We start from the raw sequence: 72,089 nt of genomic DNA on the forward strand, positions 1-72,089 counted from the left end.
TCTCAAAACTTGTCCAATTCATATTTATGGGGGTCCCTGGCAGCATCTTGTGCAAGGCAGGAACCAACCCTTTTAAATGGAGCCAGTACATCAATATATCCACTCATGCACTCACCCACATGGTGCAAATTTAGAATTTTCAATTGACCTAACAGTCATGTCTTTGGGATGTAGGAGGACAAACCCTAGCAGGCACATTCAGAAAAAGAAGTAAAAAGCCCTGAACAATGGCTCTCTGAGGCTACAGAACTAACGAGGGTGATGTCCATGAACTTTGGGGGCAGGACTACTTCTTCAATCCGAGAAGAAGCGTCACTTCTTAGAAGTTTAAAGAAAATGCTTACATTATCTGTAAATTATGACACATTCAAAGTGGCAGTTTATCACAAAAAGAAATGTGGAAGTTAAATATCTACAGCAAACAAGAAACCTGCAGTTGAAACAAGTGTGTTATTTATCTTGGTGTTTTTATTTTATTTTTTTGTGCTGGTTTTCAGTTTGTTTTTCAAAAAATAAAAGGATGCTTATGAGCGACCTTCACTGGATTGTTTGTAAGTACAATCATTTGTTTTATACATTTAAAAAAAATTAAGATCATTTGTAAAGATATACAGATAAAAATAAGAAATCATAGTCAGAGAAAAAAGGAAGTATTTGTATGTGAGATGCAATGCAGTTGAATAAACTGTTAGAAGGAAAATGACATCAGTACAGTAAAACAAGAAATAAGTGCAGGAGAAAAACGTTCAAGGCTGGTGTTGCTGCTCCATGACATTAGAACTGTGAGTTCAGCTTGACACTATGCTGACATTCTTAATAATGAAAAAATATAATTACAAGATGCTATTATTATTATGCTGACAACATTTGAGATTCATTGGTAGCGTGTCTTTAATATTTCCAGTTGGAGCACAGGCAGGTGGTGTGACTTTCTTATTGTCGCATGGTGTCAGCAGTGGGATCTGGACCCACAACCTCAAGAACTGAAGTCCAATATGGATATGTATAGAGTAAACTTCTACCTACAGAATATAAAGTCAAATCTATAATGCAAAGGCTGGTTTGAATATATAAAATCCAATATGGTGTATGAAATCAATTCTGCCTAAGTGAAATCAAACATACTAAGTAAATTCTACATACTGTACATAAAGTCAAATTTGAAATAAATGGTTTTAATCTTGAATTGATATAGCCAAATCCATTATATCTGAATATAAAGTTAATTTAAAATATGTAAGTCAAGCTTTAAATAAATGGAATTGAATATTGGATATCATATTTCTCTGAGTATATAATGTCATACTTGAAATATATGGAGACAGTTATTAGATTAGATGTTAGATCAGATTAGTGTGGCATACGGCTGGGGCTTTTGCCCAGCCGGGGCTTCCCTAGACTGGAAGGACCAAGGGAGGGAGCATATCCAGAGCATCACCTACCCTGGAGCACTAGGTGGCAGCCCCCCTGGGTTGCAGCTGTACCTCAGACTCCCACAGGGCTCCATGGGAGCCAGAGTTGGTTGGCAGAAGACGAAGCTTGCCAGAAGGAGTGGAGGCAAAGAGAGTGAAAAAAAGAGAGAAGGAGTGTTTGGTGCTGGACTGGACTTGTGCTGTGACTGTGCTGTATATAAAAACAATAAAAGCGAAGTGTGTGTTTGTACTTGTGTCCTACATCTGTCTGTTTCAAGGTTAGGGCGGCTAGTGCGCCCCCTGGTGATCCACGTTAGATAAATTTTATCAATCCCAAGGGGGAAATCCAAATGCATACAGCTGCAGAAACATAAAAAGCAAGAATACAGATTAACAGGACAGATAGTACAGCCAATCAATCAATCAATTAATCTATTAATCAATCCATCAATCAATACAAATAAACTTAACAAATACTTTGGAGGAAGCATTGAATTGCCTGATCGCAGTGGACAGAAAAGACCCTCTGAGGCTCTTCTTAGCACACTGTGGTGGAGTGAGTCTGTGGCTAAAGTTGCTCTAAGAGAGTGTGTCCTGAAGGGGATGCATGGGATTTTTCATGATGGCAACCCATTTTGCCACCATCCTCTTTTCCACAACAGCTTCCAGCGTGTCCAGGGCTCGCACTGTGATGGAGCAGGCGCACCTGAGAAGTTTGTACAGGCAATGTGCTTCCTTTGTGCTCAGATTGCTTCCCCAGGAGACTGCAGCATTGAACACCATGCTATCTACTATGGACTGGTAGAACATTTCCAGCAGCTTACTGCAAAAATCAAAAGACCTGAAAGTCTCCTTAGGAAGTCCAATCTGCTCTGGCCCTTCTTGTACAGCGGTATTGTGTTGTCAGACCAGTCCAGTTTGTTGTTTCTGTTAACTCCCAGGTACTTGTAACTCTGCACCACTTCAACGTTCACCCCACTGAATGGTGACTGGTCTCAGAGGCTCCTTGGCATGCCTGAAGTCCCCCATCAGTTCTTTTCTCTTGCTGTTGTTGAGTTTGTGGCAGGTTGTTGTCCCTGCACCACATGATGAAGTCCTCTGCAACTCTCCTCTATTCTGAGTCACCTCCATTATTAAAGCAGCCTATGATGGGTGGGTCATCTGAACATTTCTGTAGATGGCAATCACTGGTATTGTGCTGGAAGCCTGTTGTGTAGAGGTAGAACAAGAAGGGGGACAGGACAGGACAGTTCCCTGAGGTGCTCCAATATTGCACACCACCATTTCTGACACAACAGTCCCTCAGTCTCAGTCACCTATTGACTGTATAAAGTTAAAAAGATTCTACCACCTTTCTAGCAAGCACAATAGGGCCCTTTAACATAGTAATGAATGCATTTACCACACTGATTTTATTTGTTGGAGCCTCACCAAATGACTGATAATGTTATGGCGATAAAGTCAATTAAAATACACATTTCTGAAGATTTATTTAAGCAGCAGCTCAGGGATATAATCCATCCAACATCATACTACATCTCCAACAAAGGATTTCATTCATTCATCCATTTGTTTATTTTCTGAACGGGCTTAATTCAGTTTTACGGTGATGCCATGTACAGTAGCAAGAACAACAGGAAAAGCAGATTTTCATACAAGGTAGGCCACTCAAAGTGCTTTACAAGATGTCACAGAAAAAGAAATAGAAGCAACAACGTAAGAATAAAGAAGTATATGAACGAATAAATGAAATATCAAAACAGTAAAAAAGAATAAATGAATATGGAAGTTGCAACGGAGGGCCGGCAGCCCCACCTGGCCAGGACGCCCAAGAAATCAAAGGATGGGCAGCCACTTTAGGGTACTGCTGTCCCCCTAGAACACTAGATGGCAGTCTCCCCTGGATTGTAGCGGTGGCCCGAATTCCCACAGGGTACCATGGGACTTGGAGTTCTTTATCTCAGTTCTGGTGGGTACTGCCAGGGGGTACTGTAAAAATGGAGGAGCCATATGGCATGGGCTGATACTTTCGGGTTGGCCCATATAAAAGGACTTGCCAGCTTCACAGGGACAAGCCTGAGTTGGGAGCTGGAGGACAAAGCTTGTTAGAGGAGAAGTGGCGACAGAGAAAGAGAGAGGAACAGACAAAGAAGAAAGAAATGACTGTGTATATTTGGTACATTTGGTGTTTGTACTATGCTGTGTTGGGAGTGGGGGGCAACTGAAAAATAAACGGTGTGCTGTGTTGAACTTGGGCTCTATCTGTGTCTGGGGTTTGGGGAGCTGTACGCCCCTGGTGGTCCACAAAGTAAATAATACAGATATACAAGTAATCGATAAAGCAGAGTCATTATTCCAGCAGCATAGCACATCTACAGAAATGAGTAGTGAATTATAAAAAAAAACAAAACTATTTTTATCAGAGGCGCTGAGACTTCTGCTGAAGTTATTTTGTAGCTTTCTCTTCCTCTTCACACCCTCATCTTTTTTAGTATTTTCATTTCTGTGTGGCTATCAGTAGTACTTATGAAGGAACTGAAACTGTTCCACAAACTTTAAAGATGAAGCCCGTCCAAGGTTCTGTTCTGTCTTTCAGGGCTGGTGGCAGTGGCTTCCTGTGAATACGGAGGTAAGAAACTTTCCACATTCTTGTGATGCTAACACCACTAATCTGCATCTAAAGCTTGTTTCTCCATTAGTACTCACATTATATTGCCTGTGTTAACCATTCAATTAAATCACTCAATTTAAACCTTTCTACATCACTTGCCCCAGCTCTTCCGCTTGGCTTTTTCCTGACCAGTGGCATAGCATTCGCATGGAGCAAACGGAAAATCCCAGTGGCTCTGAAACCTGGTGGAGGGGGCCCCTTAAGACCCTTCCTTTTTTTCCAAAAAATCCTTCCGTTTCATGTTCAGAATTGCCACATGTACGATTTCAAATCATTAGATCTATGACAGCTCCTGTTACAAGTTCTAACAGTTGTCTATGGTCATACAGTTTCAAACCATACGGTATGCTTTAAAACCACCAGTTGCAATCCTGTCCTTGAAACCATGAAGAGTTGCTGGGTAGTAATGGAAGCGACTGGGCAGTGAGGCGAGCAGCACGTTCATGGTTATACATTGCATTTTGCAATTGAAACTGTACGTATGTGCAAAGTATGATAAATTGAGCCAGCCATTTCTGTGTTAAGCAAGCATTATTTTTTGTTTTAATTAAAGTGCGTTATTCACATATCATATATACTCACATATAGATAGGGTCTTGAAACCTGAAAAATCAATCATAAAATCAGACCCCAATTTAGATAGATAGATAGATAGATAGATAGATAGATAGATAGATAGATAGATAGATAGATAGATAGATAGATAGATAGATAGATAGATAGATAGATAGATACTTTATTAATCCCAAGGGGAAATTCACATACTCCAGCAGCACCTTACTGATACAAAAAACAATATTAAATTAAAGATTGATAATAATGCAGATAAAAACAGACAATAACTTTATATAATGTTAACGTTTACCCCCCCGGGTAGAATTGAAGAGTCGTATAGTGTGGGGGAGGAACGATCTCCTCAGTCTGTCAGTGGAGCAGGACGGTGACAGAAGTCTGTCGCTGAAGCTGCTCCTCTGTCTGGAGATGATCCTGTTCAGTGGATGCAGTGGATTCTCCATGATTGACAAGAGCCTGCTCAGCTCCCGTCGCTCTGCCACAGATGTCAAACTGTCCAGCTCCATGTCTACAATAGAGCCTGCCTTCTTCACCAGTTTGTCCAGGCGTGAGGCGTCTTTCTTCTTTATGCTGCCTCCCCAGCACACCACCGCGTAGAAGAGGGTGCTCGCCACAACCGTCTGATGGAACATCTGCAGCATCTTATTGCAGATGTTGAAGGACGCCAGCCTTCTAAGGAAGTATAACCGGCTCTGTCCTTTCTTACACAGAGCATCAGTATTGGCAGTCCAGTCTAATTTATCATCCAGCTGCACTCCCAGGTATTTATAGGTCTGCACCCTCTGCACACAGTCACCTCTGATGATCATGGGGTCCAGGAGGGGTCTGGGCCTCCTAAAATCCACCACCAGCTCCTTGGTTTTGCTGGTGTTCAGGTGTAGGTGGTTTGAGTCGCACCATTTATATTATACGCCTGTTCAAAAATGCGATACTTACATTTTTTTTTTTTACATTTTCCTGCCTCCTCCAATCTCGCACCAGTTTTGCAGACACATTGAATTTTGTTGCAGTAGCGCAGTTAGCAATTTCTTTCGCCACTTCAACAACTTTTAATTTAAAACCAGCTTGATATTTTCTTCTGATTGAATGCTCCATCGTTGATAAGGGATACTCTTACGATAAAGGAGTATGAGGGTGTCAGATACAAAAAAACACAAATCAGTGCAAACATTGCTTCGGAATAGTTTGGGTATCACCATGTGGTCATGTAGGCACAATACACGGTGTGCTCCGTGGTTACTCTCTCAGGTGGGCGTTAGCATATCATAATCTCTTGGACCAATAGCATGAGTTTTCCACATTCGACTAATACAACAGACATTATAAAATACCGGAAATTATACGTTAAAATCAAGCCCCAACTTATCCGTGGGAGAACTTAAATGCGAGTATATACAGTAATTTGTAATTACATTGGGTTATCAGCAGTGCAGTAGACATAATATGTACAATGCATGCAGCACATAATTCAAATGTCCACTCAGTCATGTTCATAGTTGAGCAGTCGCTGCTTGACATGAGAATGTGATTAACAAGGATTTTCTAATTTATCTCTCTGATATTACAGCAACATTTTTACAAATTGTAACTTATATCATGTGAAATATAGAAAATACATTTTGCTATAATACAACTCTTTATATGCTTTCTGTCATTAATATTACCATACACATTAATGAAAATAGCTTATACAACAATAAAGAGTCCACTTCTTTTGAGAAGCCCACCCAATAAAAGAATCCATGCAGAAGTACTTTTAAATTACTTCATATTAAATGTCCATTGAAATAAATAAATAAATAGCTTACAAATATTTTACTCAGTATTTTGATTTTAAGTGGCCTTGTACTTCAGAACAGGTCATCCACCTGAAGTTAAACATATTTGGGCCCAGTCAGTACCTAAATGGGAGACCATCTAGAAAAACCTTGGGTTGCTGCTGGATGAGGTGTTGGAGAGTCCAGCAGGGGACCAAAGTCCCAGAGCAATGACAGTGACATTGTGATGTAAAAATGGTGCCATCCCTCAGGTGAGACATAAACCCGACGTCCTGACTCACTGTGGTCATAAAAGATCCCTGGGCATCCTTTAAAAAAAGCATGGCATATCTCGATGTCCAGGCTAAATTGTCCGCTATGGCCTAGTCATTCTAACTCGCTAATCATCCCCTGTCTTGAGAAAGAATATTTAGAATTAAGGTGCGTCAGTCTTTCCAAATAATAAAAGTATGATGCTAATAGAATTATAAGAAGCGTGACACTTATGTATTAAATAAGAATGTGCTAAAGCTAACTGAACAAATGTAATCTAATGCAGATACTAAAGCTATAAGAATATAATTTCTTTATAACTAATGTACTGAACTAACCTTTATGTAACCCTTGATATTTTATGAGCAATGTGCGTGAAAAAAAAGTATAAGGAAGTGAGCATTGTCTAAAACCACTGCGTTGCATACACCCTATAACCGTTAGGACAAAACTTGCTGTAGCTGCCGAAATATATAAGATGTTGTCAGGCACGGGTAAAACGCATGTTGAAAGAATTCTCACAGTCCAAAGTTCGTTTTAAAATATTTAGTGAAAGTTAAAAGAAAATAATCCACACAAGAATAAAAGGAAAAATACTTACACACATAGAATAAAAGGCAAAAAAATGGAAAAATGTATCTTGCATGAACTTAGGTTTTATTGAAAACCTTTAGTTATTTCTGTACTTAAAAGTTCTTAATTTCTTCTTCTATACACCTTAAGCGTACAGTACTTCACTTAAATAAACAAGTTTTCTTTACGTGTTACTTCACACATTCAAATAGCCCGTAGGCTATCAAGCACGATCACATGCTGTCACGGTTAAAAACCGTATGCCTCTACACCTTATACAAGGCAAGGCTGTCGCTAACTAACTGAAGAATATTTACACTAAGCTGTTAGAAATGGCAAGAATATACAAATTCAATTGTACTTATGGGTGCTTATAGGAACCTCCCATAGATTATGCATTGTCATCTAATAAAATATTCATGAATCTTATAGAACTAGGAAAATGGCTCTTACACTTGCTATAACTGGTCTTATGTACGTGTAAGTTAGTAGAAGTGTATTTCTTAAAATTGTGAAAATACTAACCACTTTTTATCTGTAAAAAACAGTGTTTTCTCTGCATGTACAAACTCAGGATGTGGACAGGGGCTACAGCAATCCATGTAATAACCTCAAGATGAACTGCTATTTTTTTTTTTATTCTTGTCAACAAACTTGAGTATAAAAAGGAAGTCTCTCTTTCCTGCTGGCAGGCTGACGGTCTGTAGCACACTAGAACGTGACAGGGTCTGCAGCCTCCTCTCACCAAGAATAAAAGAAATTGCTTTTTACTTGTTATTGGTGTCCGCCTTCTGTTGTTCTCGACTTCAGTGACCACAGTCTCTAATTGTCTGTCTCCCTCTCACCACTTTACCACCTAAGAGCTCATGTGTGGTGAGTGTACTGACGCAAAAATGGCTGCCGTTGCATCATCCAGGTGGAAGCTGCACATTAGTAGTGGTTGAAGTGCCTCTTCGCTCATTATGTAAATGTGTTTTGAGTAGTGAGAAAAGCACTACATAAATATAAAGAATTATTATTATTTGGTATGTCTCTGGAATAATATATTTATACTGTCATCCTATTACACAAAAATTAAATATTTTACATACGAAAACTTATTTAAAAGAAAATGTATACTGTATTCAATTAAATATACCTACATTTTACAAAACTTTTTTTTCTCTTGAAATCTTCATTTTTCTCTTCCTTAATATTATTTGTAATATTTTTTCCAAGAGCCCTCGATATACCAGCTATACCATTGTTCCTGATGTCTTCCAGGTGCATCATGGCTTTTCTAGGATGCAGTCATCCAATTTCCCTCATATTTTTTTTTACTTTTCTGTTTCCTAATCAGCATTACATTGTCAAACTCACAGCACAAGATGGTGCTTATGCTGTTGGCTACTTGGAATTTACATGCTTTTATATAGTGACCTTGGAGCTGCTATCTATTTTTTTACACCAGAGTTTAATTGGGTAGTTAAGTAACTTCTTCTTCTTGTTTTTCTTCAGCTTTTGGCTGTTCCCATTAGGGGTTGCCACAGCAGATCATCTTTTTTCATCGCTTCCTGTCCTCATCATCTTGCTCTGTCACACCCATCACCTGCATGTCTTCTCTCGTCACATCCTTAAACATTCTCTTAGGTCTTCCTCTTTTCCTCTTTCCTGGCAGCTCTATCGTTAACATCCTTCTCCCAATGTACCCAGCATCTCTCCTCTGTACATGCCCAAACCAACGCAATCTCGCCTCTCTGACTTTGTCACCAAACCTTCCAACCTGAGCTGATCCTCTAATGCCCTCATTTTTAATTCTGTCCATCCTCTGCCCACTCAATCCAAATATTAGCATCTTTAACTCTGCCACCTCCAGCTCTGTCTTCAGTGCCACCGTCTCCCACCCATATAACATTGCTGGTCTCACTAATGTCTTGTAGACCTTCCCTTTCACTCTTGCTGATACCCGTCTGTCACAAATCACTCCTGACACTCTTCTCCACCCATTCCACCCCCCCCTGCACTCTCTTTTTCACTTCTCTTCCACAATCCCCATTACTCTGTACTGTTGATCGCAAGTATTTAAACTCATCCACCTTCGCCAACTCTACTCCCTGCATCCTCACCATTCCACTGACCTCCCTCTCATTCACACACATGTATTCTGTCTTGTTCCTTCATTCCTCTCCTCTCTAAAGCATATCTCCACCTCTCCAGGGACTCCTCAACCTGCACCCTGCTCTCGCTACAGATCACAATGTCATCAGCAAACATCATAGTGCATGGTTAACCATAAATAATGAAAGACATTTCATTTTGAATGATTGATTAATCCTTTGGAATCCATTTCATTTTCCACTTTTATGTATTTAATATGACGCATATAGTATAGTGCATTCAGTTATTTGTTTTGTATACCCATCAATTTTTCAAGTAGTATGTAGCGCAATTCTGTAGTGCAAAACTCTGAAAAAGTTTTTACTCAGAAAGTAGTTTATCAGGAAATATTTTATTCATTCCAACAGTGCCTTAGATGAGTGTACCACCAGTATCTTCAAAATAGGTCACCTATGGGATAGCACACCAAGGGAGATCCACATCTCCTGCCCTGGATCATTCTTTGGAAATAGCTGTAATATATACCCTAGAATCAGCACATATTATATGTGGTGTGGGCTTAACAAGTTATGTGTTAGTTTTTAGGTGATTCATTGAGATCTGAGGAATGGTTTCTGTTGATGGAATAAATACCACAAAATGTACATAACATAATGAATACTGTTAAGAGGAGACTTTTTAGAATCAAAAGGTGAGGTAACTGGATATAAAACCACATTTCTATATTTGCAGGGCAAGGAAAGGATATGAGAATTCACAAACAAAAGAATTGTGTATATAGATTTCAAATGATTTTAAAATCCTTTAATAATAGAGTTAACTGAGAAATCAACATTTATTTATTTTAAAAATTGCAGCTGTTGTCATTACTTCAGTGTTTATTTTTCAGTTTCTTCTGATTAATAAGGTTCATATTATCATATCCTTCTAACCGTCATACATACATACATACATCAGATGATAAATACTATATAAAACATTTATTCATTTAGCAGATGGTTTTACCTGAAAAGGTCAACATGATAGATAGATAGATAGATATGAAAGGCACTATATAATAGATAGATAGATAGATAGATAGATAGATAGATAGATAGATAGATAGATAGATAGATAGATAGATAGATAGATAGAAACTTTATTAATACTGAAGGAAATTGCAGGGTTGTTGCAGCAGACAAAAGCACAAATATACACATGTCACGAACTACAATTATCTTAATTTAATGTTAACAAGATTCAATTACAGGTATGCCTTCCTGGGATTAATAAAGTATCTATCTATCTATCTATCTATCTATCTATCTATGTATCTATCTATCTATCTATCTATCTATCTATCTATCTATCTATCTATAACAGCCTTATGCCCGATGCCTTATGGGAATCTCCTATAATAACTTTCTTTTTAATAATTTAAAACCACAAAATGAATCTTTTCAGAGCAGCGAATACATTGAAGATGTAAATATTATGTGTCACTTTGTTATTCTGACCATTTTTCTGTAGACAAGAAGTTACAAATTGTCCCTGCCAGGTCACAAATGATCCCTAGCCCAAGTTACAAAAAGTCCATAAGTTACAAAAGATCCCTACCTGGTTACAAATGATCCCTATGAGTAACAAATGATCCCTATTCAGGTTACAAAAAGTCCCTAACATCTATCTATCTATCTATCTATCTATCTATCTATCTATGTATCTATCTATCTGTCTGTCTGTCTGTCTGTCTGTCTGTCTCTCTATCTATCTTAATGTCCATGATACATTCTTTGAAATAGGAGGTTATATGATTTGGATGTTGTGCAAGCACATATTTGTACTTAGTAAACCTACTTAACATACTGTAGTGTACCTGTATTGACTAAATAGCCAAGAGAGTGTTCATATACAGTATGATATTTCAGCCATGGGAGCCATGATGTACTTCACTACAATATTTGCACAAGAAAGCTAAATAAGATTAAGATTTGCTGCCTATGAATCGAAGCACACACTGTTGAATTAATGAAACGTAATGTAAGAAAATGTAAAGTATCACATGTAGAAAACGGAAATGCTATGGCTTAGAAACACAGTGGGATGTCTAAAAATGAAATGTAATTCTTCTGAGAAGGAGTCGTAATGGATTCTACACTGTCAACTTTCAGACAGTGTTCAGAAGCTATTAAGAAGGCTAACAGAATGTCAGATTTTATAGTGCCCTGATGTGTGGAGTACGTCCAAGGAAGTTAGGCTGAAGCTTTATAACACACTTGTGAGGCCTTATCTGGAGTACTATGTGCAGTATGTGTTTCCAGGCTATAAAAGGGACAGTACTGGAAAAAGTCCTGAGAAGAGCGACGAGACTGATTCCAGGGCAACAGGGGTTGAGTTATGAGGAAAGATTAAAAGAGCTGAGCCTTTACAGTTTAAGAAAAAGAGGAGCAAGAGAAGGCATGATTAAAGTGGTCAAAATTATGAAGAGAATTAGTCCAGTGGATTGGGACTGTGACTTTAAAATAAGCCTAACAAGAACAAGGGGACAGAGGTGAAAACTTGATAAGGGTAAATTTCACACAAACATTAAGAAGTTTTTCTTGATACAGATAACTACAGACACGTAGAATGAGTGACCAAGTAATGTGGTAGACGGTAGAACTTTAGGAACCTTCAAAACTCAACTTGATGCTATTTTGAAGAAATTAAGTGGATAGGATTGGAGTGCTTTTTTGGGCTGAATGGCCTGTTCTTGTCCCTATTTTTCTAATGTTCTAATGTATTGTAACAGTACTCTGTTTTCTTTGACAAGATCAGTACATTAAATGGACTGCACTAGGAATGTGTTACTGCCTTGGATACAACAAAACACACACTAATGCACACAGCGACACTAGGACAATTGGAAGTCTCAAATAAAATTAACTGGCACAATATTAGGACATGAGAGGAACTCTGGAGTAGTAAGGCAGCAGAGTTAATCATTTCAACATCTGTATCCAGTCACAAGGCCAAAAGAATGAACCAAAGGAAAAAAAACAAACAAGCAAATATTTGGTTACTATTGGCAAGTGGATGCGGAATCATCCGGCCTACAGAATGAGAAGTTCCATCTCATTTTTCACTATTGGAAGTGTTAGAGATAAGAGTTTTGCTTAGCTCAGTAATTTTTCAGTCTCCATGTTATCTGACAGACACCAAATTTTTCAAATTATCTCTTTGGTAAAATATTGAAGGTGTGTTGTTATTTGCATATCACATAAAACTATGAAAGAAACTACCAGAATCTGAGATGATTTGAATATGAATAGTCTCTTTAATACTATGTTTACCCTTTGAAAAACAAGCCAAAAGCATTGAATTTTGGTCAGCAAGAAGCAAAATGCACATGACAGAAACATATAAATACCAAAACATCACCATAAATAGGAAAGGAATGTCTTTGTGTCTGTGGTGGGCTGGCGCCCTGCCCGGAGTTTGTTTCCTGCCTTGTGCCCAGTGTTGGCTGGGATTGGCTCCAGCAGACCCCCGTGACCCTGTAGTTAGCATATAGCGGGTTGGATAATGGATGGATGGATGGATGTCTTTGTGTGACATTCTTTGAAATAGTCACTAAAGCACAACCCAACTTCATAATCAGGACAGCAGAAGCTTCTTTGTTTGCATATTTTTCCTATAGGATTTTTTTTATTGCTTGCTTGAGTGGTTAGAATATCTGTGCTTGATCCACACGATCGCTGCACGCCTTCCGTTACTGTGGGCTACCACAGCACAAGGCTTAATGACTTCCATATTTCCCCTTACATGAACACTGACAGTTTCCTTGTCCTTCTACTTGATCTCAATTATTTTGCCTTTGTGTCGTGCACCTACCATCACACCATGGTGAAGCTTCACATGGCAAAATTCACCAGGTATATCATGATGATTCGTTCATACTGTGCCATATGCATCAGTTTCACTATTTGTTTCCACATCTCATTACCAATTCACATTGTATTGCTCATATTGAGCAATGGTCCAGTTTCATGTTTGTTCTAACACTGGCTTTATGGCTTTTCATTGGCCATTGTGTTTTTGGTTGAAGGCTCCGCCCCAATCCTGAATAACATAAGGTGGCAGAATGCATAGAAATATTCAGGATATTTTGAGGTATGATGATATTTCATCCACTAGATGGCAGCAAAATACTGTCCAAAGAGTTATTTGGGCTTAACACTGTAACGGCAGATCATTACACATCATCCCAAGTCTGACTCGCGTTTAACACTAGAATCGTTGAAGCCGACGAAAAAAGTCGTAATCCAGGGCCACCTTAAATTCCTTCGGACTACTCCTCATCAGCGTTTTTGTCTTCAGATGTGTCGATCGGCACTGGAAGCAGGCAGCCTGCTCATTCATCCACCCATGGAAGCAGCTGAAGTCAACTCAAACACTGAAGGTTATCTGGAAGTGAGGTGTTTAGAAATGTATATGGTATAGATCCATCCATCCATCCTCCTTTAACCGCCACCTTATCGTGGTGGAGGGGTTTGCGTGTCCCAATGATCCTAGGAGCTCTGTTGTCCGGGGCTTTATGCCCCTGGTAGGGCCACCCAAGGCAAACTGGTCCTAGGTGAGGGATGAGACAAAGAGCGGTTAAATAAACCTCCTATATGGTATAGAATATATTATTATTTGGGATACATACAGTACATTTCATGTGTGTTCCGTGTCTACAACTAACTGGGTAAATGTAGGATGACAGGAAATGCGAGGCAAGAAATGTTGAAAACATAACTAGAACAGAAACCACATGATCAGATGTGTTAAGAATGAAAATATAAATGCTGGGACTGCTACTTTAACAAAAAAACTCACTTTATTGAACTAGTTTACAGCTGCAGGTTTGTTGGCTCAGCAGCTCCATGACAACGTGGAAATCTGTTCTTTCTCTTATAGAAAAACTGAAGGTGATACTAAAGATCAGAAATCAGAAGGGAGCAATTGACGTTGGTAACCCAGTGACTCTGGATTGCAGCATTAGCAGTGACTTACCTGGTTGGAGATATCGCTGGTACCAATGGAGACAGATAGAAGGGTGGAATGTTATTAATGACATCTCTGGAGACACTTACACAGTCCAGTCTATGTCTCAGTCCGACAGTGGAGAGTACTGGTGTTGTGCTGTCAGAGATGATCATCCTCATTATGCAGAGTTCAGCAATGCTGTGACGCTGACTGTTCAAGGTGAGTTTGTCCAGCCCGTACTGAAAGAAATAGAGGCTCTGCGTTCATGTGAGAGTTTCTAAGATTTATGGTAGAGAAACGTTACTTGATTTAAGAAGATTAACTATTTGAAATAAGAGTTCCTTGTATGGAAAATCAACTGAAACTGAGAAAATGTCATGGAGAAATCTTCAGAAAAAACAAGCAGAGTCTTCAGATAGACAATCAGAATTAGACTTTATTGCACAGCATAGGAAGCCATTGCAGAGCACTTAAAGCCTGTTTAATGAAGTGAGCTCCTTGTTTTGGGTGAGCCTCAAATTTATATACAATTCTTATCTCAAAATATCTCCATCTTCACACCATTTCCCATCATCTGCTTTTCAGGGTTTCTCATGATAATGACCTCACTCAGTACCTTTTCTCATAACAATCACGTGGTTTTGCAGACTTTCTCATAGCAATACCTTTGCCCTGTAGACTTTCCCATAACAATCTTCTTTCCAGTAGACCTTCTCAAAAACAATTTTCCTTCCAAGTCCAACTTCTCATAACAACCACTTTGGCATGAAGGGCTACCAATGTTACCTCACATGTCTTTTGCTATTCTGAAAATTAGAGAACAGTTCCATGTAGAAACTAAATTTTAAAAATCTTTAATAGTAAAATGGTGACACAAAGAACAGCCCAATGATAAGGAAAGCAGATTCTTACGTGCTGGCCTGCCGATTTTCCTCTAAGAGGTTCCTCCGGACAAACTGACCCTACCTTTACACTCTTTAAGAATAAAACTTAAAAGTAAGGAATTGAACTTTAAATAGAAGCTTACCCAAATTCACACAAATTAGAGCTGTGGCTGTGGTTGTCTATTTTCTTTATCTTTTTACAACTAGAGAAACCAAAGGCAACACTGAAAATGAAGAATCAGAGGATACCTGTGTCTGCAGGAGACACGGTGACCCTGGACTGCAGCATTGAGGGCGGCTTTACTGGCTGGAGGTACATCTGGTACAAACTGAACTGGACAGAAGGGAGTGATTTACTTAATGACACCACTGGAGAGACTTACACAGTCCAGTCTGTGACTCAGTCTGATATTGGAGTGTACTGGTGTTGTGGGTACAGAGATGAACTTCCTCAATCATCAGAGGACAGCAATGTTGTTATACTGCGTGTTCAAGGTGAGTGTGAGACCACAGGAGGGTCAGCAGTGAGCAGTGGTCCTTCACAGGCAGACGTCAGATTTTACCTGAGCTCAGCTGTTAGGTGATTCACATTCTACTCTTCTTTTTAATGTTCTTTAATACTATTTGACTCACCATGAAGAAATGTGCAATAAATAGAGCTGATGAAACCAGTAGTTCACTCAGCCTGAAAATATCAGTTGGAATTCGATCTGTAAATTATCTATGACGTTCTTGGTTCTCTGGATGCCAAACAGCATAAAATGTGTATTTATTTGGTCAGCAAGACTACTCTGATTGTGATGCGAGGAGCCACAGGTCTTTATTGAAACACAGTTGCTTAGTTACAAGGAAATATTTGCAAATAACAGCATTCATTTAATTGTATTTCCTTTCAGGTCATGTCAGATAGCTCTTATATTAGAGATTTTTCTTTTCCCAGAATATCATTAAAATTATTTATAGCTGGGAGCAGACTTTCCAGATTTGACAGTTACTTTAAATCCCAATCACAGTCAAAATCCCACCCAATCCTATAAAATCTAGCCCAATATGGATTAGTCCATTTCAAGCAAGCATACTTCCACCTAAATATACTTTCCTAACCCCAAGCTAAAAGCATCTCTGATTGGCCAATTTGTATTAGTGGGTGGGACCAGACAGTTATATTTTGAGAGTATTTTTCAAAGGTCCAAGGGTACTACTCACAGAGCGAAGCCTTTTAATGAATTTGTTTGAATACATATGATGAACGGTAGAAAAAAAACATGATGAGAGCTCATTTGGCTATGAGCAAAGGTTTATAAATGAGACCTCAGGAGATCAAATCTAATCAGTAAACATGCCAGGATCAGAACCAGAAAACCAAACCAATCTTTTGTCAAACCAAGCCTTAATCCTAACACAGTCAAAGAAATATAGGCTGATGTTTTAATACTGGAAAAAACAGTAATTAAAGCAACCACAAATTGTTCCTGGGACTCTATACATGAGTCCCGGTGATGTCATACATAGTAAATTACAGGTTGTTTGCAAGGAATGCACAAGTAACACTGCCACAAAATGGTGGTGATCAAAATATAAAAATTGCATCAGGGAAGGATGATAAATATCACCAAAAGGGAAATGAACCAAAAAATGAATCTCAAGAATGAACCTGGTATCCCAAAACACCCTTATCTTTATATATAATACACTACTGTGGCTGTTCATTTGTCTGTCCAGGATTTTAAATCACCCGTAGCTCATAAACCATTTCACCTATTGACTTGAAATTTGCTACACATATACTATGTGACGTCTACTATCTGCTTTCGGGGTGATGATTGACCTCCAAGTTTATTCTTCTTTTTATTTTATGTAGAATCAACTCTCGGCAGCAGCCAGCAGGGCAGCCGTGCGGCACATGCGTATAGGCGCCGTTCTCATCCCTACCACTTTTGCCGTCACTTCCCCTACCTCTTCATAATTTAAATCATTCTTGAGGCAGATTGAAGACTTAAGTGCCAGCTTAAGTGGAAAATTAAGGAAAACGTACTAAGTAATTGCAACACAAACACTGACTTCATCAGTTTTAACACAAAAAGATGCTAACGAAAGAAGAGAAGAAACGGGCCGCTAGGGCAGAGAGAAAAAGAGCTGCTCATGAAGCAGCAAGCGCATCAACCTCTGAGCAAACGAACGATAAACGTACAGAGAAAGAGTCTGAAAACTATAAATGCTCAAGTCAAGTATGTTCACTGTACGTTATCGTGCAGTGCGCCGTTACTGTTCACAAAATAATCACCTCAAAAAACGTTTCCAAATAACAGTGAAAAATTATAAACAAAGAAAGTTCACAACACACAGTTGTCAACAGTCCAGGTTAGATGGAGAACTGCTGGCTCTCTTGTCATTTACACCTCATAATTAACTCTTTCAGGGCGGATGTCGACTTTTGTTGAAATTCAGGGATTGAGGACGGTAATCAGCTCTAAACGGTGACAAAATTCGCCACTACATTTTAGCCCGACTCTCTTTGCTAGAAGAAAAATTAACTTCAATGATATGACCTCAATTCCCTGCGTGTGCATGAGTAGTGAAGAGCAAACAACCTTTAAAATGGCATCGACATCTGGAGAGAGACCAAAGCGAATGCGCAAAGCAAAATCCTTCGTGGATGACATATTATCGCTGAATTTTGATGCAAGTGATCTGGACATGGAGATTGGAAAAGAAAGTGAGGTACCAGCATCAGCTGATTGGTCCGCAGCTGAACGTGCTGCTGAACACGTTCATGTAGCTGATGCACCAACTGCAACATTTGCTTAGTAGGACCATGACTTACGATGACGTGAGGTACAAAGCACATTGCATCGCACTGTAACTGTCACTACAACCCACCTGCCACACGAAGATAGCCAGGTAGCCGGCCTGCTGTGCATTCCTGTTGGCCATCAAGCTGCCCCATGTAGCCGCTGCTGCCAGAGACATCCAACAGGTGTTAAGGTTTAGTGTCTCTGTCCAATTATGATGTTCCTCCAGCTAAGAAGACACATCTTTCATATCCTAAAAAGTTGAAAAACAATTGCAAATGTGAAAATAGTAGAGGAGGCAGAATGCTAATATAGTGATTTACCTTTTTTATTTTTATTATCCAGTTATTATTGCTGTGTGCAAACTTTAGAAACCTCATGTGAATGTGGAGCAAAGCAAATTCTTATATACTGACTTGCTGCTGACGTTCTACTGAATACTGTTGAAAAAGATGTATCAACGAATGTGTTAAGAATGACAAATGTGGGCATTTAAACTACAAAATTTAAAAGCTTTAGAGCAGCAAATTTGTTTGATCTGGTCAGCTCCATGTTGGTGTGTGTACATCTGATCTTTATTTCTATACAGAGAAGCTAAATGTGACTCTAAAGATGAGGCATCCGAAAAAATCATTTCACATCGGTGATAAAGTGACTCTGGAGTGCAGCATTGAGGGTAACGTAACTGGTGTGAGATATCGCTGGTACAGATGGAGCTGGTCAAGCTGGTGGAATGAGATCAATGATAACACTGGGGACACTTTCACGATCAAATTTGTCACATCATCTGACAACGGAGAGTACTGGTGTTATGCAATCAGAGCTGATCATCCTAACTTCGCAGATTTCAGCAATGCCATGACACTGACTCTTCAAGGTAAGTGAATGACTACCGGAGGTTCAGCAGTGAGCGGAGGTCACTAACTGTCTAGCAGTGACTGGAAGGAACAGGGGATCTTGTCTCCATGTGACTGCTCGGTAGTTTTAGTAGAGGGAACTTTAAAATGATGATGTTTTTAACTGTTTGAAATTCTGTACGAAAATAAATCGAAACTGAGAAAACTCGTCTCATCAGGGCCAAACTGTTAGAAACAAAAGCCGTGCACATCCTCATTGGTCAGTCTGTCTCTCAACATCAACAATCAAAAGAATCTCGTCCCTTACTAATGTTTTTTGATTTCTTTAACTCTATTTTTTTTTAACATTTCCCTTAAAGGCATCTTTTTTGATTTGTGTGTCAGTCACACATAACATTTTGGTTTTTGTTCTCACTATTGTGATGTGTCTCATTGTGCCTTTGTAGTGTCTCTGTCCACTTGTGCTCTTCCTCCACCTAAGGATAAAGGTGTTGGTCAAATCAAAAATATGAAAATTACTGAGGAGGCACAGTGCAATTACACTGATTTTTGTTTGAATTCCTATTACCCAATGTGTGTGGTGTCATTGTGTGTAAAGTTCTGAACATTAGAAAACTGCTGTGTGAAACATAAATTAACAAGTATGAAAATGTATACAGTATATGGCGTAACATTCAGGTGCGTTTGTAGACTTGATTAGTTGGTTTGAATATTGGTGCATTTCTAAAAATTCTATTCGCTTCATCAAAGAGTTTCTTATGACAATTTTGTTTATTACATATGTTTTCTTTCTCTCCCCATATAAATCTGATTTATTTTTACAATTAGAGAAACCAAAGGTAACACTGAAACTGAGGAATCAGAAAAAATCTGTGTCCATCGGAGACAACGTGACCCTGGACTGCAGTATTGAGGGCGGCTTTACTGGCTGGAGATACACCTGGTACAAAGTGAACTGGGCAGGAAGGAGGAATTTAGTTAAAGGCATCACTGGAGACACTTACATGGTTCAGTCTGTGACTCAGTCTGATACTGGAGTGTACTGGTGTAATGGCCGCAGAAATGATCCTCCTCGATACTCGGACAATAGTAATATCGTTCCAGTGATTGTTCGAGGTGAGTGTGTGTCTACCGAGGGGTCTGTAGTGTGGAATGGTCACTCATTGTTGTTTCATCATTTCCGTTTGGGTTCTCAGTAGCTTTAGGAGTACAAAGTTAAGCTCAGTGAAGCTTAAATGACTTTGTTTAACTAATCAATTTACATTTTGTCATTGGATTCCAGCTGATGTCAACTGTTAGGTTACTCACATGCTGCTCTTCTCATTATCATCTTTTGAGCTCATTGAAAGATCATGCAGCAACACACAACAAGGAGTACTAATAAACCCAATACTTCCACCAAATTAGTTATAAACATCTTGGAAATGAGAAGCTCAGTTTTTTTTTCTAAATTGTCTATAAAGCTCTTGTTCTGTGGTGGCCATTTGTGTTGGTAGCTTGAACCTGGAACCATTAATAGTCATAGACAGACAATGAGCTGGGCAAATGAGGACACACACACAGTCAAGGGGTGGTGCAAAGTGCTTCAGGTGTTTTAATAAAAAATTTAAAAACAAAAACAAAACAAAGTGTTCATAAAGTGCTGTGCAATCTTCACAGTGTTGGTGGAAGTTAAAAGGTCAATAAATAAACAATACGTGATCCATTAAAAACATGGTAGAAAACTGTCCTATAAAAACTCACAAGCCCTGATGCTTTCTTCTAAAAACCGATGGGATCCTGCAGCCAGAGGAGACGTCCTCCTGGCAGGCACAGACAACCTTAAAAATCCCAGTTCGGGCCCCTGCTGCCATTAGAGCAGTGTGCCAGGCCAAATCTCGTTCCTCTGACTGCCGCTGCCACTCCTCAGCCTTATGCAGTAGCCCTCATGATCAACGGGTCACTGAAGCTATATGAAGACATTCAGATGGGGTGACCCTCTTCAGCCTCCTTTGAGCGTCATCCATATGCTCCTCCTTGGGGCTCTCTACCCGGCTATCATCTTTCCTTTCACTTTAACCTCCATCTCTCTTTCTGTCTTGATCTCCTTTCTTTTACTTGCACACGCTCCCCTTTTTAACTTGCTTTGGCGTGCAGGTGCTGCAATTGCCGACTCCAAGCTGTGAAGGAAACTTCTGACTGACCCGCTTATTTTTTGCACATAAATGCACGATCAGCCAAGCACCCCAATCAACCTCAGAACGGTGCATGCACATTCCCACTTACACCTGCGTCCACCTGCAGCCTGCACGCTCCAGGTCATTCATTTTTTTACAGTAATCCCTCGCTATATCGCGCTTCGCTTTTCGCGGCTTCACTCTATCGCGGATTTTATATGTAAGCGTATTTAAATATATATCGCGGATTTTTTGCTGGTTCGCGGATTTCTGCGGACAATGGGTCTTTTAATTTCTGGTACATGCTTCCTCAGTTGGTTTGCCCAGTTGATTTCATACAAGGGACGCTATTGGCAGATGGCTGAGAAGCTACCCAACTTACTTTTCTCTCTCTCTTGCGCTGACATTCTCTGATCCTGACGTAGGGGGATTGAGCAGGGGGGCTGTTCGCACCCCTAGACGATACGGATGCTCGTCTAAAAATGCTGAAAGATTATCTTCACGTTGCTCCCTTCTATGCAGCTGCTTCGTGAAGCGACATGCTGCACGGTGCTTCGCATACTTAAAAGCTCGAAGGGCACGTATTGATTTTTGATTGTTTGTTTTTCTCTCTCTCTCTCTCTCTCTGCTCCTGACAGAGGGGGTTTGAGCTGCCGCCTTCAACAGCTTTGTGCCGCGGTGCTTCGCATACTTAAAAGCCAAACAGCCCTATTGATTTGTTTGCTTTTCTCGCTCTCTGTCTGACATTATCTGCTCCTGACGCGCACTCCTTTGAAGAGGAAGATATGTTTGCATTCTTTTAATTGTGAGACGTAACTGTCATCTCTGTCTTGTCATGGACCACAGTTTAAACTTTTGAAAAAGAGACAAATGTTTGTTTGCAGTGTTTGAATAACGTTCCTGTCTCTCTACAACCTCCTGTGTTTCTGTGCAAATCTGTGACCCAAGCATGACAATATAAAAATAACCATATAAACATATGGTTTCTACTTCGCGGATTTTCACCTTTCGCAGGGGGTTCTGGAGCGCAACCCCTGCGATGGAGGAGGGATTACTGTATTTAAAAACAGACCTCACTTATCACACCATTCCATCTTTAAATTAAAATTTTGCTTGGTTATCAGGGCTTCATGAATATTGGCAGAGTTTCTTTGCAGCCTTTGTCGATTTTCGTAAAGCATTCGACTCAGTTGGACAAGCTGCCCTGTGGAACATCCTGAGACTTTGTGGGATCCCCTCAAAGCTGCAGGATATCATGGTGGCTGGCCTATACACTGGTACAACGAGTGGCGTGCAGAGTGGAGGGAGAACCTTTGTGGTTTTCCCAGTTGATTCTGGGGTTCATCAGGGGTGTGTTCTGCTCTTGCTGATGGTGCTGTGATCTTTGCAGAGCCAATGGAGGCTCTGATCGGGGCGCTGAGCGAGGAGTCTGAGTGTCAGGGCTTGCGAGTGTCCTGGATAACAACTAAGATCCAAGCCTTTAATGACCTCTTAGGCACAGCCATGAGCGTCTGCACAGAGAGTGTCGAGTTTGTCGAGAGGTTTACTTACCTCGGCAGTGACATTCATGTCTCTGGTGACTCTTCCTATGAAGTCAGTAGATGGATTGGGAGAGCATAGAGTAGGCATGTCAAACACGTGGCCCCCAGGCCGCATGTGGCCCGCAAGAGAAATCTGTGCGGCCCGCATGACAGATCCTAGTTAGCACTAAACTTGTACAAAATGATTACTATCGTTTGTGATTGAATCATTCTGCATCTTCGGCATTACTTATTGACTTTTCTTACTTCTGCCTTCAGACAAAAGCACGTTTTCACATTGGCATTACGGTACCGGAAACGTCATCTGCTAGTATAGCCACGAACCTTGACCAAAGTTAATGAGCTGCGACGTCGCAACTGAAGTGCTAGACTGCAGCAGCCTGGCGCAGGGGTGGCCTTAGGCATGTGCAAACTGTGCACTTGCACAGGGCCGCCAAATCCCAGGGGCCGCCACCCCAATATATATTGAATATAAAACAGAAAGAGAAAATAACGACACAGCTGACGGCAATGTGGCCGAAAAACATTGTGTTTCTTGTTAATTAATATGCTGTATTTATTAATGTCGCTCGAGTCGGAGCAGTAAGCTATATGTAGTATTATAATGTGGTCCATCCATCCATCTTCTTAACCCACTTATCCAGGACATGGTCATGGGGCAGCTGGACCCTGTTCCAGAAATCAATGGGCGCAAGGCTAGAATAACATTTGCTGAGGGTGTCAGCCCATCACAGGGTGAAAACACACATACACACACACACATATCAGGGGCTTGTCTTTAGACCGTGGGAGGAACACCCAGAGGAAACCCACATGGATGCAGGGAGAACATGAAAACTCCAAGCAGGGACCACCCTGACAGCAGCACCTTGCCAACCTTTATTGTGGTCCACTGTCATAAATATGAGTTATTTGCGTACAATTCCTGCACAGTGCATTACAGCTAGAATAGCTAACTAACCATCCATCTTGCTGTCAGTTTCCAATGATGTTCACTGTGATTCATTATGGTCATCTTTCTTACATGTTATCTTTTTCCTTTCCCTGATAGACACGGCTTCTTATCAGGAGGCAATAATGCAGATATCCACAGCAGATATGACCTCTATATTTTTCCTTCTGGATCCCTGTATTTTGTATATAAAAAACACATTAAAGGTGCCTGAGATAATAGAACAATTACACAAAACATGGCCGAGTCAGCAAAAGCGTAATGATGAGGCAGGAAAATTCTTATAAGTTGGATTGATGCTTTCATTTTACTGAGAGAGTTTGAAAAATCATCATCAGATGACTTAAGAATGACAATGTCAATGCAGGAATTTAGAACAGCGGCTTTAGTCTTCCATCTCGAAATCCTAATGCAAATCTGATCTGTCTTCCACATAGGGAAACAAAATGTGATGCTGAAGATGAAAAATCAGAAGGAAACAGTTTACGCTGGTGACAACTTGACTTTGGAGTGCAGCACTGAGGGCGACTTACCTGACTGGCGATATCGCTGGTACCGGTGGAACCAAGCAGGCTTGTGGAATGAGCTCAAGAACATCAGTGGAGACGTCTACACAGTCCAGTCTGTGACTGTGTCTGACAGTGGAAAGTACTGGTGTTATGCTTTCCGAGATGATCCTCCTGAGTACTCAGAGTTCAGCAATGCTGTGACACTGACCGTAAAAGGTGGGCATGTGACAATAGGAAGGTCAGCAGTGAACAGCAGTCTGTGTATTAAGCAGACTAACAGCTTTTTAAATGGTAACTTTTGAGTATCAATATGTGTTTGTGTAAGGTGCATGAAAACAGTACCAACAAGTTTTACAGATTATAACTTGTACTATCTATCTATCTATCTATCTATCTATCTATCTATCTATCTATCTATCTATCTATCATATACACCTGTTGATATTAATATTGTTCATATCTTCTCTAAATTATGACTTTGTTATAATTAAATTTAAATTGAATTAGGACATTAGAACAAATTTGGATGATGACAGGCCATTCAGCCCAACAAAGCCAGTCCTATCAACTTAATTCTTCCAAAATAACATCAAGGACCCTAAATTCCTACTGTCTACCACACTACTTGGAAACTTATTCCATGTGTCAGTGGTTCTCTGTGTGAATGAAAAAAAATCCTTATGTTTGTGTGAAATGTACACAAGTTCCCAACTGTGTCCCTGTGTTCTTGATGAACTCATTTTAAAGTCACATTTTCAATCCACTGGTTCACTTCAAACTGAAAAGGCTCAGCTGTTTTAATATTTCTTCATAATTCATCCCCTGTAGTCCTGGAATGAGCCTAGTTGCTCTTCTATGTACTTTTAGGTTAGGTTAGGTTTCTTTATTTAGTCATGTTTACACAGGAAAACATGAAATTTGCCTTCTCAGTTGCATCTAATAACAGGTAACAGACAGAATGAAATAAAACAGACAAATAGAAATAAGAAAGGTTAAGGTAAGGCAGTTAGATAAAACATATTTATACCAAAAAAAAAAGGTAACAGGATATATATCAAAACCTTAAACATTATCTCTGATATTTCTTATTGAAAAGTCGTATGGCACTAGGAAGAAAGGAGTTTCTGGAGCGATTTGTGTGGGTTTTCAAAGCAACTATCCTTCCTGATTTACTGAAATTTAGTTCTACATGTACTTTTACCGCTGCTTCAAAGTGTTTTTTGTAGCCTGGAGGTCAAAACTGCACACAGTACTCCAGATGAGGCCTCACCAGTGAGTTATAAAGGTTCAGTATGACCTCCTTGGACTTGTGCTCCACACATTACGGCGCTATATAACCTGACATTCTGTTGGCCTTCTTAATGGCTTCTGAACACTGTCTAGCAGTTGGTATTGTCAAGTCCACTTTGACCTCTAAGTCCTTCTCATGAGATGCACTTTCAATTTTCAACCCTCCAATTGTGTTTTCAAACCTAACATTTTTAATTCGTACGTGTAATACTTTACATTTATGAACATTAAATTTTGTCTGCCACAAATCTGCCCAAGCCTGTATGCTGTCCTGGTCCCTCTGTATTGAATAAATGGATTTGTGATTACCTGCAAATCGACCTGTCTTGGTATCATCTGCAAACTTAACCATATTGTTACTTATATTTCTATCAGTATCATTTCTACATTTTAAAAATAGCAGCGGCCCTAGCACTGACCCCAGCACCACTCTTAACATCAGCCAATACTGATAAGGTTCTTCACACCATCACTCTCTGTTTCCTGTGTCTGAGTCAATTTTGCACCCATCTACAAACACCACAACACCCTAAACTCCTACTTCTTTTAGTTAAATGCCCAACCACACATCAAATGCTTTCTGAAAGTCAAGCTAAATAACATCATATGTTCCACTTTGATTGTACCCCTTTGTTGCTTCCTCATAGAATTCCAGCATTTTGGTAAAACACAGCCTCCCTCTTCTGAACCCATGCTGAATGATCAGTAAAACTCATGTCCTTGCCAGGTGTTGCTCAATCTTCTCCTTAATTTCTTGAAAATTCTACTTAAAACTTTCAAAACTCGACTTGATGTTATTTTAGAAGAATTGAGTGGATAGGACTGCCGAGCTTCTTTGGGTTGAATGGCCTCTTCTCGTCTAGAATGTTATATGTTCTAATTTACATTACGTGGTATTTCATGTATTCAAACACTATAGCAGCATATCCACAAATAAAAGTTGGACAGTACTGTGTGCGCGACTGATTTAATAAGACACACATAAACAGAAATGTTAATAAACAGTACGCTCTCACTAAAGTTTGTGGTGTATGTCGCCATTTTAGACTGATGTTGTGATCTGAAGTTGGACAAACTCAGACTTGACACATCAGCCCAGAGTTTCTAAGTTGGAAATCCAATTTAAGGGGACTTCCAATTGATAATTCCAACAGGAACTCTGAAATTATAACTTCCTACTTCAAATGGGACGCAGCATTTGATGACATGATGAAAAAGAAAGTGCAGATGTGAGACACTCAAGGAGGAGTAAAGACAGCTTCAAAGACAGAATAAAACAGACAAGAAGTGAGAAAGGCGCCTTGAAAATAATGACAGCATCAGAAACAGGCATTATGGCAATGCGGTGAAAAGACATTCAGTTACACATGAATACAGAGGAAATACTCTGAAAGTACATGTAGGTCAAAAAATACTAAATATTTAAAAATTGTGGCTAATTTTTTTAAATATTCAATCGGAAATTAAGCATTAGTGGTTTAGAACATTTACTAATGTTTCAATTTTTCATTCTCTCTTAAATGACCCAGCATGAGCAGATGATCACTCAAATGATGGCTAACATCAGTACCATTTTCAACAATAATACACTTTGGTAACAAACATTCATGACAAGTTTCACTTGGGTCAAGAAATCCACAAAGACTAATGGTTCTAGAAAAGTTAAATACCACTGTCAGAAAATATGGATAAGTTACATTAAAAAAATTTGGATGTGAGCATCCAAACTATTCTATAACATTTCAGTAATTATTTACCGCTCTGATGCTGATCTTTCTGATCATAAAATAGGTCATTATGATAGCAATTGACAAAAAGAATTCATAATTAATTGCAGAACTACGGTATTTAAGGGTTCCTCTAGAGTGCCTCTTTATCTTGCACGATTTGGTTCAAAAACTAATCAGCATATCATCATCTCATAAAAGGGTTAAGGTTTCTAGTTTGGTAATTTTCCATCCAGCTGTTTTAGCTCTAGACCGTCCTCAAGAAACTGTGACACGTGGACACACACAACCATCATCGAGATATCAATGTTTTTGGTTTCAGGGGACCCTAAAACTTCGAGAACTGTCAAAAACCAGAGATTTAAATTATTGACAAATCTAAAGCTTTTGCTTCTCCCCAACAGACGGTAGGTTATAGTGGGAGACCCTGCAAAGCAAAAATAGTAAAACACTAAAATCAAACTCCAAGAAAGACTTAGAGGAACAATTATATTCATGTTGACTGAATCATTAAGAAAAGGGATTAAATGTGGTCATAAATTTATCAACAGACCCCCAGTTCATTTAAGTGGTATGTTTCTGTGTGTTTTCTACCTCTCTGGAAGGGAACTCCTTAGTTATCAGGTAACCATAATTGGTGTTTGTGGCTGATGTTTATAGTGGTGCCACTAATCTTCATTTTTTCTTGAAAACATTTCAATGAAACATCTGGTGGTCACATCTATGCAAAGGCGTTGTAACAGTAGGGGGCGCTAGTGCTCCCTTGAACTCTCAGGTACCACGTCAAAAACCAGGTAAAAGTCCAAGACTTTTTATTTTTATAATAACACAGTGCACAAAGCACCCTCCACTCCACACTACTCATATACTCAATAAACACTACAATAATCAACACACAATACTCAATCCTCCACTCCCAGACACTTAGCCACCCTTCCTCCCAGCTCAGCTCAGTGTCTGGGCTTTCCCAAGGTCCTTTTATATCCCCTGACCCGGAAGTGGCTCCAGCCCAGCAGTCCATGAGTCCTTATCACTTCCGGGTCAGATTAAAAGTCCTTTTCTTCAACCCGGAAGTACGTCATTCCTTCCGGTCATAGGATCGTGATGCACTTCCGGGTTATAGGGCACATATAAGTCCTTGGGCCTCCCTGCAGCGTACCCTGGTGGGCCCCACGGTGTCCAGCAGGGTCGGAAATAAAAACTCCATTGTCCATGATTCCCTGCTGGTCTTTGGGGCACTCCCATGCTACAGGGAGGGCTCCATCTAGCGGCTTCGGGGTGCTGGCCGGGATGAACAGCCGGCCATCTCCCACAGTGTATTGGAGAGAAACACTGAATGAGGCGAAAATGATATTGAATAAGGGATTTTCAGATTGTCAGTTTTTAGGATTTAGTCAATCAAAACAATAACAGTAACACTTTTGTCTTTTCTTTCAGTGGATTTTTCAACAGGAAATGTCGTTCGACTTGGATTATCGTGTCTGGTGGTAACTGTGCTGCTGGTCCTCGTGAGTGAGTGCTTCTGGATCAGAGTTCTTTCCGCCAGTACATCCAATGAGGGTGATAAGATATGTAATTCTGAATAAAACTGAAGTGCCTTGTGTTTACAGATATGACTTTTCTGTGTGAGTGTCCGTCATAACACAAAGGAACTTTAATCTTTTATTATTTTTCCTTCTACAAAGATTATCAATTTGCAAATGTAATGGAGGAAATCATGAAGACACGTGCCACAATCCAGAATCTCTGCCACTTTAACGGACATTTTGCAAATTCACCAGGTTGTTATTTTTTGATGAGCAAAAAATAAATTGAAACAATAATTGATTTCTTTTAAGTCCACTAATTATATAATTGAATGCCAGAGGTCAACTCCCTTTGTGAAAAAAAAAGGTATTACCGTCATGTAAAAAAATAAGTGCCTCCCAATGACTATCTCAACATATTTTAACAGGCAAACAGTAGATCTTCATGCAAATACTGCATACAGTTAAAGGTGATACACCTGAACAAATGATGCATACGAGCCAATTTGTCAGATGCAAAAATTAAGTCCACCCCTTTATTTATCACCACTTGAAATCAAATTAGAATCTGATGTTTCTGATGAGGTGCCAAAGGTTAGAACCTTCTTGTAGACTGTACAAATGGACCCTGCCTTATTTAAACCACAGATGTGAAGGTTTTGATGTTCTTTGTACTGTTAGCATTTGTGGTGTCATCATGCCAAGATTAAAAGAGCTCTCTAAGTACGTCAGAAAGAATGTTGTGTATGCCTAGGAGTTTGCCAATGGATTTAAAAAGATAACCAGATTATTTGAAATCAATCATTCAACTTTAAGGAAAATCATCTGTTAATATGGCCAGAACTGTCCAGCCCTGCAAATTGTATGATACGAAAAGAAGTCTCCAAGAACTCATTCATTTCATTGTGGGATTTGTAGATATCTCTTGAAACAGCTGGGGTCAAAGTTCATGCATCTAAAATTAGAAAGAGATTCACAAATTTGACCTGTATGCATGGTGTGTCAGTGAAAAGCCTTTACTGTCCAAAAGGAACTTTAGAGTAAGACTTCATTTTGTTATTGAACATCTTGGCAAAGACCTGGGGTCTCATGTATAAACAGTGTGTACGCACAAAAATGTTGTGTATGCCCGTTTCCACACTCACATCGAGATGTATAAAAACTAAGCTTGGCGTAAAGTGTACACACGTTTCTTCTTGGTTTTGTAAACGGGCGGCACCCAGAATTTGTTTTTCATATTCGCATCCATGACACAGGCTTTATTAAATACACCAAAATTAACTGTATATCATTTACACATTTAAGGTACTTGATTGCAATCAATCTGTAATCTGCACAGAATGGCCAATCTATTCCAACTGCCATACCTGCTTTATCATTGTTAGAAGACATCGCAAATGGAAAAATAAGAAGAGTGCATGTATTTACAGATAATAATAATAATAATACATTTTATTTTTATTGCACTTTATATTTTAGGAATCTCAAAGTGCTACAGAGTCAAAATAAAAATTAAAAAAAATATATAAAATACTTTAACAAAATGTCTTTCTGAAAAGATGAGTTTTTAGGTTTCGTTTAAAAGCATCAGTTAACTGTGGGGCTCTCAGGTAATCAGGGAGGGCATTCCACAGCCTCGGCACCACAGATGAAAAAGCCCTATCACCCATGCTGCTGAGCTTAGTTCTGGGGACTTGGAGGGTGTTAGTGTGTACAGAGCGGAGGGTACGTGAGGAGGTATGAGGGGTGAGAAGTTCCTGTAAGTAAAGGGGGGCATGTCCTCACTGATGGGTGAGGAGGGAGACCTTGTACTCTATTCTGAGTAGGACAGGGAGCCAGTGAAGGGTTTTCAGGATGGGGGTGATGTGATCATGCTTTCGCACCCTCATCAGGATCCTGGCAGCGCTGTTCTGAATATACTGAAGTCTCTGGATACTCTTGCCAGGAATCCTGATGAGCAGCGCATTACAGTAATCCAGCCTGGAAGAGACAAAGGCATGGACGAGCTTCTCTGCATCTACCAGGGTGAGTGTTGGGCGGAGTTTGGCGATGTTCTTGAGGCGATAGAAAGATGACGTATAGAGGTGCTTGATGTCGATGTCAAAGGTGAGTTGTGAGTCCATTTTAACACCCAAATTGGTGACAGATGTGGAAAGGGGGATGTTTTGGCCAGAGAAAGTGATACTGGTGATGGTAGAAGAGCGGAGATGGTGTGGTGTGCCAACTAAGATGGCTTCTGTTTTGGATCTGTTCAGCTGAAGGAAGTTGAGCCTCTATCTCCTCCAGGCAGGTAGTCAGTGTAGATGTTGACAGAGGAGCAATAAAGGAGGTGGTGGTGGTCCTAAGGTAAAGCTGAGTGTCATCGGCATAGCAATGGAAAGATAAACCATGTCTGCTAATGACAATTCCAAGGGGAAGCATGTAGATGGTAAAAAGGATGGGGCCAAGCACAGAGCCCTGTGGGATACCACAGGTGACGTTGTGGGTGTGAGATTTTGCACTGCCCAGGGTGACATGCTCAGTTCTGCCGGTCAGGTATGATGTGAACCAATTGTAAACATTTCCTGAGAGACCAATAGTGTATTGCAGGCGGTGAAGGAGGATGTTGTGGTCTATTGTGTCAAAACCAGCTGTCAGGTCAAGGAGAATGAGTAGAGAAGGGGAACCAGTATTTGCTGTCATCAGAAGGTCATTTGTAACCCTGACCAAGGCTGTTTCGGTGCTATGACCAGGGCGGAAACCAGACTGAAACTTTTCAAACAAGTTATTCAGTTTGAGGTGATCATGAAGTTGTGCTGCAACTGTTTTTTCCAGAACTTTGGAGAGAAATGGAAGATTGGAGATGGGCCTATAGTTAGAGAGAACTTCAGGATCCAGGGTGGGTTTTTTCAGTAGAGGTCTGATGACAGCAGTTTTTAGTGCAGAAGGAATATGGCCAGCCAGAAGGGAATGATTTATAATCCTGGTAATAAGTGGAGAGGCGGCAGAGATGTTGGCCCTCAGCAGGGCTGAGGGAAAAGGGTTCAGGGAACTGGTAGAAGGTTTCATTTTCCTGATGACATCCTCCACCTCTTCCTGTGTGGCAACAGAGAAGGACCAAAGGGGCTGGACAGTCTCAGACAGTGGGTCGACATTTGGAGAGGGCAGGATATCCGTAGTGAAGAGGTATAAGTGGATGTTATCAACTTTTTGTTTGAAAACATTGATGTGCATGTTGCACCTCTCATCAGTGGCCTCGGAGTGAAGGAGGTTTGAGAAGGTAATTTATAGTTGAAAAAAGTTTTCCTCACATGATTACACCATTACCAACAGCCTGGATTGTTGATACAAGAAAGACTGGGTGCATGGATTCTGACCCTACTAATTGTTTCTCAGCAGAAATCAAGACTCATCATACCAGGATATGTTTTTGCAGTCTTCAGCTGTTCAGTTTTGGTGAGCCTGTGCTCACTGCTGCCATCTTTATGTTCATGGCTAACAGGAGTGGAACAGGACGTGGTCTTGTACTATTGTGGCCCATAAACCTTACGGTTCTAAGATGATTTTCTGGTTATCTGACTCTTCCGAGTCCCATAGCCATTCTGTCAGCTCAGATCATTATGGCTGTTCTCATCTGACCTGTCTCATCAACAAGGGATTTCCATCCACAGGACTGCTGCTTAATGGATATTCTTTTGTGTTTCAGACCATTCTGAGTAAACTATACAAACTGCTGTATGTGAAAATCATAGGAGATCAGCAGTTACAGAAATACTTAATCCAACTGTCTGGCTCCAAAATTCATGGCACATTCAAAAGCACTGAGATTAAATTTTTTAACTACTGTTTAACAAAATGTAGTAGTTTTCCTATATAAAACAAGTGTTTTTTGAGACTTTGTGGTATTGTAGGTTTCTTCCTGAGTGGGAAAGTATTTTAATTTTCTAGCAATGACTGCCCATGCACTGTGCCATCAAACCAACACCTAGACAACCTGACGAGTATCGTGTATTGGCATAAGGTCACCCAGTTAAAACATGGCACAAAGAACTGCTGTATAATCTAAAACGATCTGCAGCCTGATATTAAAGCAGAGCAATATCCTGAAAGTGCAGGTAAACTGTTTTGCGCTACATGTAATGTAAAGAAGAAAGTCCACAATAAAACCCCATCTCTAATCTGTAAGGTATTTGTAAGAATAAAACAAAAGGTTAATAAAAAAACAAAGACTTGGAGTACCCAGGATGTCCACCCTATTTAAAAATGGTGGAATTATAAATTTCAAAAGAAAAAGCACATAAGGGTGCAGAAAATGGCCACATTCTTTTAAAAAATCCACACTGAAAAGAACATAATCATCTTTTTTTGTGATCAATAGTTTATTAAAATGGTAAAACAACCAAATGCAGGCAAACATTTTGCTTAAATAAATAAGTAAGCAGCCCCCTTGGCGCCCAACTCCCCCAGCCCCACTCCCCATTCCCCAGCCCTTTACGTGAATATATCTGTTGTATGTGGCTAGAGAAGTCCAAACTGACAGCTAGAGAAGCCGTCAAGCCAACTGGTTCCCGGCGCCAGAGGGATACGGTCTTGATCAGCAGTGAGAATCCCCCTTAACCCATTTTTGAATAATTTTGACCCAGTGCTGTCACTTGCTCGTGTTACCCCTGCATGACCCCTTAATCCTTGCTGCTGAAATGCTGCTGGTTGAAATGGATAAGCAGTCAAGATATCCATCAGGTCATTAAAACTGATTTAGATGTAAGAGGAGAATAACCTTTGTTGGAGAAGATTTAGTGAGAAGAAAGAAAGAACAAGCAGTAGAAAATAATGAGGCAACACGAGCAAGAAATGGAACACAGAAAAGAGGCAACATTAGACCAAAAAGTAGCTATGATGGGACATTCCAATAACATCTGAGGAACAGGATCTAATGCCTCAGATTGACACAAATGGCATAAAGGGTCTGAGGTAAAGCTCATAATAAATCATTTATTGAGGAGTGGTGTAAAATCTTCATACAGACTTAAATAAAATATTCTGGAGGTTAGATAGATAGATAGATAGATAGATAGATAGATAGATAGATAGATAGATAGATAGATAGATAGATAGATAGATAGATAGATAGATAGATACTTTATTAATCCCAAGGGGAAATTCCCATACTCCAGCAGCAGCATACTGATACAAAAAACAATATTAAATTAAAGAGTAATAAAAATGTAGGTAAAAACAGACAATAACTTTGTATAATGTTAACATTTACCCCCTCGGGTGGAATTGAAGAGTCGCATAGTTTGGGGGAGGAACGATCTCCTCAGTCTGTCAGTGGAGCAGGACAGTGACAGCAGTCTGTCGTATGAAGCTGCTCTTCTGTCTGGAGATGATCCTGTTTAGTGGATGCAGCGGATTCTCCATGAGCCGACAGGAGCCTACTCAGTAGCGTTATTTTTAAAAATAATGGATTATTGGAGACCGGTAGCCATAGATAGATTACATTGAGAAGGCAAAATATGTTGTGCATATAGGGCTGAAACTGTTTTTATGGACTGAGATATGCAGGAGTATAGTTTGATTAAGCTGATGGGCGGTAAGTGGAAAAGATAAAAATATTTAACAGATCTTAAGGACCGATCTAAGATGGAGACCAAAGCAGAATATAGTAGAACCAATGTCAGAGTTTGACCTTAAGGACTAAAATGTGCTAAGACAGGAGTCTTCAAAAATGTCTCAGAGTGCAGAGATGCCTAGCTTGGATCATGGTGGGAAGTGACCAGTTCACCGCCAATGCATGGATCTAGATAATTAAAAATTCGGGGTATGGAGATAGCGGGATGGACGTTAATCCAGCTTTCTTTATAATTACCCCACATATTCAGTGCATACGAAATTATTGGGCTTATATGAACTTTAGTAAGGAGACAGGCAAAGTAGAAATTGCAGTGCCTTTGTTTTTAGTGGAGTCGCTGGCTCTCAGGCTGACCCACAACGCACTGCATTAACAGCCACAAGATGTCGGTGCTCATAGCAAAGAAGAGTCAGACAGGGCAAATTGTCAGAAGGATCATGAACAGTTTGCTTAATCAAATGCCATTACTCCACTATGACTCAGGCCTGCGATTCTCTAAGGGCCACAAGGAGATGATGATTGCCGGCTATTCTGTGTTTTGAAGACACATAAAAGGCAACATTGGAACGATGGTGGACATGTGATGTCACTGGAGGATAGTCATTTGGTGTCGGTGGTCATTTTAGAGGTACTATATAAACTGACCTAGAAGCACGGCAGGATTGTCAACTATTTATTTTTATTTTACAAGTAAATAAAGTGTGCTGTAACGGGGCAGGAGAGAAAAGTGATTAATAATTGTAAAAAACAAAAAGATGAAGTTACAAAAATAAAGTCTAACAATTTCAAAATATCTGAAAAGCCAATGATGTAAGCTGTCAGATTTTTGTAACTTAGGAATGGTAACTCACTTGCATTTTGTTCTAAACTCTTGAGATATTTAATTTTGTAGGCGTGTCCTGTCACACCTGATCCCAAACAATCCTTGATTATGTTGACCTCTTTTGGAACTCCTTTTGGATAAAAGCTTTTGCTAAGCAAAGAAATGGAAATGGAAATGCAAACAGTGCGGATATGAAGCATGCAGATCATTGTCCTCGAGTTCACTTCTGCTCTTTCACTCTTAACTGGAATTGCAGCCATCATCGCTTAGGCCTACTGAAAATAGAAGATCACAGTTAGGTATGTATTAAAAAAAAATTTGTTTTGATTTTCTTACCATTCAAAATAATCCAGATTAATCTAAGTAGATTATATTAAAAAGTGCTCAGGGTTTAGGACTTCAAACTCAATGTAAAGGTTAAAAATTAACAAAGAATCTTTAGTTAAAAAATATTTTGCATTGTTTTCTTTATTAGCACGGGAATTGGAACCCTGGATTGATAAAGTACAGTTTACTTCTGCTGTTGCTGTTCTGACTGTCTTTACCCAGCAGGTGGTGCTGTGTGACAATTATGAAGTTCATGCTGGGCGCGGCAGATGTTGTAGCCTGAAGGTCTTACATCTGCTTGAGTGACACCCTTCTAACTTCTTTGACACAGTTTGTGTGGTTCAGCCATGTTGAGCTGGCCCAGTTTTCTTCTTGTGACTTGTATTTGTCTTGTTTGCAGTTTACCATCTTTGACCTGACAGTGGCAGCACATCCAGTGGTCTTCAGTCCCCCCAGCCGATCCCTCAGCAGCCTTGTTTATCTTTCCTGTCTGCCTTAAAGGTTGAATGGGTCATTCTGTGTTGTTTTTGGTTTTATTTATATATACATTTTTTTTTTTTGCTATGTTAACAGGTAGCCTTCATGGTTTCATGTAATCGAACATGACTAACATTTCATGACCATATGGGAGTGTGAGCCAGTGATGGGGTGAGCTCATTTGATGGACGTGTCAAACCAATGGGGTCTTGTTTGCCATTTCCAAGCACAATACAATCAAACCTGGAATCTCGGTCATATGGTCACTTGAGAACGCACAAAAAACATTATTAACTGTAATGTTTATAAGTATCCATCTATCCATCCATTATCCAACCTACTATATCCTAACTGCAGGGTTGCGGGGGTCTGCTGGAGCCAATCCCGGCCAACACAGGGCACAAGGCAGGAAGCAGACCCCGGGCAGAGAGCCAGCCCACCGCAGATGATTATAAGTATTTAACTCACAAAATACCAATGACTGAATTTTGTATTAATCATGCTGCAGAGAACTATATGATTTTATAATTCTATATGATTTTATCTGCATTTAGGTAGGAAATTAATTATGTTTATACACAGAATATGAGACTGATTTAATTTTTCTATGTGAAAGTGCTAACCTCTTGATATTAACAGAACACCCTATGATATTATAATTCAATGTGATCTTTCTTTATTCTTGTTTAATATTATAAGAAAACAAGTTACTTATGAATTAATAAATAAGAATTATTAATCTAATCAAACAAATATAATCTAATGAAGATATTAAAATTAAAAGAATGTAATCTCTTTATAATTAATGCAATGAACTTTAAGAAAACTGCTTAAAATGGGTTTGTACTAAGATGGGCACATTCTTTAGATAATGTAGGTGCCTGGTACTGCTGTTTGTTTTTCTGTACTCCTATGTCATAAATTTAAGATGTTCCCTAATCTATGGATGACCTCAAAATGAACTGTTATGGTTTTTTTTTCTTTAGCTAAATGAACAAGTTGGTGATAAAAAGGGTTCACAGTTTTTTTCTTTTGCATTCTGCCCACATTCTCCAACAGGGCAGTCTCACAGTTTTTTTTACTCACCAAGAATAAAGAACAAAAGAATAAAGAAATTGTTTTTTATTAAAAATTGGTTTTAGACTCCCGTTGTTGATTTCGACTTCAGCGCTCACACACTTCTGATCATTTGTTTAGAATTGTCAGACTTTGCTTACAACTTAAGAAGCATTTTCTCTATTTGTGTATATTTTTAACAATACTTTTATGAACACATTTTGCTGGCTTTGTTTATTATAGGATGTTTTCTTTTTACTGTTTTTCATTTAATGCTCATTTATGAGATAGTTAAAGTAGGCTGGCGCTTACATGGACTGTATTGAGAAAGTGAAAAGAGACACTGTCATACAAACAGAATTCCACCATTCTCCTTGCTTTCTCATATGTAGTAATTGGGCCTGTTTACGCCACATGCTGTTTCCAGTATTTTGTCCTCTGCAAACAAACAAACAACAACTTGGCAGCACATTTTGTACGCATTTCTTTTCTTTTTTAAATGCCAATGCTCATGATGCTGCTTACGGACCCTGATTTGACAGCTTTGTGTCTGCACTACCCACCAGGTTATCATTAAGGTTATTGACCTCTGCTACTTCCATATATCAAAAAAAAAAAATTTGTTTAGATTACCTTTTTGTTCATCAACCTGGATGGTGCTACAAATCGTAAATAAAATTTAAACCATCCTCATGATTTCCTCTGTTAACTTGCAAACTGATAACATTTGCAGAAGAAAACAACAAAAGTTAAATCAGAATGGATGTCACCAAATCAAAGTCCTGTTATTTTATTCAAGACACTCACCCTGATATGTCATCTCTGGGACCACTCATCTCATTCAAAGGCTCAGATCACTTTGTGCCCCTCACTATCACCCTCAGCAGATCTGTAGGCAGAGAGCACTCTGATCCAGAAACACTTGCTCACGAGGACCAGCAGCACAATTAGCACCAGAAATGATAATCCGATTCGAATTTCATTTACTGTTGAATAATCCACTGAAAGGAAAAGAAGAAGAGTTTCTCCATTTTTATTGTTAAAATCAGGAAAAATGGTGAAAATCAAACACTCCAATTCAATAAAATACTATACCTCAACTTTGTTATCTTTCATTTAATTTCATTTATCTTGGCTTAAATATACTTTTAAATGTACTTTTCATTTATTTTTTTTGTAGAGGAAATTTTAACTTTGCCACTTTAGGGTATGCTACAAAATTATTATAATGGTCTAATAAGAAAAGGACAGAATCCATGCAGAGAGTCATACAGAAATTCATCACCAAAAGTATCTGGAGGTCTATTGGTAAGTTGTTGATTACACATAATGCCTTTCTAATTGATTAATAATAACAATTCTTTACATTTATATAGCACTTTTCTCAATACTCAAACCGCTTTTACATAGTGAGTGGGGAGCCGCCTCAGCCTCCACCAATGTGCAGCATCCATCTGGACATTGCTTGCCCGAATTTTTCTTTGTGTCTGATTTCAGCCTTTTTATACCTTTGCAATAATATTAAATTCTTCAGTATAATGCATGTAAAGAAAACTTTCTAACAAATGTTTACAGAATTATCCCTAAACCTGCATTTCTAAACAATTCTTAGGTAATAATCGATGTTATGCTTTCCAGAGTTGTTAGCCATTATCCATTGCTAACTGCAGGTTGTTGAGATTGTTCTGTATTGTCAAGAAGTGTCATCTGTCTTGTGCTGCATTGTTTGAGTGATTATCAGGCCATGTTGGGCCATTTCCATTAGAATGTAATATGACAGCATTGGTAAATATCTCTGACAGTTAATGATAGCTTTTCAAAAGCTTAATGGCCAAGAAACAATTCATAAATTTAAAACAATGGGTAACATTCAGTGTGCCTGAGAGGTCTGGCCATTTAAAGGCTGCTGAACAATCAGGGAGTGCAGGGACAACAGGAGCCACTAGGGGGAGATATACTATGGTGGCTCTTAACCCTTTAAATATGGTAGGCTGGTTTTTTGGACCAGCTGTAGAGCAGGAAATTCCCAAAAGGCTGGTATAACAGCCCACCTATTTATCAACATAACCCTGAATAATGGCCTACACATACAGTATCTGTTACACTACTCTCTAAATGTTGCAGTTCACTTCTGTGGAGGCACAGTCCTGGAAGGCCGCTACACCTCCCTCCCATCATAACCCAGCTGGCTGGCATACCAGTGTCTGCTGTATTTGATTATGTACATAATATACCACCGTCAAGTTACGCTATTACACTACTTATGCAATTTACACTGCTGTTTTGCTTAGTGTGCACAGAGAAATAGAAGCAGGCAAAGAGATCATCTGCCCTTCTGCTCTACAGGAGATCTCTTTCCTTTCCGAGTTCACCTGAGGATATCTGTGCTATGGCATGACAGGGAAGGGAGTTTAAGCAATCGAAAACTGAAGCAAGAGCCTGTAGAGAGGAAAGTTATGGGACGATTGACCACACCCCCTTTCCCCCCATTTTGCCTCCCCCTTTCTTCAGTTTCTGGCTTTTCTCTTTTATAGATAGGAATAAATTGGGGACAGTTATGACCTGATGAACCCAGCGGTGGCTTTGCTCTTGACTCATAGGCACCTTTGATGTTCTGACAGCACTGATCAAGCACTCTGTTGTGGCGAGTTGGGCAAGTGACATACTAGTAAAAATGATGCAGCATTTTGTTCGGTGAACACTGGTTACAGTCACCCAAAATAAAATTCAGAGAGTCAGGAGGCAGCGATTCAAGTCTCTGTATCACCCTGAAGATGGTGTTAGCAGCTTCATTCACAAATGACCTCCAATGAATATACATGATTGTGATGAAAGTTTGTGTAAATTCTCTGGGCAAAGAGAAGGGCGCAGCAAGATATACAGAAGTCCTGTATCTTTCATGCACACTTTTTCTCTAACCGTCACCGTTTTTCACCATTGTTTATTTATATAAAGGCAGACGCCTCTGCCATGCGACTTATCGGTGATGGCTAAGTTCTCTGTCTGAATGAACTGGTACACCAAATGTGTCAATCGTCAAGTGGTCATCCAAATTGTTTCCATTCAGCCAGGTTCCTGTAAATGCCATAATGCATAATTCTCTGTAAATCGGTCTGAATGCGTGCACACACTTGAAGTTCATCCGCTTTATTTTCAGAGAGATTGAACATTACTCATCAAGGGTTTTGAACTCCATGGAGCTTTTTCAGTCTTTCTTGAATATCTCCTCTTTTCCCCCCTTTTCATTCTTTCTTGGTTACGCGACTATTGTAACAATTTACTGTGTTAATAATAGTACGAAGATTCGCTGAGAATCTTAGACTCAGGGTCGGACATCTGCATTATTCAGCAAGTGCACTAAGATTAGTATTTAATGGAAAAGGCATCTTGGCTTTCACTTTTTTTTCATGACGACATGACCTTGACCCTTTTGTGAAAATTATTTTTCTCATAGCTCTCTATGGAGCTTTACGTATATATATAACATATATTGTCATAGAAGGCAAGGATTGAGTGGCATTCCAGCTGGAATGGATGGTTCTCATCTGGCTGGGAATGCCTTGATAATGGAAGGATGGAAGGAGCCCATCACCTGAAAGTCATGTGCTCCCCCAGTCCAACAGGTGGCAACAGCTCTCCGGTGGGGCTCCCATATACAGGGTTTCATGGAAATTGGAGTTCCAATGGGGGACTCGTGGGAGCTGCCAGAGGGAGCTGTAGGGAGGAGGTCTCCTCCTTTTATGAAGGTCCCGCCTGACCCGGAGGTGCTTCCTGGATGCAATGTGGTGGTACCGGAAGTACTCCCAGGTGTGATATAAAGGAAAGCACTCCTCCTTACTCCATTCAGTGAGTCAGAGTCGGGTGGATGAGGATGAAGCTCACTGAAAAGGAGTGGAAGAGAGGAAAGAGACAGAGAAGAAGACTTTTGCTAATAATTGCGCTTGTGCAACCTTTGAATAAGCCTGTGAGAAGTATTTGTGCACAATAAATCACTTATTTGTACCCGTGACCTGTGTAGCTGTGGTTGCGTTTGGGGTTACATGTACTACTCTAATAAACTTTTACAAAATAATTCTGTTTTTTCATAGCGTAAACCTTCCATATTAATTAATCAGTATCTGCCACATCCCTTTAATTTAAAAAGAATGCTGGACCTTCCGACAAAGGGAAGTGAGGCGTTAGCTTTACCAACACCAGAAAGGAAAACAAGCCATTTACACTCAAAGAACAATTGATACTGACATATTTGTAAAATATAGAACAGCCAAATATTTAATATTACAGTTTTCTAAATGCATAAGACAACAATATAGAAAGCAATGCAGACTAACTGAATTACCACAACAAATATTATTGAGGAATTCCAAAGATTAGAGATTAAACCAGAAAGAATGGCTAATAATAATGATATGTCTCATCACCCAATTAGTTTGTTCCTATAAAGTTAAAAGGTAATATGGGATTAAAACCAGCCCACCACCACCACCTCCATTTTTTTCTACTGCTCATTTTCTTACAAAGGATGTGTTCAGAGTACTTTACAATATGTCAAAGAAATAGTTACATACTGTGACGTCCCGTCGAATAACACGCTCAGGAGCCGCTTGTCCGGGGAAGTCTTCCAAAAATGCCGACTGGCTTTTTATTCAATCAGCCGCGATATAAACGGTGCCCTACAGCCGCCCGTTGTCTGGGTCACGGGGACACCTCCAAAATAACAAAGACTAATCACCTTCGTCCTATCTACCTCTCTTACTCTCCAAACAGTTACTTCCCTTCTTTACACCTTATACTGTTCTCCTCACTTTCTCCAGCCTCCCACTCAAACTTCCGGCCACACACCACTTTTTATCACGCACCATTAATTAACCCAGATCCCTGTCACTCATCTCTCTCTAGGGAGGTGCCCCAAGCCCTTACAAACAGGGTTCCCTCAAGACTCCACCCCAACACTGCTTCCCTTCCCTATAGCCCATGCAATGGCAAGACACGTCACAATACAAAGAAAAACAAGTTAAATTTAGATTAAGAATAATAATGAATAAATAGTACACAAAAGATTAATTAATAATGCACATTTACATAAGAAGGATATCTAATTAAGAGAAGCAGAGTACTTAAATAGTTGACAGCCAACTCAATGAAGTGTCCCGGTGGTCCAAACTCCTTTCATGTCACAATTCTGGAGGTCACTGTGCTCCTGGGGGCACTCAAAGCTTTAGAAATGTTTTTAATCCCCTTTGCTGATCCTGATTTGTGCCGCACCACACTTTGACTACAGAGATTAAAACGAACTTCATGGTTTGGTTTTTGTCCTGACATGCAGTGTTAATTGTGGGAATTTCTATATACAGATACATATGAGCCTTTGTAAAGGAGGTCCAATCAGCTGAGTTCATCCCAGGTGGACTCCAGTCAAGTTCTGGACACATCTCAAGGAAGATTCAAGCAAACAGGAGGCACCTGAGTACAACTTGGGAGTGAAACAGCAAAGGGTCTTAATACCGATATGAAGGAGACATTTCAGTTTGTGATTTTTAATGAACTTGCCAACATTTCTGAAAGCACGGCTTCACTTTGTCATTCTGGGCCATTGAGTGCAGATTGGTGGGTAGAAATGGCAAATGTATCTGTTTAAAGTTAAATCTACAGCACAGTAAAGTTTGTAGAAAGTGAAAGGGGTCTGAATTCTAAAGGAATTCACTATTTTTTAAGCTATGCGACTCTTCAATACCACCCAGGGGGGTAAACGTTAACATTATTCAAAGTTATTGTCATATCTAATATGTATTGTCTGTATACATTCATTGTTATCACTCTTTAATTTAATATTTTCTTTATTAGTATGCTGCTGCTGGAGTATGTGAATTTCCCCTTGGGATTAATAAAGTATCTATCTATCTATCTATCTATCTATCTATCTATCTATCTATCTATCTATCTATCTATCTATCTATCTATCTATCTATGAAAACCTAAAGCATTGCAGTGCCAAATCTTGAAATTGAAAAAAAAAAAAAAAAACGCTATAAAATCTACAAAAAATAATCCACACTGGCATAGGTGCCTGTACAATAAAAAGGATTATAATTACATCAGCATTTTACAAGCCTTCCATCTACATACAAGATCTATTTAGCTCACCACAGCATGTCAGGAAACTGGAATCAGCAACATCATGAAAAACGCAGGAAACAGAAACAGACAACAAAATCAAAGTCAAGATTACTTTACTCTCCTCAGCAACTGTGTATATTGTACATAGTGACTTGAGATAACGGATCTCCGTGAGCCACAGTGTAACATAAAGCAACATACAACAAAGTGCAAGATGTGACAGTGCAATACAATAAACAGACAAATATACAATGCCACAATGTCAGTCATTCTCCATCCATCCATTCTCCAACCTGCTATATCCTAACACAGGGTCACGGGCTTCTGCTAGAGCCAATCCCAGCCAGCACAGGACGCAAGGCAGGAACAAACTCCAGGCAGGGTGCCAGCCCACCGCAGGACACACACTCACACCAAGCACCCACACTAGGGACAATTTAGGATTGCCATTGCACCTAACCTGCATGTCTTTGGACTGTGGGAGGAAACCCACGCAGACACGGGAAGAACATGCAAACTCCACGCAGAGAGGACCTGGGAAGCGAACCTGGGTCTCCTTACTGCAAGGCAGCAGCACTACCACTGCACCACTGTGCCGCCCCATGCCACAATGTAACATCATATATTTTTATGCATTCAAAATTTTGAGTCAAATTTACAAAGGGGGGTATTGAGGCCCAGCCTGCTCAGCTTTCTCCACGGTGTCAATGGAATGAGAGTGTTGGATGTTCAGCTGAAGCTGATGAACAGCATCCTTACCTGAGAGTCTCTCTTGTCCAGGTGAGTCAGTGACAGATGACGGACAGTGGACATGGCGTCATCGGTAGACCGGTTGGAGCAGTAGGCAAACTGAAGTGAGATGGGAAGGGAGGCTTTAATGTGGCTCATGACTAGACTCTTGAAGCAGTTTTATTTCTTTTCAGACCAAACAAAATTATGTGCCAGAATGTAATCATCTTTTTTTGTGATCAATTGTTTATTAAAATGGTAAAACAACCAAATGCATACAAACATTTTGCACAAATAAATAATAATAGTAAGTAGCCCCCTCGACACCCACATCCCCGAGCCCCACTCCCTATTCCCCAGCCCTTTACGTGAATATATCTGCTTATGTGGCTAGAGAAGTCCGAACTGTCAGCTAGAGAGGCCGCCAAGCCAACTGGTCCCTGGCGCCTGAGGGCTACTGTCTTGACCAGCAGTGAGAATCCCCTTAACCTGTTTGTGAATGATTTTGACTCAGTGCCTTCACTTGCTCATGTTAGTCCTGCATGACCCGAAGAGGAAAATTAAGATGAGTGTCTTTCTGGTTGAAATTGAAAAGCAGTCAGGATTACCATCAAGTTATTAAAACTGATTTATTAGCAAGAGAGGTGAAGAGGTGAAGAATCTTGGTTGGAGAAGATTTAGTGAGAAGAAAGATCAAACAATGAGGTAACAGAGAATACTGAAGAAGAAATGGAAGGGCAACATTAGACCAAAAAGAAGTCATGGATGGGATATTCCCATAACATGTAAAGAACAGGGCCTAATGCCCCAGATTGACACAAATGGCATAAAGGGTCTGAGGCAAAGCTCATAATAAATCATTTATGTGGAGTGGAGTATAATCTTCATAGAAACTATAGAAGGAAAAAATTTTATACATTAGGCATAAATAGCATATTAGCATAAATAGCTATAAAAGTAATTAAAAGCTTCTGAAACATTAGATTAAGCATAAAATAGAATATTAAGCAAATAAGAGAGGTCAAGCAAATGGTTAACTAAAAAATCAGTCATATTGCATTTTCTAGTAAAAAAAGGAAAATCACCAGTTATTGAGGAGACAGATTGCCATTTATGTTTGTGTGTTTTTATTCATATTACTCAATGTATATGGTTCCATTGTGTTCAAATTTCTCAATATTAGAAAACTCCTGTCTGAAAACATAAATGAATAAAATCTCTAATAACAGAAAAATGATGAGGAAGCAAAATATTACAGTTAGGTCCATAAATATTTGGACAGAGACAACTTTTTTCTAATTTTGGTTCTGTACATTACCACAATGAATTTTAAATGAAACAACTCCGATGCAGTTGAAGTGCAAACTTTCAGCTTTAATTCAGCGGGGTGAACAAAATGATTGCATAAAAATGTGAGGCAACTAAAGCATTTTTTTAACACAATTCCTTCATTTTAGGGGCTCAAAAGTAATTGGACAATTGACTCAAAGGCTATTTCATGGGCAGGTGTGGGCAAGTCCATCGTTATGTCCTTATCAATTAAGCAGATAAAAGGCCTGAAGTTGATTTGAGGTGTGGTGCTTGCATGTGGAAGATTTTGCTGTGAACAGACAACATGCGGTCAAAGGAGCTCACCATGCAGGTGAAAGAAGCCATCCTTAAGCTGTGAAAACAGAAAAAACCCATCCGAGAAATTGCTACAATATTACGAGTGGCAAAATTTACAGTTTGGTACATCCTGAGAAAGAAAGCAAGCACTGGTGAACTCAGCAACACAAAAAGACCTGGATGTCCACGGAAGACAACAGTGGTGGATGATCGCAGAATCATTTCCATGGTGAAGAGAAACCCCTTTACAACAGCCAACCAAGTGAACAACACTCTCCAGGGGGTAGGCGGGTGTATCGATATCCAAGTCTACCATAAAGAGAAGACTGAATGAAAGTAAATACAGAGGGTGCACTGCAAGGTGCAAGCCACTCATAAGCCTCAAGAATAGAGAGGCTACATTGGACTTTGCTAAAGAACATCTAAAAAAGCCAGCACAGTTCTGGAAAAACATTCTTTGGACAGATGAAACCAAGATCAACCTCTACCAGAATGATGGCAAGAAAAAAGTACGGAGAAGGTGTGGAACAGCTCATTATCCAAAGCATACCACATCATCTGTAAAACATGGTGGAGGCAGTGTGATGGCTTGGGCGTGCATGGCTGCCAGTGGCACTGGGACACTAGTGTTTATTGATGATGTGACACAGGACAGAAGCAGCCGAATGAATTTGGATGTGTTCAGAGACTGTCTGCTCAAATCCAGCTAAATGCAGTACCATCCAGATTGATAAACAAAAAAGAAACCTAAACAATAATCGATTTGTTTCAATCAACCTTGTTACATGTGAATGACAGAGGTCAATAATCTTAATGATAAACTGGCATGCAGCAAAACTGTCAAACCAGGATAAGTAAGCAACATCATGACCAGCAGGCACATCTAAAAGTAAAAAATGCAAAATGTGCCAAAGAGTTGCCAAGTTGATGTTAGCTTGTTTGTAGAGGACAAAATGTTGTAACCAGCATGTGGCACAAACAAACCCAATTACTAGATTTAATAAAGCAAGTAAAATGGTGGAATTCTATATATACTTAGGGGCTCTGCCCCTTGCTCGCTTCGCTCTCCAACCCCCATGTTTGGTTAACTGGATATACAATTTAAAGAGATTATTATTTTCATGGGAATTATTACATATGCATTATTTTCACTTTTACTTTAAAACTTCAGTGAAAACTGAATATTTGGAATTAACTCTTCTTTAAGATCGCATTGAATTTTGATTCCGTGTTTGTATTTACATTGTGAAAATGCAATGTATAACTGCCTGTGAGTGAATATCGTTTCTTTCTCTCTAATAAATAAACCAACTTTTTGGAATGTTTGTCCCTGTGATTTGTTAATTGTCATAGCAAAAGATATTCTAATGGGGCACTATCACCACCAACTTCTTCAGCATAGATTACTGATATGCATTTAATCAATTTGCCATGTAACTGATCAACAGTTTCACGTTAATTCGTTTGACTTCATCGTTTCTCGCTGCTTGAATTGCCCATGTACTCATTTTGCATTCACACAACTAACAGCTGAGAGTGCAAAAGCATTCACATGACTGAGAGGTGAGATGACCGTGGTCTTGCTTGAAAATGGTTGTAAGTAGTGCGTGACTTGAAAGAATCTCATGGCAAAAGTCTCCGTCTCGTGGACTTGCTTATTTTCATGGGAATTGTTACATATGCATTATTTTCACTTTTACTTTAAAACTTCAGTAAAACAATATTTGGAATTAACTTTTCTTTAAGATCGCATTGAATTTTGATTCCGTGTTTGGATATACATTGTGACAATACAACGTATAACTGCCCATGAGTGAATATCGTTTCTTTCTCTCTAATATATTAACAGGCTTTTTGGAGTGTTTGTCCCTGTGATTTGTTAACTGTCAAAGCAAGAACTATTCTAACGGGAAACTGTAAACGTTTTAATACAAATGGCATATCAAGATCTCCTTTGGTGTCTAATGTTATCCCCTGAAGATGGACTACATTACCTTTCTTGTCACCTGTTAAAAATTTATATGTTAGAATTGTTTCGACCAATTTTTAATACAACTAATCTTGTCCCATTGCATAGTCCATCACTCATACATACTGTAAATTATGCAATACAATTAAGATACATCCTACTTTCAATAGTAATTCAGCCGGTGGAAGACCAGACAGTGTTAACGCTTGTAGATATTCTATGGGCTATTGTAAATTGATGTTTTCATCATCCACACTCTCACCACCAACTGCTTTAGCATAGTCTATTGATATGCATTTAATCAATTTGCTGTGTTCCCGATCGACAATTTTCGTGTTAATTCGTTTGATTTCATGATTTCTCGCTGCTTGGATTGCCCATGTACTCATTTCGCATTCACACGACTAACAGCTGAGAGCGCAGGAAGTGTGTCTGACAAAAGCATTTACATGAATGAGAGGTGAGATGACCATGGTCTTCTTTTAAGATAAGATAAGATAAGATAAGATAAGATAAGATAAGATAAGATAAGATAAGATAAGATAAGATAAGAACTTTATTTATCCCGAGGGAAATTCTTTTGTCATATACATGCTCAGTGCAACAAGAGGAATAAAGATAAGGTAGTAAAGAGTTTAAAAAGAACAGTAGTAATAGTGCAAACAGAATAACAACTCTAAACAAAGTAACAAATAACTATAACTAATAGTTTGTATTATAACTGTAGAACTAATTTGTGCAAAGCAACAAACAACTATAACTAAAACTATAACAGATATAATAAAACAACAGATTATTAGTGCAAGTGGTTATGAAAAGTGACTTAGTGTTTGTGCCATGAATAAATGAGATAGCAGCATGTGATGATGGGATGAAACAAACATTCAGTAACATACAGATGAGTAAATAAAAAAACAGAATGAGACCTAATGACAAAAATTCTGAAAAAGATCACCTACAGAATGAGGAAGAGTTATACAGTCTTATTGAAAATGGTCGTAAGTAGGGTGTGACTTGAAAGAATCTTATGGCAAAAGTCTCCATCTCGCGGGACAGGCTTCCAAAAAGTCTCTTCAAAAAGTTTTGTCTCATCGCAGGATTAGTTTCGTCTCGTCCCAAGGTTATTTTAATATAGATATCACAATGTCTCTCTTCACCTTCCCAATTCCTTTAACTAGCTCATTAATGAGCATTACACAAAAAACAGTAAAAAGAGAACATCCTGAAAGAAACAAAGCCGACAGAATATGTTCATAAAAATATTGTTTAAAAAGCATATGCACAAATGGGGACAATGCTTGAGATTTGGACAAGATTTGAGCCACACGTAAAGTCTTCTGATTTCCTTATTTTTTTTCTGGACTGGCACATGGCACAGGCAGAAGTTCAGAGAAGACTACTTTGTCAGTCCTCCAAAACAACCAGACAGGCCAAATGACTACCCCCCCAGTGACATCACATGTCCACCATGCATATCATTGCCTTTTATGTGTCTTCAAGACCCAGAATTGCCAGCAATCGTCATCCCCTTGTGGCCCTTGGAGAATTGCAGACATGAGTTGTAGCGGAGTAATGGCATTTGATTAGGCTTACAGCTGAGACCCACAAACCGTTTGCGACCCTTTACCATTGAGTACTGTCAGAAAGTCCTTTGCCAGGTTAATGGCGACCTCTAATGGCAGAATATTAGGAACTAGTTGTCAAACTTTTTCTTACATCCTTCCTGGTGAAACTTCAAGCTTTGTTATTTTTTCCGTTACTTTTTTACTTACTGCACATTATGAGATCAGTTTGTCCTTTTCCCGCATCACCTGAGCCATTAATACTGTGTGACCCTGCTGAAAAGTAAGTTTATTCTAGATAATTTGATTTAAAGGGGTTCCAATGTTTGTTAACCTTAGACAGGAAGAGTAGTTAATATATGTACAGTACTGTGCACAGAAACAGTACCAAACTGATTTTCCCCTAAGGTGGTCTCTTTCCTAAGCGTTCTCTTTGTAACCTTCCCCAAATTTTCACTGTGAGTGACATCAACTTTATCCCTCCACAGTTTCCACAATCTTGAATATCGCCCTTCTCCTCATGAATGGTTACAATCACACTGTTCCTCCACTCCTCTGGTATTCTCTCCTGTCCTCCATTAGATCTAACAACACATCTACTTTCTCTTCCGAACTTCATTAAAGACGTTAAATGTGTGAAAACACTAACTATGGGAATGTTACATCAGGTATCAAATGTGGGTTGGGCGGTAGCTTGAGGGCTTTGGTAATGTTAGCTCTTCAGGGGGCATCAGTCCGTCAGAGGGACCACTCATAAATACCCTCATAGAGTAAATTTAGAACTCAAGATTCACTTAACTCTCATATGATTGGGATGTGGAAGGAAATCCAGACGTCTCAGAGACTAACACATTTAGACACTGAGAGAACATGCAGACTCCACAGAGTCAGCAGCTGAGCTTGGGCCTGATTTATAAACTCAAAATAATTTAATATTAATGAAAATACTTATAATACTAATGGTTAATTAATATATAAATAATGGCTAGAATGGAATCCCATCCAGATCTGTGTTATTTTCTTTTATTTGCAGTTTTTATAACATCTTGTAAAGCATTTTGAGTTCCATATTTTGTATAAAAATGTGCTACAGAAATAAAACAGTTGTTGTTATCTCGTTCTGTTTCCTGCGTTTTGCCTGATTTTGCAGTTTCCAGTTTCCTGACATGCTGTGGTGAGCTACAGTAAGCAGATGGAAGGCTTGCAAAGAGCTTACATATTTACAATTTTTCATTTTGCAGACCCCTTTACGCAAGGTGACTTATTTTTGTAGATTTTTACAGTGACACAAATTTGTTTTTCAATTTCAAGATCTACCATTTAACATTACAATGTTTTCTTTTTATAAATACAGTGAATTCCAACATATTCCTACAGTGGAACCTTGGTTCATGACCATAATTCGTTCCAAAACTCTGGTCGTAACCCGATTTGGTCGTGACCCGAAGTAATTTCCCCCATAGGATTGTATGTAAACCAGACCGTACGAATTGTATGTAAATATATTTTCTTTAAAGATTTTTAAGCACAAAAATAGTTAATTATACCATAGAATGCACAGTGTAATAATAAACTAATGTAAAAACATTGAATAACACTGAGACAAACACCCAGGCTCCCTGCTCAGCTGCACACGCAGACTCGCTCGCTCTTAGCTGCATGCGCTCTCTCTCTCTCGCGCTCGATCTCTCTCTCCTGCACCGGCTTTATTTATTTAGTTATTTACTAAAACTGGCCTTTTTGATGGGAGCTGTGGACCCGCTATACCACAAGAGGAAGCAGGTTTGAGAGGAGGTTACAGTTTTGAGGGAGAGTCCCTCTGCGTGATGCACCAAGACCAATGTACAGTACAGGGAGAGACTGAACACGTGTGGAAATCATCACAAACCGAAAGGGAAACTGGCTTGTTCGTATACCAAGTGTGTGATCATGAACAGATGCAAAAGTTTGGCAAACTTTTTGGTCGTAACTCGATTTGTACGTGTTCCGAGACATTTGTGAACTGATATTCCACTGTACCCCCTTCACTTTCTATAGACTTTGCTATGCTGTTGACTTAACTTTAAATAGATAGATTTGCCATTTTTTGCCTGTTAATCTGCACTCAATAACCCTGAATGACAAAGTGAAGCTTCATTTTCAGAAATGTTGGCAAATTAATTGAAAATCACAAACTGTAATCTGTCCTTTATAGACATATTCAGACCCTTTCACTCCAAGTTGTGCTCAGTTGCCTGCAGTTTGCTTTAATCCTCCTTGAGATGTGTCCAGGACTTGATTGGAGTCCATCTGGGACAAACTGAACTGATTGGACATTTCTTAGAGGGGCACATGTGTATCTGTGTGTAGGAGGTCCCACAACTGACACTGCATTTCAGGACAAAAACCAAACCATGAAGTTCAAGGAAGTCTCTGTGGACCTCTGTGATCAAACTGTGGTGAGGCACAGATCAGATAAAGGGGGTCAAACCATTTCTACAGCTGTGAGTGTCCCCAATAGCTCAGTAGCCTCAAGAAATGTGACAGGAAAAAGGTCTGGAACAACCAGGACTCTTCAGATAGTTGACTGTCAACTATTTAAGGACTCTACTTCTCTTAATTAGATATCCATCTTATGTGAATGTGCATTATTAATTTATCTTTTGTGTATTATTTATTCATTATTATTCTTAGTCTCAATTTAATTTGATTTTCTTTGTATGTTACTGTTTTGTTTGACAGATTGTAAAGTACTTTGAGCACGTCCTTACTATGAAAATGTGCAGTAGAAATAAATGGTGGTGGTTGGGTAGTTTTAATCCTATATTCGCCTATTACATCATAGGAACAAACTAATTGGGTGATGAGACGTATCATTATTATTCTTTGTGGGTTAATCACTTAGAAATCATTTAGAAAACATTGTAACATTAAATATTTCATTACATTATTTTACAAAAATGTCAGCTAATCAATTGTTGTTTGACTTAAAATGGCTTGCTTTACTTTCTGGTGTAGGTAAAGTTATCACCTCACTGCCATTTGTCAGAAGGTCCAGCACTCTTTTAAAATCCAAGGGATGTGGCAGGTTCTTATTAATTGATATAGGATGTTTGGTCAATGAAAAAAACAAATAGGTTTTGAAAGGTTTCTTAGAATAGTATGTGTAAATATTGTGACCAGTATGGGGCATTGCGGAAAGTCCCTACAAGGAGGAAATCTCCACCCCACAATTCCATCTGGTGGCTCCCAAGAGACCCAACATTAGAAGTCCAATTACTCATGAAGCCTTACAAGTGTGTATATGGGTGACCCAGGTGAAGCACATGACTCCAGGTGGTAGTCCCCTTCCTTCCTTCCTTCCATTCCCAGCCGGGTAGGGAACCATCCATTCTAGCCGGGATGCCAGCCAACCCTTGTCTTCATTGACAAGATATGTCATACATAAAAAGCTCCATAGAGTTATGAAAAAAAAAAAAAAATAGTTTTCACTAAAGGTCATACTCATGTAGTCATGAAATAATCTGGGAAAGCCGAGATGTTTTTTCCACTAAAAATTAATCTTAGTGCTGGTCTATGTCACTTGCAGAATAATGCAGATGGTAACATGTGCAACCCTAATTCTAAGATTCTCAGCGAATGTTAGCACTATTAATAAAATAGTAACTCTTAACAATAGTCGCGTAACCAAGAACTAACAAAAAAGGGGGAAATGAGATATTGGAGAAAGACTGAAAAAGTAGCGTAGAGTTCAACACCCCGTACCAACTCTTATAATGGCTAATGTTCAGTCTCTCTGACGCTTTCAGACTGATTACAGGGACGCTTATGTTATGGCATTTACAGAAACCTGGCTGAACAGAAATGATTCAGATGACCACTTGATGATTGATGGATTTGGTGCACTAACTTGTTTGGACAGAGACTCAGCAATCACCTGTAAGTCACACAGTGGAGGCGTCTACCTTTATATCAATAAACAACGGCGATAAATGATGATGGTTAGGGAAAAAGTGAGCACGAAAAATGTGGAAATTCTGTCTGTCTCTTTGCACCCCATCTGTTTGCCCAGTCAGTTTATGTAAATTTTAATCATAATCATGTATATTCACCCCGAGGGTAGAATCCCACCAGAGTGATACAGAGACTTGAATCACTGTCTCCCGACTCTCCAAATTTTATTTTTGGTAACTGTAACCAGAGTTTACTGCACAAACCGTTGCATTATTTTCACTTGCCAAACTCTTCACAACAGAGTACCTGATCAGTGCTATGGGAACATCAATGGCACCTCTGAGTCAAGAGCAAAGCCAACACTGGATTCATCAGAAATAATTCAGATGACCACTTGATGATTGATGGATTTGGTGCACCAGCTTGTTTGGACAAAGACTCGGCAATCACCGGTAAGTCACACAGTGGAGGCGTCTGCCTTTATATCAATAAACAATGGCGATAAACAATGATGGTTAGAGAAAAAGTGAGCACGAAAAATGTGGAAATTCTGTCTGTCTCTTTGCACCCCATCTGTTTGCCCAGTCAGTTTATGTAAATTTTAATCACAATCGTGTATATTCACCCCGAGGGTAGAATCCCACCAGAGTGATACAGAGACTTGAATCACTGTCTCCCGACTCTCCAAATTTTATTTTTGGTAACTGTAACCAGAGTTTACTGCACAAACCGTTGCATTATTTTCACTTGCCAAACTCTTCACAACAGAGTGCCTGATCAGTGCTATGGGAACATCAATGGCATCTCTGAGTCAAGAGCAAAGCCAACACTGGATTCATCAGATCATAACTGTGTCCAACTTATAAGGAAATCAAATGAGCTTGATGACGAAATGTAGAGGTTAAAACTAAAATAAATCTATTAAAAGCAAAGGTTAAAAACACAGTCACTGGATCCTTAATGTTCTTTTCGGTAATGGATGATCCCAGCCCACCACCTTATTCGTTCTCCCCGGCTCACCCATAACTCGCATAGCCATCGGACTCAGCAGCCACTGCCCTCAACCCCAGACCTCTGTCTTGGTCGCCTCCATACAGCACAGAACTCCTATCATCATCCTGCACCCGCAGTCGTACCTCAGACACCTGGGGAGGTCATCCGCCATGCTTGCCCCACACCACACCATTGATCAGTGGGGTGAACCAGCTCCTAGAGCACTACAACCTATTCTTCTTCGCGGGGCCCGTTGTTCATGCTGCCTTTCCTCCCTAGGGGTCTGGATTGTCCTGCCCGAGACTGCTCTTCTGATGCTTTTTAACCTCTCTTCTTGTATTCATCCCATTATTTTCCCTACCTTCCCAGCACTCGCGTTTCCCCTTTTAAAATGGCGACATGGCACATCTGTTGATTAGCAGCTCCTGGCACCTATTAGGGTCACGTACAATCCTACACCTGTTCACTTAGTGTAGGACCGTCTGCTCCCACACCATGCCTGGTGATTATTTATTTAGAAACTGCCAAACAGCCATGAACCTCACTTTACCACACTCTGGAGTTTAAGAGATAACTGCTGGGTTTATGATAAGGAGAATGTTTATATTTAGACATTGGATAGCGTGAGAGTTTCTAGAAACAGATTAGCAAACCACATTTCCTAATATTTTACAGTATATGACACGCACAGTGTGACACAAACGTGATCATTTCATGCAACGGAGGAAGATTCGGCTCAGGCACATTTGCTGTGCTGTGCTCCATTTTGCTTTTTGAAAATATAAGATGGATACAAGTGAATTTGTCTGGATTGTTTGTAAGTACAGCTGATGATTTTAAACATTTAAATGAAAATGAGCTAATCTGTGAAATAATTAACAAATAATATCCATGGCAAAAAAGAAGTAACTAGATAGATAGATCTAGCTTTCCCAGTGAGGGATTATGCAGACGCATTGCTGTTGGTATAAAGGACCCCCATCGTGTTTCTTCACACACTTCTGCTGAATAATTTGTTGGCTGAAAGTCCTCAGTGTTAGTGTGTCAGAGAGAGAACATGTAGTATTGTTCGTAATGGCACTCAGTTTTGTTTTAATTCTCTCCTCCTCTACTACCTCCAGGGGGTCCAGAGTGTGTCGTAAACTTGTTGGCTTGGTGGGCTTCTCTTGAAGTGATGTTACTGGCCCAGCACACCACAACATAGAAAATCACACTGGTCATGTAGAAGATATGAAGGAGGTCACATCTCACATTAAAGGAATGTTAGCAGTAAAATTACACAAACACATTACTGACAGAAATAAGTGCAGCAAAAAGCTTTAGAGACCGGTGTTGATACTGCAGGACATTAGAAATGTGAGTATAAATGTGACACACTGCTGATAATGGAGTACTGCAGTAACAAAAGATATTGGACACATTTAACTCAAAAAAGGATTCACTCTCTGGAGCTACTTTAGAAGTTGGCAAGAATTTATTAATGTTATTGTAAAACAAGTCTGCTGGGCTCCTTCTGAAATGTCAAATGTAATGCACATGTATTGAATATGCTTGGATTTACACACACACACACACACACACACACATATATATATATATATATATATATATATATATATATATATATATATATATATATACTGTATATATATACTGTATATATATATTTATATATTGTGAGGGACAGACGGTGGTTCAGTCTGGCCGGGACGTCACTCAACTAAGAGAAAGAGCCTTTTTAGGACACTACATCCCCTGGGACGCTAGATGGCAGCTCCCCTGGACAGAAGTGGTTCCCAGGATTTCTTCAAAGAGCACCATGAGGATGTCACCCATCTGTGCTTCTCTTTAGTATTTTCTCAGTTTTCAGAACTGACTTATTTCTATTTTAGGTTTATGGGATGCTCGGTACTCTCTTGGCAACATAGTGTGTGAGGCAGAAACCGATAAAGGTGTCAGGACACTCATTAATTTCATGTTAAAACACAAAAACCCACTCATTTTGGAATATAAAAGGAAAACTATAGACATAAAAATACCATCTTATTCTACTTCAAGATTATCATGTTTTTAAGTTTTATATAACAATTATGTAATGCCTTGTATATTTGGGACAATTTTGGAAATTTAGATGGGGAGGAAAGGGTGTTGCGATAGAGAAAGCAAAGAGTAGCTGATGGGATTGTGGAAAAATGCAGTCCAGGATTTCATGATTATTTTGCTAAATAATAAAGGGCCAGCATGTGGTAAGGAATCTCCAGAATGGCGGTGTCAACTGTAAGAAACCCTTTGGTTTGAGCTCTGTGACTTCTGCATTTTCTCCTTTCTCTTCACACTCTTATCTACTCTAGGAAGTTTCCGTCTACTCAGCTCTTCATGTCATTTGTTTTATTTTCAGGCCTGATGGTGGTTACTTCTTCAGCATTTGCAGGTAACATATTTTACAGTTTCCAGTGGCATTAACACCTTCATTTTCTATCTAGAGCTTGATTCTCCAGTTTTCACGTTGCTTTTGTTAATCAATCAATAAACCTTTCCATCTGCTCATTTTTTCACATTATTTCTCATGTTTTCCACGTATGCCATGTGCTCGCCTCATTTCTTGCACCGGCTGCAGTTGGTGTTCCTGCCATTGACCACCTGAAGTTGAATTGTTTTCACATCACGACTTCACTGCAGAGGCTAAACTTGAGTTGTAATGAATGGCATCACTAGCACAGAATGTTATGTGTTCTGGTAGAAACTGTACATCTGAAGAAATGTAGTTATTTCTGGAATAAATATTTGAAAATGTTCACTAATGGAAGGCTGGGTGAGGTGTGACAGTGTGATGTTAAGTGAATGTGACGGTCCATAACAATACTGCGCACTGGAGAAAGAAGAATTTCTGAAACAAAACAAGTTAGAAAATGAACACATGGGACATTCTGGTGCCTTTGACGGCTGTGCAGACATTACAGCCTTCAATGGACGGAGTTCAGCGAGTGGGTTGTACAACCTTCTCAGTCTTTTTCAGGGCTAACCCACCAGGATTGGGCAAAAGGCAGAAAACAGGACTGGACAGGACTCTAGTCCATAATGGGGACCACTCTTACACACACACACACTATATTTACACACAGTGACAATTTGCAACTGACAATTAAAATAGCCTAAATTTATATATTAAATATTATTATTTATATTTTTATAAATTGCCATTAATTCCTCCTGTGCCTGAGCATGTTTGGTTGTAGTAATTGTCAGTTATGACAAATGTTAGGAAAAACAGATGTGAAGGGCAAACTTAATCCAGCGAGAAACCACTACAGATATCATCTGAATGTGTCACTCGGGTGCTAAATTATAGAGTGACCAGATTTTTAATGTCCCAAACCGGGACACTTGTGTAGAATGTAAGCCCACACATAAAGCCCATCCTCATTTGTTTAATGGCTGCTTTATCTCATCATCAACACCGAGGGAGCAGGGCACTTTCACAAATGAACATTTATGATTCAGTGCTTGAAATGGAAACAACTAAATAGCCGTGTTGTCTGGTTTTGTCTCCTTCTTGGTCTCTTTGGCAATGTTGTTTCCCCATCTGAGTTCTGACCACACTGTTTTATGTATATTATGTGTTTCAGGCAGCTTCTTTATTTATGTTGTGCTCTTTGGAGCTTCACAGTATTATAGAGCATTTTTAGTGAAAATACAAATCTTATTTTTTTATAAAGATTCTGTGTTTGCCCTTATTCTAGCTGGGGTTCAGCATTCATTTTTTGAAATGCTTTTGAAACTCTTTGCTGCTTGGGACCACCCGGTCTCAACATTCTCTGCCCAATTCTGCTTCTTGACTACCTAAGAAAACACATCCATCAAATCTTAACTGTTTAAACTCAGCCTCATTTATATCTGTTTTCAGCTACTTTGATTTAGCTGGCTATAACTTCAGTTTGCTCCATGCAATTTTCATGTTCTACCCGTCAAAATACAGGTCAGACATCTCTCTTTCAGAATAGAAAAAGTTACAAAATTTAGTGCTGTTTTTATAAAAACAAATGCATTTTGAATATTATTCTGATTTCCATAGGTGTTGGAATAAGCATCATACATTATAAAAGTGTTAGGAACACCCAGAACAAAAATAGTTATAAAATATTTGTTTTGTCTAACAAGGTGAAAAACAATGGTTACCCCAAATCCTGCCGACTACGCCAATTGTTTTGTCTTGGTAGAGTAATATATATTGCTCTACTTTCCACTAGTGTATTATTAATATGTAGCCTTAGAATGCCTAATCTCACAGACTTACCACTGTTTATAAGGTATTATTGTATATAACTTATCCCCACCTTCCCTTCTATATCTATAACCTCAGGCAATTAGATGTAGTAAAAAGACAAGCAGAAGTTAAGTTATAGTTTAAATAATGTATTATTGATAATATTCAGAAATAATAACAAAATGCAAAGTATATTTGAATATTGGCAACCATACAACCTGATTAAATGGTGATATGTAGTTCAGGCGACACACAGACTTGCAGTTACTTAAATGTCTCTAGTTAAGGCATCATTGGTGCTCAGCTTTCAGCCACATGTCTGTTCAATATGGCTGCTGAGCTGTGCTCTTCATTGTGTTGTCTTCATCATCAGGTTAGCAAGAGAGATGCTTCTTTCAGATGTTGGTTAGTAAGAGAGAGAGTGTGAGCTTAAACAAGTAAATATATAGATTTTCTGTCCAACCCCTACAGCCAATAGAGCGTCGTAGTACTTAAAGGCCTCTGAGACAAGCCAATTCCAAACAGCCATACCTCAGTCTAATGGGGGAATACAACATTTAAAACCTGCCACCCCCAAGACCATATGACATTAAGTCTTTCTTGTGGGCGCAGAAATGAATTAAGCAAAGAAACACTAACCAAACCGGTTTAAGGCACATCTTCTCCCAAATCCTGTCGTAAAATTCCAACAGACCCATTCCTAAGGGGGGATTGTAAACACTAAATTACATTGCTTTGTCTAAATTACAAATAAAAATATACAGTACAAAATACTCATCAAGTTATATGTAAAATCTCACATCACAACAATATTTGAAAGCAATTTTTCTAATTTTGCAGTTTTGAAGCGGTACAAAAAACAGGATGTCTTTCTCCATGTTTATTATTTTCAAATAATTATCCAGAGCACACATATCTGTTATTGAAGAACCCTGTCCTCTGCATCATTTTGAAGGGCACATCTCACTCTGTCTGAAAATATATCGTTAGTAAATAAATTAAACTGTGCATCCAAATTACAATACCAATAGTTGTGAGATTCAGAAACATCTTTATAAACAAAGAAAACTGTGAAATAGAGAACTTAGAATGTGATGTCATTTGAAATGTAAACCACCGCCCTCATTCAGTAGATAGTAGCCTGTCCACCAATTTGGTCATTGAAGAAAGCCGGAGAGGTGGGGCTGGGGAAGGGTGTTGCCGTGATACAGCAACTTGGCCATCTTTGAGGAAAGAAACAGAAATATTGCAACGTAGTATCAGGGTGTGCAATGCAGCATTTCAACTGCAACACACTCACCTTTCAATGCAGCAATGAGGACATTCATGATTTTATGCCATTTTATTTAAAGACTTTCCATTACTGTTCAGTCCCACCAGTGAGCCCAAAACAATGGGGCAGACTTTAAAGGCCTAAAAAGATGAAAAATATTCATCCATAAGGAAATTTTCAAGGAGACAGGTTTCCAATATACTGATTTTGTATGTTTTAAATTTTTTATCCAAACTAGAAGATTTCAGTCTGTGTAACGTTGTGAACATTACGAAATTCATATGAATAAGATATAAATTACAAATAACACAGCTATTGGAACATTGAGAGAAACAAATTTAAAGCCTTCTGCTTTCATTATACTGAGAAATGTTAAAAAGTCTTATCATTGAACATCTTAGGAATGAAAACACAAATGCAGTGCTTTAGGTACAAAGTGTTTAAATGGAAACTCACAATAATTTATAAATTTTAAATAAACAGGTTTGATTGGGTCTGTCAGCTCCCTCTCACTGCGTGAATCTCATCTTTCTTTTAATTTTAATACAGAGAAACAAAGGGTGACATTAAGAACAAATCAAAAGGAACCGGTTTGCACCGGTGATAATGTCACCCTGGAGTGCAACATTGAGAGTGACTTACCGAACTGGAGATATAAATTCCAGAAATGGAGGCCATCAAAACTGTGGGTTATTAATGATACCCATGAAAACACTTACACTATTCAGTCCGTGCCGTCATATTACAGTGAAGTGTTCTGGTGTGCTGCTTTCAGAGATGATCATCCATATTACTTCAAGTTCAGCAACATTGTCACTGTGACTGTTCAAGGTGAGTGTGTGTGTATGAGAGGACATGAGGATCAGCAGTCATTTAACTTGTCCAGCACGTACTGGAAGGATGGGGGTTCTGTCTCCATGTGGCTGTTTGGGGGTTTTGGAGGAGAGAACTTTAACTTCAACAGGTGATGTTTGCATTACCTTTGAAATGAGAGTTAACTGAAGCTATGTAAGATCACCACACTAAGCCAAGAGTGCTGAAAATAAGAGTTGCCCTCACCTCCATTATTTATAGTTTGCCTGTTAACTCAGAGACAGAGATAAGAAGAGTCTTGCCTTTCACTGAACTCCATTAACTCTTTTTTTGATAAAACATTTCTATTTAAGGCATCTTTGCGGATTGTGTATCAGTCACACTTAAAACTCTGATTTTGTTTTCACAGTGCGACAATCACATTGTGCTTTAGTGTCTTTGTCCTGGTCTGTAGCTCCTCTACCTAAAGCAAGAGGCATTCATCAAATCTTACAAAAATGAACAACAAACATTCATGTGACAGTTTTTATTCTTATTTCCTAATCTATAAGGTTTGATTGTGAGTAAAGATTTGAACATTAGAAAACTGATCTGTATATGAAGCTTCAATTACACAATTACATCTTCCATTTGTTAGAAGATGGACTTGAAGAGAGGACACTCACTGTGACTGTCTTTGTTTGTTTCGTCAATGCTTTTCGTAAATTTCGTTCAGTGTTGAAATGACAACATCATTTATACCTTTGCTGATTTTTGCCGGTTTTCAGTCTTCACCAACAGAATACTTTCTCATATATCTGATCGCACAACACACTTGGATGGTGGTCCACCTGGTAGACTTACAGCACAAAATCGGGGGGCCACACAAGCAGGAAGAGGGAGCTGGGGTTGGAGAACTGTGAGCACAGGAGGAGGACACAGAGTCAGGACTTTCATCCATTTTAGAAAACATGGTCTTAAGCCACTTTTACGGGTTTGATTCTTTCAAATGTCAATTCACTACACAATAAAATGGATGTGCTTCAATTATTCACAAGCTCATTGCTCTCTCGTTTCAGCACTAGCTGGAATGTCTTCATCTATGATGAAGCTGCCAGTCTCCCTAGATTTAGTCTGTTCAGAGCTTTTTTGATGTTGGGAACATTGCAGAGTATGCCTTCATATGACCTATTTGTGGTGCAGCAGAGTCTCAATGTATAAAAGGATCTCCTCGCATCATCTAGAATTTCTGATAACCATTTGATCTGATAAGGACATTTGCATCCATTATTCTGATTGGTTTATTTTACCTGTCAAGAAAATTCTATGATTGCAATGCAGACTTTATCAGATTAAATATTTCTTTCTAAAAATAAATACCCAGATTGCTAATACTATCTGGGGTGACTTCATTTATCTCACACTGGTATCCGAACTGCAAAACACAAATAGCTGGTGAGATGTTCTACTGAGCCACTGTCACAGGACTATGCCAGATGCTTGCCTATTCCAAAGACCTCCTGGGTGACTCAGACTATAATATTCCTTGTTGTTTCTTTCAAACAGAAATTACAATAATCTGAAGCGTAAATAAAAAACAGAGCACAAGAGAGTGTGTAAGGATATGGAGAGAACTTTTTATCATGACGCCAGCACAATGCAAGTCCTGTATGATGTTGGCCTTTTTGCAAGATGGCATTGACGTACAGTAAGCACAGCTGACTGTGATGAGAGACAAATTCTTTTATGCTGGCCTGCTGATGTCCTTCTACTGAGAAGTCTTTAAACAAAACACCCCTTATGATCCAAAATGTGAAGAAAGAAAATATGAAAGGAATTGAATTTTAAAGAGAAACTCAATTAATTTGCAACTTTTAAAGCTCCGATTGTGTGTTTCTTCTCTGTTGTAAACTGAATTTGTTTTTCTATACAGACAAACTAAAGGTGACACTGAAAATGAGGAACCCTGTACACATCGGAGACACACTGACTCTGAAGTGTACCATAGAAGGCAGCTTAACTGGCTGGAGGTACTCCTGGTACAAACTGAACTGGACAAATGACAGTGATTTACTTAATGGCACCACTGGAGACACTTACACGGTCCAGTCTGTGACTCAGTCTGATACTGGAGTGTACTGGTGTGCTGGTGAAAGAGATACTTATCCTCACTATTCCGAGCCCAGCAATGTTGTTACACTGAGTTTTCAAGGTAAGTGTGGGACTCCAGGAGGGTTACCAGTGAGCAGTGGTCACTATCTGTTCATGACAAACCGGCGACCACAGAGGCCTCACTCCCATGACTATTCTCAGTGCGTTTAGTTTGGAGGTTTAAGGCAGTGAAGCTTCAATGACTTCATTTTTATTAATTCATTTATACTTTGACATTAGACTTCGTCTGACCTGAAATGTTAAGTAACACGCATTCTATTTTCATTTTAGTATTGTTAGAGTTCATCAAGTCATCACTACATTTAACACACTACTTGGAAAGAAGAAGATGCTTTGAATTTCTTTTTCTGTAAATTTTCTGTGAAGTTCTGGAAGAAAAAAGCTTTAACTACAAAACTCTTTGGTCGGCAGGACTACTCTAACTGTGAAGTCATTTCAGACTTCTCTACTTTAGGTTTTCACTAGAATTAAAACAGTAAAGCACATTGTTATAATTTTGGATTTTGTTCCATTCATTCATTCAATTTCCACTACTTATCCAAGACCAGGTTAGAACATTAGAGCAATCTGGATGAAAACAACAAAGCTCGCTAGTCCCATCCTCATAATTCCTCCAAAATAACATCAAGTTGAGATTTGAAAGTCCCTAAAGTCCTATTGTCTACCACACTACTTGGCTGCTTATTCCATGTGTCTATGATTTTCTGTGTAAAGGAAACCTTCTTAATATTTGTGTGAAACAAGTTTCCAACAAAACTTCTTTACAAGTTTCCAACTGTGTCCCCATGTTCTTGATGAACTCATTTTAAAGCCACAGCCTCGATCCACTGTAATAATTCACTTCATGATTTTAAACACTTAAATCGTGTATGTTCTTAATTTCCTTTTGCTTAAACTGAAAAGGCTCAGCTCTTTCAATCTTTGCTCATAATACATCCCCTGTAGTCCTGGACTCAGCCTTGTCGCCCTTCTCTGGACATTTCTACCACTTCTTTGTCCTTTTTTTAGTCTGAAGACTAAAACTGCACACAGTACTCCATATGAGACATCACCAGTGTGTTATAAAGCTTCAGCATAACCTCCTTGGAGTTGTACTCCACACGTCAGGGCGCTATATAACCTGATATTCTGTTAGCTTTCTTAATGGCTTCTGAACACTGGCAGTTGATAGTGTTGAGTCCACTGCAACTCCTAAATCCTACTTCTCCTTCCTATGTGTAATGCTTTACATTTACTTCCACTAAGTTTCATGTGAGGGAAGAATGGAGCGTGAGATCGACAGGTGGATCGGTGCAGTGTCCGCAGTGATGCGGGCTCTGCATCGGTCTGTCGTGGTGAAAAAGGAGCTGAGCCATAAGGCAAAGCTCTCAATTTACCAGTCGATCTATGTACCTACCCTCACTTATGGTCATGAGCTCTGGGTAGTGACCGAAAGAACGAGATCGCGAATACAAGCGGCTGAAATGAGTTTTCTCCGCAGGGTGTCTGGGCTCTCCCTTAAAGATAGGGTGAGAAGCTCAGTCATCCGGGAGGGGCTCAGAGTAGAGCCGCTGCTCCTCCGCATCAAGAGGAGTCAGATGAGGTGGCTCAGGCATCTGATCAGGGAGGAGGCCCCGGGGAAGACCCAGGACATGCTGGAGGTGCTATGTCTCCCGGCTGGCCTGGGAACGCCTTGGGATTCCCCCGGAAGAGCTAGAAGAAGTGGCCGGGGAGAGGGAAGTCTGGGCATCTCTGCTCAAGCTGCTGCCCCCACGACCCGACCTCGGATAAGCGGAAGAGGATGGATGGATGGATGGAAGTTTCATATGCCACAAATCTTCCCAAGCCTGAAGCTAAGCATATTCGAGTCTGGACAATACTTGCATGGGAGACCATTTAGGAAAAAGCTTCCTTTGCTGCTGGTGTTGGTGAGACCAGCAGGGAGCGCTTACCCTGTGGTCTGAATGTTGATCCCAACGCCCCAGTATAGTGATGGGGACACTGTGCTGTAAAAATGGTGCAGTCCTTTGGTTGAGACCATAAAGCTGAGGTCCTGACTCTCTCTGGTCATAAAAGATTCCTGAGCATCCTTTGCAAAGAGAGAAGGGTGTATCTCAATATCCTGGCTAAATTTCCCACCTCGGCCTGGTCATTCTATCCCCCTAATCATCCCCGTTTGTAATTGGCTAACTATTTCTCACCACTTCACCACCTGACAGCTCATGCGTGGTGAGTGTACTGGAACAAAAATGGCTGCGGTCACATCATCCAGGTGGTTGCTACACATTAGTGTGGTTGAAGTGGCTTCCTACTCACTATGAAAAGAGCGGTGAGTAGTGAGAAAAGCTCTGTATAAATGTAAAGAATTATTATTATTATTAATATGAAGCACTGAAATAAGTGAAAATCAGAAGTAATGAAAATGACAAGATTTAAACAGGGATTTTCATTTTAGCTAGAAAGTCACTGATTTGTGGACATTAAGCAGCAGTGTGATTAGCTCTCTGATCTCTGAGTCACTGTGTAAGGTTGTTTTTTTTTTAATATTTTGTTCCCTACAGAGAAACTACATGTCACACTAAAGATGAGAAATCAGAAAGAACTGTTTACCCGACATGACAATGCGACTCTGGAGTGCAGAATTGATGGGGGCTTACCTGGCTGGAGATATCGCTGGTTCGCCAGCTGGAGAAACAAGTGGATAGAGATTACTGGCATCACTGGAGACAGGCACACACTGGAGTCTGTGAAATTCTCTAACAGTGGAGAGTTCTGGTGTTGGGCTGTCAGAGATGATCCACCTGATTACTCAGAGGCCAGCAATGCTGTGACAGTGAACGTTGAAGGTGAGTTTGTGACGACTGGGAACTTAGTGATGTGTAGAGGTCACTTACTGTCTGTCTGAGACTAGGAGGAGTAGAGGATCTGTCTTTACCTGGGGGCTTATACGCTTTAGAGGAGGGGAGCTTTACATTGAGGAAGCAAACTAAAACTTAGTAAGCCCACCTCAGGAGTTCCACTCATTTCTACTGTCAGTCTGTTTGTTAACGCAGAGGCACAAATGAAAAGGCGACAGTCTCACCACGCAGTGAACATTTTTATCTCACTTCTCATAAAATGTTTTCCTTAAAAGCATCTTGTGGTTTGTTTCTTTGATTCTTGTTCTTTTACCAACATGCTGTGTAGTCAGCAGGCTCACTCACATTGTGTTTCAGTTTCTTTGTTCAGTTCTGCTGCACCTCCACCTGAAGCAAAAGGCATTCATCAGACCTTAAAAATACAAGAAATAAACAGTCATATGAAAATTATCAAGGAGACAGATTGCCGTTTATATTTCTGTGTTTTTATTCTTAATGGTCAATGTGTATGGTTTCATTGTGTTCAAATTTCTCAACATAAGAAAACTCCTGTCTGGAAACATAAACTAATAAAATCTCTCATAATAGAAATATGATGAAGAAGAAAAATTTGATATGCTGGATGGCTGATTTAAATCTGCTGTGGAGTCTTCAAACAAACTCATCCCATCATGAGATCTGTTCAGAATGAAAACATAACCAGAGGGATTTGAATTCTAAAAATAAACTCACTTCAGCAGATGTGATTGGCTGATTTCTTTCTGTTGTCATTTAAATCTGATATTTTTTTCCATACAGATGTATCAAAGGTAACACCAAAAATTTGGAATCAGAATAAAGGCGTCGGAGAACATGTGACTCTGAAATGCAACAAGTGGAGCAGATATATTACTGAGAAGTATGCCTTGAGGAAATGGAGCTGGACAGAAGAAATGGATCAGGGTTACAACCTCTATCCAGACCCTTACATAATTCCGTCTGTGACTCAGTCTGATAGTGGAGTGTACTGGTGTGATGGCATTGTGACAATGTCAAATATCAGAGATGTTTATCGACTGACTGTTCGAGGTGAGTGTGTGAGTACTGGAGGGTCAGAAGTGTGCAGTGGTCAACTCAACATTTCACACCATTTGTTATAAACTTCTTGGAGATGAGAAGCTTATTTGGACATTTTTTATAAATATTCTGTAAAGTTCTGGTTTTCCGGATGCCATGCAGCTTTAAACTTGCAGGTTTGTTTGGTCAGGAGGCCAAGTATGATCTTAGTGGCAGGCCATATATCTCTGATTTATTTTGTTATTAGTTTAAACCACAATGAACACATTCCAATTCTTTTTTCATATCTGAGACTCTGAATATTTACCTGTGATGGATGCCCAGTCAGTAGCTGATTGCAATGTCAGGTCAGCAGACACAGCAGTGATGGTCACAAGTGCAGCTCAGCAGCTGAAGAAATGCATTGTGGGAAAAAATCACACTGGGCTACAAATCTGACTTATTCTCACTGCTAAAACGCTGTCCACTTTAAGACCACCCTTTAAAAACAGTATGTGGAGTACAGCTGACTGGACAGACCTTTGAGGAAATGACCCAAACAGATGACCTCAAGTTTAAACTGTGAGGTTTCGCATTTCTCAGTATTCTTCTCCAGCATGGTGTGTCTTCTGAACTGGAATTTTAGACTGGATGAACATCTCTGCTCTGTCTTGTGCACTCTGTGCTGGAACTGGGAAGGTCACATTGACTGAGACGGTGTGTCCAGTCCTTTGTTGTGTTGTGTTTGCTACTCGTTTCTGTTCATAAATCTCATGAAATGTGTCATTTGACCAAACAGAATTAAGACCAGCAGCAGACATATTTGCACTGGAATCCTGATCTGTGGGGCCCTGTATCAGTCCACATTGGTATCTTTATTAATACACTTGACTTGGTGGCATAGCCAGAAACTTGTTTTGGATGATGTCGTCACCTCCGCAAATGATGGTTTACTGACCGTCCTGCAAAGATAGGGACGTCACTCTGAAAATGTACAGTCAAGTCCTGATAAAGCATAATCAAGCAGAACAACTAGTGGAATCTCATACATACATACTGCCTTTCTCTGTCTGTCCCTCACATTGCACAGGTAAAACAATGGATACTCAGGCTACCAAACACTACTGTGCCACGGAGGATACACACATAAAGTCGTCACTTTTTTATGAGGCTTTCATCTTCTAGACCAGATGCAGGCATTCGTACTTAGAACTGAATATGGGCAAAATCTCATCAGTGACTAGAGAGGCAGCGACTTACTTGTTCAAAAAACAGAATGCACAAGTTGTTAAGATGAACTGTCAGTTGGACAGTCAGTCATTGTCAAACCCGTTTAGTCCTGAACAGGGTCATACTCTGTGGCCAATTTAGTGACACCAGTCCACTTAACCTGAATGTCTTTGGACTGTGGGTGGAAACGGATCACCAGGAGGAAACACGGGAGAACCTGCAAACTCCACGCATGGAGGACTTAGGACACAAATGCTGGTCTCTTTACTATAAAACACCCACGCTATCACTGTGCCACCGTCCCACCCTAAGATGAACTGATGACATGAAATACTACAAACATGTCTTGATATTATTAACACCTGAACATCTCCTAACACTGAAATATATCATTAAGGGCAGTTGGCAAGAGTTTTCACATGAGAATATATAGAGAATTCTGATTCCTGGATACATAATCCATATAGCAGACATTGGGATTCTAGCAACTCTTTTGTGCCAAAAGTGACAGATCCTGATAGACAGGCAGGTGCAGCATACTATACATGACCCCATACGTGTACTTTGAAAACCTGCTGTAATTTGTCCATCCAGAACATTATTTCACATTTGCCTAAGATCTGTAGCACTTTAACTACTAGCAGAGATCCCTAGTTAATCTCAGTTTAGCTCTCACGTTTGTCCATTACGTCCTCAGTTAACTTTGACTGCTTTATCAATGACCCCATCTGAATTATGACTGAATTCAGCAAAGTAAATACTGAGAGTTTAGTTACATCAAAGCAGGGTGAAACTCTGAAAATCTGATGTAAAGCAAACTTCAAGAAATGTTTCAGATTTAACAAGAAGAAAAAAAAACGTTTGTCAGTCTCAGACTGTTGTAATAAAGAATCTGCCTTTTTATTTTATTATTTTTAGTATTTTATTAACAGATCCTGATTTTGAACTCCACAGTGTTTCAGTTCAAGGCACTGTCTACCGAGCGCATCTCCATGAATGTCTATGAGACCCTGTCCCTATATTATCTAAGGAGTTGAGTTTTTTTAGAGTGTGTATGTGTTCAGGTGCCACAGCGCACAGAGCCAGATTTAGACAGTGACGACTGCAGTGACATTATACAGCTTAGGAAATGTTTGTGTTCTGTCCCCAGTTTGTAGACACGATGGCCGCACCATCAATGCAGACTCCAACACAGGGACCCCGTCCTAGAGGCTCCTAAACCTGTCGTGTTTCTGATATTGCGTTACGAGTCATATCTGCTCTTTGTAGAAATCCAATTGCCTTTTCTTTGATCGCCCTTACAGGAAAGTGGCCGATTCACACCAGAACAAGTTTGTGTTTGGACTTCTCGTTATACTCGTCAGCCAAGGCAACCTAAAACGCTGAAGGTTCTTCATGCCATTAAGTTTTTGTTTTCCATTACAGTAGTGAAGATGCAGACTCCATTAGCTCATTCTATATCTCTGTGCTCATCAGATGAGCATTTTTAGGAAGTTGTTTGAGCTTATTTTAAATTCGCAGGCCATGTTCTGCATTACCTTTGAACATTTATATAACAATCTCTTTGTTAAATGACTCTACAGTTTCTTTGTGCTCCTGAAAAGGAAATATCCTGCTTTATAGACATCAAGACAGTGTCCAAAACAACTTTCAAATGCTGATGGTTTTCCTGTATAAATTAATTATCAAAATCCCCAGAGTTGAATTCAACACTGTGGCACAGCCTCATGGGCACCACTCCCAGTGCATGCTTTAGACTTCCTATAAAGTGCTTTTTACCCATCTCTTGTGTTTTTCCAATTTTTAAACCATTTTCTACTAAGCATGTCTGGAAATGTCTGCACATGGTGACCGGGTGGAAATAGGCCAAGGATGCCAATGAAATATTGGGGTGCCAGCTAGGCAACCCATTTAATCTGAAATACACAAAACAAAAAATAAATGGATATTGCCCTTGGCACTCAGATTTTAGGGGTTTAAAGTAGCCAACACGTATGGCACCAATGCCATTGAGGTCCAGATCAAAAATGAATGCCTTCTTCTGGGGACTGCCCATTTTATGACATGCTAGGAATTTTGGGGGAGGCTAAGGTGATGTTCTGGGAGTTCTTCTTGGAACTACGGTAGAGAGAAAAGAAATGGTTTGTGTTAGTGCCCCATCTCACTCTAACTGGTATTGATTACTTTCTCAGACATTCTTAGAGCTCCTAAGTGCTACACTGCCCATCTATTACCTAAGATGGCAAAAGAATTACATATTTTATATATTTATTTGTTTTGCTGTCTTAGGTAATACAACTGTAATGAAGCAGCACTAAGAGTATCAGAGAAAGTGATCAATACCAATTAGAATGAGATGTGTGCCACCTCTGTTCATAATGATGCCCCACATGAATCCCCCAAGTTTCAGGTTGAAGAGGAAGCAAGAGAGAGAGACTCCTTGCATTTGTCTGCCGTTCAACTAGAATTCTCAAGACATGTCCTTCTCCGGCTTTATCTTAGATTCAGAGTTGGCCAGAGTCATATGCATCAGCCTCATGAGCTTCCAAGGCACTCCTAGATGTCTTGTACAGGTACCTGTGATCTACAATGTCATATGCTTGCTTGAAGGTGATGAACAGCTGATGTACCAGGATGTTGTACTCTTAACATTTTTCCAGGAGGCATCAGACCATGAAAATCTAGTCTGTTGTGGATGTACTGCAGTAAAAACCATATTGGCGGTCTCCCAGGACTTTCTTGGTGAAGGGTTCCAACCATTTTGGTATTAACTTGGTTACAATCTTGTACCCTACCTTCAACAGGGATATTGCACTCCTGCCTTGATTCCATCTTATAGATGGGCAGAGTAAGGTGATCCCCACTCAATCAGCATGTGCTCATCCCAAACTCTGGTGATAATGGTGAGTAACTCACCCTTGATCTCCCTGCCACCATACTTGTACTGATCTGCCATTATCATGACTTCGACTGGGGCCTTGTGGTTCTTCATGCTCCCTATGGTGTCCATTGTTTTAAGTAGAGCTGAGTCAGATATTTCCTTAAGCTTTTATCCACTCACATTATCCTCATTCTCTCCAAAAGTCCCTTTATTAGAAAACTGCTGTGTGATGAATGAATTAAAGATGAGGGTAATAATAGAGGATTGATGAGGAAGGAGAATTCTTAAACAATGTTGCATTTAACTAAGATTTTTTGACAAAATCTTATTATCAGATGTGTTAAATAAAACGGCTGAACGAAAGGAAACAGAAATTAAGGGGCCAAGAAATGGTGAATAAGAAAAAAATTAGCAAAGTCCAATTCCAGTTAAGCAAGAAAATAAGTAAATAAATAGAGCCCAAAATGTGAAGCAAAAATCAGTGTTAAAAAGGTCGAGAGCCAGAAAGACAATTAATTTACAAGGTATTATCCAAAATGAAAGACAAAATTAAAATCATATAGTCAAATACAATGAAAACCAAAAGATCAAATTAATATAAAATGCACACCCAAAATTCTTTGATGATATCTATATGCTAAGCTGATCTAGAAATGTTTGACGCTGGGCTTTATCTACTCATGGCAATGACATCACGTGACACACACGACCAATCATCAAGCATAGCAACAACCTAGCAAGTGCACAACAAAAATGGTACTTTTTATGCAAATTAAATATGGTGTCACATAAAAGTCATAAAAATAAAAAAGCAACAAAACAAAAAATCAATCCAACCAATGAATTTCTTCACAGAAAGAGTTGTGTGGATGAAGAACAAACTACCTTCAGTACCTTTAAGAAGTATCTGGATGTGATACTGTGACAACTAAGCCAAACAAACAAGCCTAATTGACTGAATGGTCTCCTCTGTTTTGTCAAATTTCTTAAGTTCTTGAGCTAAGAAACACATAAAAGCACAGCTTAACATTTTTGAGGCCAATGAGTTACACCAAAAAAAAATCAAAATCAAATCAAATCATGACATTGTCAATGTAAAGAAAATGCAGGGATTTGAATATTAGCTAGAAACTCACTTCACTAATGAGGTTTAGAGCAGCAGCCTTGACTCTGCCATCTTAGTCATCTTAGTCTCTGAGTGTAAAGCTGATCTCTTCTTCTTTACAGCAACAAAAAACGTGACACTGAAGATAAAGAATCCGAAGGTCCGATTTTACACTGGTGATGACATAACTCTGGAGTGCAGCAGCGACAGTGACTTATCTGGCTGGACATATAATTGGTACCACTGGAGCCAAGCAGGCGTGTGGAATGAGCTTGACAACACCTTTGAAGTCACTTACACTCTCCAGTCTGTGGCTCAGTCCGATGGTGGAAAGTACTGGTGTTACGCTTTCACAGATGATCCTCTGCATTACACAGACTTCAGCAATGCTGTGATACTGACTGTTCAAGGTAAGTGTGTAACAACAGCGGGGTGCAGCAGTCACTCACCTGTGCAGCACAGACTGAAGGCACTAGAGGCCTTGTCTTAATATGTAATAATTCATTACATTTATATAGTGCTTTTCTCGGTACTCAAAGCGCTATCCACACAGAGAGGAACCGGGAAGCGAACCCACAATCTTCCGCAGTCTCCTTACTGCAAAGCAGCAGCACTACCACTGCGCCACCTGTGAGGACATGTCTGGCCAGTAGATTTAGATAAGGGTAACTTAACTCAAGTGATGAAATGTAACCTTTTCAAATTCATAAAGATAT

General features: G+C 39.5%; 1 protein-coding gene across 2 annotated transcripts; it reads left to right on the forward strand.

Annotated features, from left to right (window-relative positions):
* The first annotated feature begins 225 nt into the window (after nt 1-225).
* Nucleotides 226-28,963, forward strand: LOC114666527 (Fc receptor-like protein 2). 2 transcript variants are annotated; one of them, XM_028821425.2, is made up of 8 exons: nt 227-551; nt 4,009-4,041; nt 14,277-14,564; nt 15,437-15,724; nt 18,611-18,898; nt 19,707-19,994; nt 23,965-24,252; nt 28,491-28,963. In XM_028821425.2, exons 1-8 carry the CDS (start codon nt 359-361, stop codon nt 28,637-28,639), a joined length of 1,815 nt encoding a protein of 604 aa, XP_028677258.2. In that variant the 5' UTR covers nt 227-358; the 3' UTR covers nt 28,640-28,963. The 2 variants fall into 2 exon arrangements, with proteins under 2 accessions (XP_051775992.1, XP_028677258.2); XM_051920032.1 differs by lacking the exon at nt 18,611-18,898 and having other exon boundaries at nt 226-551.
* The last annotated feature ends 43,126 nt before the right edge of the window (nt 28,964-72,089 follow it).

This window comes from Erpetoichthys calabaricus, chromosome 16 (genome assembly GCF_900747795.2).
Source record: "Erpetoichthys calabaricus chromosome 16, fErpCal1.3, whole genome shotgun sequence".
In the NCBI taxonomy this organism is placed as follows: domain Eukaryota; kingdom Metazoa; phylum Chordata; class Cladistia; order Polypteriformes; family Polypteridae; genus Erpetoichthys; species Erpetoichthys calabaricus.

Bases quoted from the DNA above. Each gene is read 5' to 3' on its own strand.
- LOC114666527 (XM_028821425.2), top strand. From the start codon at position 359: ATGACACATTCAAAGTGGCAGTTTATCACAAAAAGAAATGTGGAAGTT. The intron at 552-4,008 runs GTAAGTACAATC...TCTGTCTTTCAG, and splicing joins CGACCTTCACTGGATTGTTT to GGCTGGTGGCAGTGGCTTCC. The intron at 19,995-23,964 runs GTGAGTGTGTGT...TCTTCCACATAG, and splicing joins CGTTCCAGTGATTGTTCGAG to GGAAACAAAATGTGATGCTG.